Source organism: Phascolarctos cinereus, unplaced genomic scaffold, assembly GCF_003287225.1.
Source record: "Phascolarctos cinereus isolate Bilbo 61053 unplaced genomic scaffold, phaCin_HiC Scaffold_5;HRSCAF=322, whole genome shotgun sequence".
Taxonomy (NCBI): Eukaryota; Metazoa; Chordata; class Mammalia; order Diprotodontia; family Phascolarctidae; genus Phascolarctos; species Phascolarctos cinereus.
Genome location: NW_027555958.1, coordinates 415,615,451 through 415,676,398, shown reverse-complemented (window position 1 = coordinate 415,676,398; position 60,948 = coordinate 415,615,451). Strand labels below are relative to the sequence as shown.

The 60,948-nt window shown below is 40.3% G+C and overlaps 1 protein-coding gene across 2 annotated transcripts; it reads left to right on the top strand.

Annotated features, from left to right (window-relative positions):
• The first annotated feature begins 915 nt into the window (after positions 1-915).
• Positions 916-26,385, top strand: FASLG (Fas ligand). Of its 2 annotated transcripts, XM_078156493.1 has the most exons (6): positions 916-3,427; positions 3,971-12,700; positions 13,985-14,457; positions 15,167-15,212; positions 23,543-23,596; positions 25,072-26,385. In XM_078156493.1, the coding sequence occupies exons 3-6, from the start codon at positions 14,110-14,112 to the stop codon at positions 25,464-25,466; spliced, it is 843 nt and encodes a 280-aa protein (XP_078012619.1). In that variant the 5' UTR covers positions 916-3,427; positions 3,971-12,700; positions 13,985-14,109; the 3' UTR covers positions 25,467-26,385. The 2 variants fall into 2 exon arrangements, with proteins under 2 accessions (XP_078012619.1, XP_020826186.2); XM_020970527.2 differs by lacking the exons at positions 916-3,427; positions 3,971-12,700 and having other exon boundaries at positions 12,713-14,457.
• The last annotated feature ends 34,563 nt before the right edge of the window (positions 26,386-60,948 follow it).

The window sequence follows — 60,948 nt, the reverse complement described above, 5'->3', positions numbered from 1 at the left end:
ACATTATGATTAGAGCAAGCTGAGATATTCTTATAGGTTCTGCTTTGGAGGGGGAGAGGGGAGAGACAGATAAAGAGGGCAAATGTCTGAATTATTAAATATCCGTTATATATCAGAACTCTGATGGGCTTGTGATTGTTTCCTGAATTACTCATATGTTCCTTCTTTCTGTTTGTAGGGTTTATGATATTCCAATGACAAAATCAGTTCAGTTTCTGCCTCTATTAATTGTCATCCAAATACTCTCCATCCAAATGCTTCTCCCCTCTGGTTTCTGAATTTTCTCATGAGTATGCCTTCTTAACACCTCCTCTTTTTGCACATCCTATTTCTTTTAACCCAAACTATACTGATCTAGAAACACATTCCAGCTCTTCTTTGCGTTTTGTCTTCCTTTTTAGAACATAAGATACTTGAGCATAGGAGCACTGTCTTATTTTCTTGTAATTGTATCCCCAACTCTTGCCATAGTGTCTAGCACATAGGTTCCCAAAGTGGGCGATACTGCCCCCTGAGGGGCGTTGGAGTGATCCAGGGGGGTACTAGTAGCCTTGGGTGCAGTTGGGGGGGATGTTGAATAAAAATAAGGGGGTGGTGGGAGCATAAGGAAAGAAGAGAAGAAAAGAAAATTTTGAAAGACTTAATACATGTTTCATCTATTGGGTAATAGAGTTAAAGTCATAGTGATTACATTATTTTCCAAATAAACACACAAAATGCAAGTTATAACTGATCAGTGGTCAAGTCTGCTGACAGGTCTTAACAAGCAGGTGTTGGCAGGCAAGCATGTCAGAGCATTGTTGGGAAGTCCAGGGAAAAAACCACAGATTTATAATAAATTATTAAATAAATTTAAGATATGTCATTTTAAAAAATCATATTTTTTGAAGTAATGCAAATTTTAAAAAAAACATTAAAGGGTTAAAGAAAGTAGATTTCCAGGGGAGTGCTGAGTAATTTTTCTTTAAAAAAAGAGGTAGGACAGGTTTGGGAACCTCTGGTCTAGCACATAGTAATACTTTATCCAGCCACAGGTACCATACTACCATACTCAGTGATACCAATGGCATCCCATTTTCATCCTTGTGTTGTTAGGATTAAAGTTAAGGGAGTTCACTTAGCTTCTGTAGGTCTCACTCTCTTACTGCAATGAATGAGTAGCCTTGGATAACCTTTAGATCTTAATTAAAATTCTGTTTTCAAAGAATGTGCCTTGGGAGCAGCACCTTTTAAATCACTCACCTCTAAACTCCCTGAGACCACATCTGCCCCTTTCATCCCACCTCCTTTTCACCTTTTACCCTAAGATGAGTAATTATCAGTTCCACTGCCTCAGAGAAGGACATGTTAATACGCTGATGGCAAGGTGGAAAATAGCTGAGGTGAAGATGAGTGTGTAAGAGTGTATGACCATCTATGTGTGGCTGATGTGGGGTGGAGGAATTCATCATGAGAATTGAGTAGATCGAAAAAAAAACCACTATAGAATTAGGGCATTTGAGGAAACTATGCATACTGAAGTCCTGTAGTTTGGGGACAGGACTTGTGGAAAGGCTGTGAGGTTGGCATTGACACTGAGGAAGGAAGGCGAATGTTGTTGGGCCTAATAGCTAATTGCCATCAAGATCTTGATTGGATGATAAATTTGGATAGCACAGACTTCAAAAGAGGAAAGCAATGGTAGTAGAGAGAATCTGGAAATGAAAGCAAGGAGCAGGCCAGCTAGCTAATCTTTCCAATATTGGTTGTCTTTGCGTCCAGTCTCAGATGAACAGGCCCTTCTTGCCAAAGTTCACCACTCTACCTGTGCCCATGATCCCAATACCTCCCAATATCTCCATCAAATTACCTCCGCTATCATCCCCCACACTCTTTTCAATCTCTTGTCTATCCACTCGTTTCTTTCCTGCTACCCTCAAGCAAGATCATGTCTGACCCATCCTTAATAAACCTTCACTGAAACCATCCTTATTAGCTGTCATTTATATCTTTACTTCTTTGCAGCTAAACAAACTCTTTGAGAGCTCTGTCTACAGCTTACTTCTTGTTTCACTTTTTTCAATAACCTTTTGCAACTGGCTTTAATATCAACTGAAACTACCTTCTCCAGAGTTACCAAATCTAAGGATTCTTTACCTCTGCAACATTTAACAGTGTTGATCACCTCCTTCTAAATACTCTCTCCTCTCTAGGTTTTCTTGATACCTCTTTCTCCTGTTTTTTCTCCTACCTGTCCGACCCCTTCCTCAGTTTCCTTTGCTGGTTCTTCATCCAATTAGTGCCTGCTGACTGTGTGTCCCCCAAGACTCTGTCCTGGGCCCTTTTCTCTTTTCCCTCTATGCTCTCTAGCTTGGTGACCTCATCAACTCTCGTGGGTTCGGTTACCATCTCTGTGATCCTCAGATCTTTATATCCTGCCATGGTCTCTCTGCTGAAATATAGTCACACATCTTCAGTTGTCTCTTGGACATCTCAAGTTGGCTGTCCTGTAAGCACCTTCAGAGTTGAGATGTAGAAAACCGAATGTATTTTTCCTCTCCATTTCTAAACTTCTCTGTTATTCTCAGGGGTACCATCATACTCTCAGTTACTCAGGCTTTCAAGCGGAGTATCATCCTTGACTGCTCCCTCCCTCCATTTAACCAGTCCACTGTCAAATCTTGTCATTCTGACCCACATCACCTCTCCTCTGGTCTAGGTGACAGCTTTCAACTGGTCTCTTGGCTTCATCTGTCCCCACTCCAGTCCTTCTACCACTCAGCTGCCAAGTGATTTTTCTAAATCATAGATGTAATCATAGTACGTACACCACACACACACACACACACACACACACACACACACAAAATTGCCTCCAGGGTTAATCATAAAATACTATTTGTCATCTAGAGCTTTTTACAACCTGGCTCCCTCCTAGCCTCCCAGCTTCTTACATACCTTACAATCCAGTTATACTAGCCTACTTGTCCCTCAGCCAGGACGTGCCATCTTCTGTCTCTTTGGCTTTGCATTGGAGTGCTCTGTCCTCTCACTTCCACCTCTGAGTTTCTCTTGACTCCTTTCAGGACTCAGCTCAACTTGCCCCTTCTGCAAGAGGCCTTTTCTGATCCCTCCAGTTGCTAATAGCTTCCCTCTTTCAGATTACCTTCATCTATTCTATGTATCTTGTCTGTACCTAATTATTTACATATTGTCTTTCTCGTTAGATTGATTTTTTTCCTTGCTATTCCTGGCACTTCACAAGGGACCTGGCACATGTGAATGCACATTGACAGGACTGGAGACAGAGGAATAAGAAAGCACAGAACGGATCAGCTTCTAGTAGCGGCCTGCATTGAGAAGACTATAACCTGCAGAGAAGGTGCTGACCAGCACTGGTGGAGGGAACCTCCTCACCCAGGAGTTCTCAAAACCAGAGAAATCACCGGTAAAATCCGTCCTCAATCTTTATCTCTTTGCTGCCTAACAATAACCCTGTGAAGCAGGTGACCCAACTAATATTAAAGGCAAGGTCTGACCTCAGATCTGGTTTTGAATCTAAGTGTGGTATGCTATTTATTATCTCATATTGCTTCTCCCATGAATCTTTGTCACATACTTTGTCACACACACATGCACATGCAGTGGATAAGCTGCAAAAGAAATGAGAAAGACTATTCTCTGTAAGGTGCAGCTTGGTGATATACAGGAGCATGAGGTAACCAGTAAACAGGGTGTATGTTTATGATATATAAGCATTAGCTACCCAAAGCAGGAATTGCTGATCATTGCTCTGTGACTCTGTCTAGTCCCCACTGCCAGTTTCATTTCCCACCCTACAGAGTTCCCTTAAAGAGTCCATGTACTCAATTGCTTGGCAGTGGGGCCAGGTCATTTTCTTAGGGCTGATTGGGACTGGGAAACCAATGGGATTCATGAGCTATGGTCCCATCAGAGTAAAATGACAGCTTAATTTCTGTTTGTTTTTCAGGGCTACTTGTACACATGTTCCACTGGAACAGTTCAGACCACAAAGGGCTATGAGCACATCAGCAAGCGATTCTCTCCTCTTTGGAAATCCTGAGTTTCAGGCTATGTCAAGAACTCAACTCAGCCAACCTAGAAGGAAAAGCCATTGAGGCCCAGCCATTGGATGGAATGTGCAGGAGGCGGAAGAATTTGAAAGTCACTTTTTCAATGTACCCTATCCATTAATAGTGGAGAGAGGTTGGGAGGAGAGGAAAGATCATAATTTTCTAAGTGAAGGGAATTGACTGTGCCCACAACCATTTCCTTTTTCTGATGAGCAGGCCGAACTACTTGCTGGGTTTGTTAGAAAGCACGGAAGATTCCAGATGACTAGGTGGTAATAAGACGTCAGTAACCGGAGCCTGACCACAAATTGGGTTCACAATTCCTTTTGAATTTCAATATTCAATATTCTCAATATTCTCAAAATAAAGCACTGCTTTAGCACCTAGAGAAAATTCTGTATGGCTTAAAGCAGAGATATCAAGCAAGTAACCCATGGTGGTAGAGCCAAACCAGATTAAAATGTAATTGGGAAATATTTGACAAGAGAAACAAAAATGCAGTAAAATAAAGATAGCATTACGTTTTAAAAGTAAGTCAATAGACAGCCTTCAAGGATCCTTGTGTGTGGTTTAGTGGTCCCTCCTCTCCCCCATTTCTATTTGAGTTTGACACCACTGGCCTAGACCCAAGAGATCCCTTCCAACTATATACTTATGGCCCTATGAGCTGTGAAATGTTTGATGAATGAATGAAAGCCAGCTAGAACACCTCAAGAGAACTTACAAACTTAGAGACTTTACTATTCCTTTGCATGGTCACTTTTAACAAGTTTAATTCATACTTTTTGTTCTTTACATCATATAATCTGTTCCTTGTAATACTGACTTTTCCTCCTTTCCCCCTCCACACTAACCCTTGGAACAAAGCATAGTAACTGTACCCAGAACAATCATCTTCAGTAGTTATTCTCTGGGTGACTCAGCACTGATATCAGTGAAAGCATCATTAGGCTCTGCAATCAATGTTGGGCGTGGCACTTAATTCGAATTCAGATAACTTTTAGTGTTTTCATTTGCATTAAAATCATTATAGCATTTTGCTGGCTCTACTTCTTTCACCCTCTGTCATTTCATAAAAATCTTCCCATGTTTTTCTCCTAGCCAGCGTTTCTTATGATGACATAACATTACCGTGCTATGTTCACTCATTACTGACTTGAGGGCCACCCACTTTGTTTCCATGTTTTTGCTATTCATGGTCTTAAGTTGAGAATGTTGGGTCCCTATGACTCATCTGGAGGAAGGGCTATATTGTCTTCCATGCTAAGCTGCCTCCTGAGTAAGTCTCTCAGACTGTCAGTCTGTTCTGGTACACTAAGAAAAGTACTTCAGAAACATTTTCTTCTATAGCCCTGCCTCCCAGAACATCTTCCCATAGCTCAAGCAGCTGTGGGCAAGCTCCCCTGCTCATCCGTTCTGGTTGGATTGACTCCTTCGTCTCTAACTCTTGAACTTTGGTTGTCCACTGGAGGAGTCTGGTAGAGGAAAGAACCAACTAGCTAAAAGGGAACCTATCTCTCCTCCACTTCCGAAGTTGTGAGGGAGAGACAGGGAAGAAAAAGAAACTGTCTAAAAGGAAAAATATTGGAATAATGTTAATAATAATAATAATAATAATAATAATAATTGACTTAGCATCAAAATTGGGAAATGTGGACTCTGTATCTTAGCAGAAAAGAAAGTGTGCCTGGAGAGAGTTCTAGTGGCTAGAAATAGGCATCTTCAAGGGAGTATCTTGAAATTCAAAGTTGTTTCCTGAAGAATTGAGAAATATAGTGGGAGCTGATAGCGGGAAAAGGTGGTCAGGAGGGGTTTCATGTTCTTGCATCACAACTGAATGGAATGTCAGGTAGGTGGAGACAGACTATTTCTTAACTGTGGGGACTGCTATTTAGCATTTTTATAGGGCCCTTTTTCCCCCTAGAAAGCTATAGGTTCAGACCTACTGCTTTTCATTTTCCCTCACCCCCCTGAAGCCTTTTGTTCACTTAGAGTGTTTGAGGCTAAATTTGCGTGTCCATTTATGCCTGCGATGGCAATTGGGGTTAAGTGACTTGCCCAGGGTCATATAGCCAGTAAGTGTCAAGTGTTTGGTCTGAGGCCAGATTTAAACTCAGGTCCTCCTAACTTCAGGGCTGGTGCTCTATCCACTGTACCATCCGGCTGCCCCCAACAAATATTAAGTGCCTACTACCATATGTAACTGTTTTGTACACACAAAAATTTTATTTCCTCAGCACAGTCTTTGGATGCTCATGTTATAGGCAATAAATAGCCTGTTATGATTAACACACCATACAAAGTGGCACTTTTTTTAGCTTTCTAGTAAAGAGAGATTAGCTGCTAGGTACATCTAAAGAGCTTGTGGGACTGCCTAAAGTAGTGTTGTGATACAAGCTGCAGCTAAGTCCTATTTAGTGACTATAAGGAATCCTCTGAAGTGCTCCTGCGTATCTGAATTTGTAATTAACTAAAAGTTGATTACTTGGTTCCAGCTCAGTGGAAGTATGTGGTACAAATTAGAATGATTTGACCACTTCAGGGAATTTGTTATTTCCACTAATCAGGCCGTCTATGTGGCATTGTTGAGAGCTGGACGTTGACCTGCGGGTGTTACAGGAGAGAGTTCTCCCACTGAGCACACTATTCAATCAACCAGCACTTGTTAGGCACCTGACATGTGTCAGGTGCTGCACTTGGTGCTAGAGATACAAAAAAGTTAAACACCAAAACAGCTTCTCAAGAAGCTTACAGTCTTAATGGGGGAGAGGATGCAAATTGAAAGTAATCAACAAAGGGAAGGCATTAGAATGGAAGGGGTTAGGGAAAGGCTTCTAGTAGAAGGAAGGTTTTAGCTAGGACTTGAAGGAACTTGGGGAAGCCAGAGGGCAGAGTGAGAACATTCCCAGTACGGGGGACAGCCGATGACGATTCCTGGAGTTGAGAGATAGGCCTGTCTTGTTTGAGGAATAGAAGAAAGGCCAATGTTGCCGTATTGCAGAGTGCATGATGCATTGTAAGGTGTAAGAAGACTAGAAAGGTAGAAAGCGGCCAGATAACGAAGAGTTTTGAACACCAGACAGGCTTTTATATTTGATTACCAAGGTGATAGGGAGTCATTGGAGTTTACTGAGTACAGGGGTGGCATGGTCAGACCCAGACTTTAGGAATATCACTTTGTTGGCTGAGTGGAAGATGGACTGGAGTGGAGAGAAATTTGAGGCAGGCAGACCCACCAGCAAGCTGTTGCGACAGTCCAGGCATGAGGTGATGGGGCCTGTACCAGAGTGGCGGCAGTGTCGGAGAAGAGGAGGGAGCATATTGGAGAGATGTTACGAAGACCTTATATTGGATGTAAGGGGTGAGAGAGAATGGAGATAAGGATGGCACCTAGGTCACGGGCCTGAGTGACTTGGAGGATGGTGGTACCCTTGACAGTAGGCCAGGGAGAGGGAAGGGTTTGGGGAATGACGAGTTCATTTTGGGACTTGTTGAATTGAAGATGTCTAGGGTCTAGATATCTAGTCAGCAAATAGGTTAGGGCTGGATAAGAAGATCTGAGAATCATCAGCAGAGAGCTGGTAATTAAATTCATGGGAGCTGAGGAGATCATCAAGTGAAATAGTGTTAAGGGAGAAGAGAAGAGGACCCAGGACAGAACTCTGGGGGACACTTACAATTAGAGGGTATGACGTGAGTGAAGATCCAGCCATTTTCTAAGATTAATTACCTAACAACAAAACAGGACATGCGAATGTTCTCTGAACTTGAACTAGAAATTACATCTAGATTGAGCCCTAGACCTATAACCCAATGTGTGAGGAATCCATGGATTTTTTTTTTTTTAAAGGAAGAAGGACATATCTCCCCCATGAAATGGTGAGCTCCTTGAATGCAGGGACTGTCTTTTGCCGTTTTTCTTTTTATCTCCAGTATTAGCACAGTGCTTGGCACACTTAACAAATATTTGCTGACAGACATAGACCTCTGAGGTGGAAGTGGGGAGGAAATGGACATGTCAGAGCCCTGCTCTGAGGCCAGTGACTCCTGTGGTTACGCCTCGTAGCTCCTGCCACTGGAACCCTGTTGGAGGAAGCCTTTCCTGTTGAGAATCTGACCACTTCCTCAATATCCTTGCCTCTCTTTTTCACTCTTGCTGCCCTTGAGTCTATGCTCAAAGCTAAAATGGAATTCACCCAAGCATGCTTGGTACCATTTGTACAGTGGTGTGAATGGCAGCCTTCTTCCGTAACCTGTCATGTTCCCAGACTATCTCTTCTTCCTCGAAGTTCTCAGCCTTCTTTCTTCCAGTTGGTAAGTCCATTTTAGTGGGTACTGCTACTGAGTTTGAATACTTGCAGATAGTTGAGGTTTTTGCAGGTGAGACCAAGAGGTACATGGACTAAACTGTGTGTCTTTGATTTCTTTTTTTAAAAAAATTAATTAATTTATTTATTTTTAGTTTTCAACATTCAGTTCCATAAGATTTTGAGTTCCAAATTTTCTCCCAATCTCACCCCTCCCACCACTCCAAGACGGCTTGCATTCTGAATACCCCTTCCCCTAATCTGCCCTCCCTTCTATCACCCCCACTTCCCTTATCCTCTCCCCCCTTCTATTTTCCTGTAGGGCAGGATAGATTTCTATACCCCATTGCCTGTATATCTTATTTCCCAGCTGCATGTGAAAACAACTTTAAACATTTGTTTTTAAAGCTTTGGGTTCATGTCTTTGATTTCTTACAGATCACGATGCAGCTGCTATGGAGAGTGGAATAGAAGCAGAAATATAAAGGGGCAACAATGACCTCAGTTCCCCAGAAGTGGGGATGGTTTTGCTGCCCTCAGGCCCCAGGGGTGAGGATGATTTTATGGAACTGGGTGAGTACAGGTAAGTGGGCATGAAGAGTGAGGAAGATGGTGATAGAGAGATGAAATCAGCTAAGGCCTAGGAATACCAACTCTAGCACCATGCTTAAGGCCAAGATCCCAATTACATTTTAATCAGACAAGGAAGTAACCTGAAAGATAAGTACCTTCAATGAGTGAGTTGATTAAAGCATCGACATGAGCCTGGCTGAGTTCTGGGTGAATACTCACTTAGTATCATCCCTCATACTATCTGTTCCAAGACTACATTGTGATCTTTTCCCCGTCCTTTCCAATGATCATCTGCCAAAATCCCTAGATTACTCAGAGTATAAACTTCTTGAGGGCAGGGACTGTCTCAATTTTGTATTTCTATCGTAGCCTCATTGACTCCAGTCCATTCTCCCTGAGCATTCCATTCTTACCCTCGGCCCTAAAGGATAGTTGGTGCTGGCGTGACTCTGGACACTTGGGGTTTGCACCAGGTCACCCCAGTATTCATTGAAAGCTTCCTGGAGGCAAAATTTCTTTTGGCCTACTGAGACTTCAGGACCAAATCACACTGGGTTTAGTTTGGGCCAAGCCTATTGCATACAATTTGGAGGATATACAAAAACTTGGATCAGTTCTAAAATACATCTCATCTTAATGTGTTGCAAAGGGCTGGGGATTGCCTTGGCTGGACCTTCTGAAGCTGCTACCAACTGTCACAGAATAGCCCATTCAGCTCTGAACCTGACTGCCAGACTTGGCCTAGAGTAGGAGAACTGACTTCCGTGATTATTCATCTGTTCCTCTCACCAGTCAGTTCTCCAGAATCACACCCATTGCCTTCATTCCTACTCACATGCTACTAAATTAAGATGGAGAAATTATGGTACTGTACTGGTTTAGTCCACTGTAAATTTCTGTTACATAATCTCAAGTGGGTCCCCACTGCAGCAAGGCAATCCTTTTACTCCCTAATTGACTACTACTACTACCACCCCCACCCCCGCCCCCCTTACCACTACTACTACTACTGCTACTACTACTGCTACCACTGCTGTGGCTTTTTGAAACTTCATCATCCTCCCTCAAATCTCCTATGGCTCCCCTTCCCCCCTACTCTTTCAGCTGAAACCCTCGCCTCACATATTCCCTTGAAAAAGTTGAGGTCATTTACAGAGAACTCTCTGGTCTTCCCTCCTTATTATCTCACTTGCTCTGATACTTCCTTCCACTATGTCCTCCACCCCTTCTTGCCAAGGCAAACCCCTCTGCATGTACAAGTGTTCCCATTCCATACCATCTTCTCCAGCAGGGTGCCCCCTCTCTCATCTCAGCTCTCTCTTATCTGCAATCTCTCCCTCTCTACTGGCTGCTTCCTTACTGACTACAAACATGTCCATGTCTCTCCTGTACTTAAAAAACCCTCGCTTGATCTGTCCATCCCTAGTATTATCATCTCATACCTCTCTTCCCTTTTGTGGCTAAACTCCTTAAGGAAGCTGTCTATAATTGATGCCTCCATTTCCTCTCCTCTTAACTTTGCAGTCTGATCTCATCATTCAACCAAAACTGTGAACTCCCAAGTTACTGATGATCTCTTAACTCCCCAAACTAATAGACTTTTCTCAATTGTGGTTCTTCTTGATCTCTCTCCAGCCTTTGACATTGTCAGTGACTTTCTTTTCCTTTATATTCTCTTCTCTCTAGGTTTTTAGAACGCTACACCTTCTTGGTTCTATTTGACCGTTCCTTTTCTGTCTCCTTTGTTGGATCTTCATCCAGGTCATGCCCTTTAACTGTGAGTGTTCCACAAAGTTCCATCCTGGACCCTCTTCTCCTCTTCTGTATTATTTCATTTGGTGACTTCGTCAACTCCCATGGATTCAACTGTCATCTCTATGCAGATAATTCTCAGATTTATTTGTCCAGCCCTCACCTGTCTCTGGACCTTGAATTTCTCATATCCAATCTCAAACTGGTTGTTTCACAGAAATCTAAAGATTAACATTTCCAAAACAGAACTCATTGTCTTTCCCCCGAAACTCTCCCCTCTTCCTCGCTTCCCTATAGCTGTGGATGGTACAACAATACCCTTAGTCACTGAGGCTCGAAACCTAGGCATCATCCTCAATTCCTCATTCTCACAATCCTCATATCCAATCATCTCCAAGGGCTATTGCTTTTACCTCTGTATCATCTCTCACATACATGCCCTTCTCTCCTTTGACATTGCCACCATTCTGGTGAGGGCCTCATCACCTCACCTCATGCTTGAACTATTGCGCTAGCCTGCTGGTTGGTCTCCCAGCCACAAGTTTCTCCCCATTTTAGTCCACCCTCCACTGATCTGTGAAAGTGATCTTCCTCCAATGACTAACCTTGTTGCTGTTCCTAGCACATGATACTTTATCTCCAGACTCCAAGCATTTCTACTGACAGTTTGCCATGTCTGAAACCCTCTCCCTCCCTGTCTCTAGCTTCTGGCTTCCCTACCTTCCTTCACTTCTAGCTAGAGTTCTACCTTCTGCAAGAATCCTTTCCAATCCCCCTTTAATGCAAGCACCTTCTCCTGCTATTTGTAATGTATTGTAGGTATCTTACTTGTTTATAGTTGTTTGCAAGCTGTTTCTCCCATTAGACTGTAAGCTCTTTGAGAGCAGGGATTATTTGTTTTTTTGCCTTTTACCTGGCACATAGTAAACACTTAATATATGCTAATTGACTGACTAATTTCATAACTTCTAGAGAACAAAATGTCACTTGCCAAGTCAGCAATAAAATGAAGGAGACTGCATATTTTCCCGGCTCCTTTCCTGGTCTCCTATTTATGATTAAGACTATGGCTAAGAAGTTGGCAGGAGACCTAAAGATGAAGCTCTTTTGTAACTGAGGCCCAGAGAAATTAAGTGATTCAACTATGTAAAAAGTCAATATTAGATCTAGAACTCTCTCTACTAGTTGGACCACACCCTTCCTTTTATTTATATTGAGCTTTTCATACCCAATATAAAAAAGACAGCAACTGATACTTACCCAAATGATGTAGAGGTGTCTAGGTGGTACAGTGGACAGAGCACAGGACCCAGAATCAGGAAGACCTGAGTCTAAATTCAGTCTCAGACAATTACTAGCTCTCTGATGCTGTGCAAGTCACTTAATCTCTTTCACCCTCAGTTTTCCCATCTGTAAAATGGGGATAATAGCTTCTATCTTTCAAGGTTGTTTTCAGGATAAAATGAAAGAGTTGTAAAGTACTTGACATACTTTAAAGTGCTATAAAAATGCTAGTTATTGTTATTTTTTGTTACCAGAAATGGAAGCAATATTATATGGTTGCATATTGAAGATTTACTTGCTTAGGAGATCTTGAAATGAAAACTGCTTTCTAGGTATCTGTGCCCCCAACAAACCTCTTTTAAACTCAAAAAGGAAGGAGTGGGTGACATGAAAAAATGACTTTGATTTTTAAATTGGTCTTTAGAACATTTGATTGGTCCATAAACTATATACATATATTTATATTTTAATATACGTATATTTAATAATAAAATAATATTTTAACATATATGTGTGTGTATGTATGTATGTATTTTGTTGTTCAGTTGTTTCAGGCATATCTGAGTCTTTGTGACCCCATTTGGCGTTTTCTTGACAAAGATATTAGAGTGGTTTGCCATTTCCTTCTCCTGCTTATTTTACAGAGGAGGAAACTGAAGCAAAAGGAGTGACGTGACTTGTCCAGGGTCACACAGCTTGTAAGTGTCTGAGGTAGGACTTGAACTTAGTTCTTACACACACATCAACACACATGCACGCACATACACATGTGATGTACATATGTGCATGCATGTGTATGTATGTGTGTATATACATATAGTTGAACATCATATATAAAAAAGAGCATTGATGAGAAAGGCCATGAGACACAAGCATTTCCAGGCAATGAAAACCGTTTGGTATGCATGTTATTCCACCTTCACATTGCACCCTACCTTTTCACCACCCCAATGTAGTGTTGGATCCACCAGTACTTACATATGCAAAGTTATTTTATGATCTCTTCCATGTACTGACTTGTGCAGGGGTACAAAGTCAGTAAGAGGTGGGAAAGACTTGAGGCTAGGCCAGAGAAGAATTGTTCAAAGGAGGCAGGTGTTTTTGACCTGGAGCAGAGAAGGGAGAGGCAGATGTGATGTGGGAGCTACCAACCATCTGGCAGGTCTTACCAAGTATGAACAGCTTTATGTACCAGCTTAGAACTTCAATTTATGTCAGAGGGCTAAGTTGAGGAAAAATGGATTGTGTGAAAAGAGCTGATCACTGCTGAGGTGAATGCTTTGGGGATGAGACTTAAAAGGAAGTTAACTCCCTTTGATGTGCACAACAGTGAGTGGCATCCCTACTTATCCTGATATTCTCAAGGATATTCTCAGTGACCAAGTGTCCTGACTATCCGTCAGTGATGGGTGAAAAGGAATAGAGAAAAGAAAAGTTAATGCTTGTGCAATGAAGTTTAAAGTTAACTTTTCTAGAGAATGAAAGTAATGTGTGCTGTTCTCATTACTAGCATCCATGTAGGCTTGTAAAATTATGCTTATGGCAAAATGACCAGATTTTAGCTATGACGTAGAAGGCAAACCTGGTATATTTTGCCCCTTGTGGCTAGTGGGAGGAGGGGAATGGGTGAATCCTTCCCACTGTGGGGAGTATAAGGTTAGCATTGGAGTGTCTAAAGGGGGTTTGTCAGTGAATAATCCTGGCACACAGTAGGAACTTACTAAATGTTGGTTGACTTGAATTTGCTCCAGTAGGGTCTGAGGGCTAGGTCTAGCTGTCTCGCTTACCCAGGCAGGGATAGCAGCCTGAAGCTTTAAAAGTTTACGTCAGAAGATTGTGGGTGGAAACTCTCAGAGGTTTGCTCTAAGCATCCTGAGGCTTCCTCAGAGAGCAGGTGTTTCTCAGAGAATCTGCACATGTTGAGAACAAGAGGGAGACTTCCCTGGGCTGCTGTGGCTGTATAAAGATAGACCTGAGTTTCTTTCTTTCATACAGCCCCCGCAGGAATCCCTGCTCTGCTAAACACTTACGTCTACGGAAGGAGGATTGATCCTTCCAGAAAGCAAGAGAAGAGTGCTTTTTACACCAGAAGAACCAGCCCCTGCTACTACTTGTCTGCCATGCAGCAGAACCTGAATTATCTTTACCCTCAAATCTACTGGGTAGACAGCAATGCTGGCCCATCCTGTGCTCCTCCATTGACAGCTCTTCCCTGTCCACCCCCTGTACCTGGAAGGGCTGGTCTGAGGAGGCCACCGCCACCACCACTACCACCACCACCGCCGCTGTCACATTCACCTCCTCCACCTCCACCTCTTCTACCCTGCTCATCTCTAAAGAAGAGGACTAATAACACAAATCTCTATCTTCTTCTGGTCTTTTTTATGGTTCTGGTGGCCCTGGCTGGACTGGGAATGGGACTGTTTCAGCTCTTCCATCTGCAGAAGGAGTTAGCCAAACTCAGAGAGGTAAGCCTGAGCTCATTCTTAGGTGGATTACTACATATTAGAGTGTGTGTGTGTGTGTGTGTGTGTGTGTGTGTGTGTGTGTGTGTGTGTGTGTGTGTGTGATAGCTCTGGCTGTCATTCCATGAAGTGCTTTCTGATCCTTTTTCTGGTTGCTGTGAAGTGGATAATACTAGTCACCCCATCCTACAGACAGACAAACAGAGGCATGGAAAAGGCAAAGTGAGGCTTGAGGTATAGAGGTTCTGGGCTAGACAAGATGATCTCTGAGGTCCCTCCCAGCCCTGAACTTATCTGTTCTTTGGTAATAAAGTGAATTGGGGGCCAAATTGGAAACAGATTCCAACATAAAAGCAGCTGCAATGCCTCTCACTTATCAGTTTAGAAAAAATAGGAACAAGACCCATGAATGTCAGTGTAGGAGCTTTTGATTTCAATGGATCAAAGATATTTTCAAACCTAATCATGTGAATCCTAAGTGTTCAGGCAGTCTGGTTTTTCTAACTTATTTTTCAAATGGTAAAACTGAGGCATAAAGAATGGTGACCTCCTTTAAGTCAATGGTAGTTAGGAAGAGGATCTGAGATTTGTTGGTGTCTTCATCTAGGACTTTAAAATCTTGGCAGTGAGATCTCCTTTATTTACCAGACTATTTGTATATTTGTATACAAATGGAAGGCATATAAAATATTTGTATATTTTCTTTTGCCAGTCTACCAGCAGTGGGCAGGTGGTTGCATCTCCTGAGCAGCAAATAGGTGAGTCATATTTATACATGTGTATGGGGTACCCAATGTAAATGTTGGGCAAGCAATCAAATTTATGAAATACCTCCTATTTTCATCCCTTTCTTTTCTGTTCTCCATGATGCATTCACTGACTAAATACTCCAAGCTACTTCTGACTCTTCTTCTGGTCATCATGGTTTTTTTAGCTGTCTCATATTACTAGACTGCCTATTTGTAATCTTGACTATCTCTGCAAATGTAGGAGATAAATAACTAGAATAAAACAAAACTATAGAAAATTCAAAGCACATGACTTTGAGTTGTATGTATCCATGCATAATCCCAATCTGGATTCCCTTTTGATTTAATCCTGTTATAATGGCTTTAAGTCAGCTGGATGTTTGAAGAGGTGAGTAATCTCCAAGGATTACTAAGATTTTGCTTGTTTGGAGGCAGTTGTACCTTTCTCTTATAATCTCTGTGTTAGAGATTAATTGATAGTTCCTAGATTTTTGATGGATTCATGACTAGGTACTTTGATCAATCTGTGTTTAGGTCCCCAAACCCCCCATGCCTTTTCATCATGTGCTTTCCTGGAAATCTTCCAAATAATACTTAAGTGATGACTTAGAGGCCACTTGGGTCTTTCACTGTCTTGGGGATATCAATGTACTTTTTGAAAAGTCCATCTGTTGATTGGCTCATTTCCATTTCCAAGGATAAAGATGTTTGCTAATGCCTTTTATGCTGTGTCCAACATATTATCAGTGGTCGAATTAAACAGGATTTTTAAATCTTCCAGTCTTAATAATTGCAAATTTGTAGTGGTAGGAGACCTAGCTTATTTATGTATTAATAAAACAGGAATGGAGTTATGTGGGGGAGTTGGGAAGAGAGCCGGAAGTACAATAACTCTATTTAATTCAACAAACATCTGCTAGGGAAGACTGAAACATCTGAGAAACATGGCCCCATGGAGCAGTGGCATGGTGCCATGGAAAGAATATTGCTTGCAGAATGAGAGGACATAGGGTCTAATCCTGACTGTACTACTTACTACTCATGTGATCTTGTGCAAGTTACTTCATCCCTATGGGCCTCCATTTCCTCATCAGTAACAAGAAGGGGTTGGACTAAATGTCCTCCAAGCCCATCTCAAAAACTATGATCCTGTGATCTCTGCTGTCAAAGAGATTGTATTCTAAATGGGAAGATAAGATAGGTACACACGTGTGAAGCGCAGAAAGGGCTGAAACAAGGATTTTAGTCTTCTTAGTTTCATGTGTCCAGTCCTGAAATGTTTTATGAAATTTGAACTTTGTTTCTTTTATTGCTACTGTTAATCACTAATATTCCTCTTTGTGATGTAGAGGTGATCCTTAGTTGTGTAAACCAATGGAACACAGTATCTTGCAGGTCCTATAAGGCTAGAAAGGATTCAAATATGGGCTCCGTAATAGACTGAATGTCTTTCATGTGAAGATCAACCTCACTAGGAATGGAGAGGCTTATAACTGGAGTTTTGGCCCATGAGTGGTAAGATTGTTTTGGCCACAGAAGCTTATAAAGTACTGTCTACAAAGGCATGGAAGGCTTATATGAGATCTGGATTGAAAAGGAGGGATGCAACACGGATGAAATTATGAATCTTTGTGAAGCCTTTCTTTTTTCTTTTCCTGAGTGGGCAAGTAGCTATCAGGGCAAGGGATATTGGGAAACAAAAATTGGGTTAACTCTGAGACTCATAGTTATAGCTCTTAGCCAGAAATAAGCTTTCATTGGCTCTTGGATATTAGAAACAATGGATCATTTTATTTGTTCATTGGATTGCCTTCTTACACAAAGGGGGAATGTACAATGAACTGCCATATTTGGTCGTGAAGAGTAGCCTCATACAGAGTCTCCTGCTGGGGCTGGATGAGGGAGGAGGCACTGAGGCTGTCCCAGAAAATAAATTTAGAGTTGGAAGAACCTTAGAGGTTATCTAATCTACCCATTTTACAGATGAAACTGAACCCCTGAGAACTGAATTGACTTGTCCAAGATCACATAGCTAATTAGTGGCAGAGATAGATTTGGGATCCAGTTTTTCTGATTTACAGTCCATTGCTCTTTCCACTTTTATATATTATCTCTCATAACAAGAAAACCTCTTCCTTCTGTCAATCAGTAAATAACATTTACTAGGCATCTGTTACATACCAGGCACTGTGCTAAGTGCTGAGAATACAAGGAAAGGCAAAAATATTTCCTGCTCTCAAGAAGTTCACAGTCTATTGGGGTAGGGGAGAGACAACATGAAAACAACTATTTATGAACAAGATATGGACAGGACAAATTGGAGGTAGTCAACACAGGGAAGGCACTAGCAATAAGGGAGATCAGAAAAGGCTTCATGTTTGCTTGTGAAAGTTTTCTTTACCAAAGACAAAACAAGGAAAGGAGAAAATGAAACCTAAAAAAAAGAAGGGAAAAAAATTAACTACCTCAAAAGAGGGGGCAGCTAGGTGGCGTAGTAGATAGAGCTCCAGGGCCTGGAGTCAGGAAGATTCATCTTCATGAGTTCAAATCTGGCCTCAGACACTTACTAGCTATGTGATCGTGGGCAAGTCACTTAACCCTGTTTGCCTCAGTTTCCTCATCTGTAAAACAAACTGGAGAAGGAAATAGGAAACCACTCCAGTATCTTTGCCAAGAAAACCCCAAATGGGGTCATGCAGGGTTGGACGTGACTGGAATCGCTGCAAAACAACAACAAAATCTTCAAATGAACAACGACAAAAACAGACAAAAGAGGATGGCAGAGCTAAGCTTTAACAATGCCTAGTATGTATATCTAAATGTGCTCCACCACTATACAGGTAACATGGATGCAAAGCTGCCTTTGTATATGAGCTTGAGGGTTCTCAATCATTTCTGTGTCATGGACCCCTTTGCAATCTGGTGGAGAAACTGTTGAAATTCAGTTATCAATATATAGAGGTATATAAAGACATACTTATGTGTATGTATATTGACACATTTACATTATGTGTTTGTACATGTGTGTATACACATGTATATATGTGTATGCATATGCATGTTTGTGTTATGAAGCCCTGTAGTCTAGATGTAGGGACCTTAGTGATATTTTCTGAGCAGCTCCTAATTCGTGGTGGGGGTAACAGTTGGTCCATTGGTAGATTGATGATTGATTGATGTACATGAAGGAGGAAATAAAAATGATACAGTCAGGCTGGGAACCAAACCAAACCTTGAGAGGGCTTACGAAAAAGGCCATCGGTTTGATCAAATAAGATAACATTTTTAGGATGCTTCATATCACATGTAGCAATAGGTGAATGAGCTTCTAATATTGGAGTCAATACTTCATTACTGACTTTTGACCTCAAAGATGTGTGATGTCATCAGCTTAGCTACTTCTTCTACCACTATTAAATAAAACTTCCCTCAACTTAGTAGATGGTCTTTGAGAACTGCAGTGGCTAAAAAATATGTTGTCCCCTGGCCAGCTTGTGATGGGTCTCATCTGGTCCTCTGAGACATACAGAGTGTCACAGGGCCTGTGTTTGAAGCTGTGCAAGTAAGATAGAACCTCCTGGAAACTGTACTTTTCAGAGCTAGTCTTGGGAAAACCTGGGCCACCTCCAGACCTCAAGGAAGCACTGATACGGAGCTCTAAAGGAGGAATGTGATTGCTAATAGCAGTTATAAGAAGGCAGCTAGGTGACACAGTGGATAGAGTGTTGGATCTGGAGCCAGGGAGACCTGAGTTCAAATCCAGCCTCATATACTTATTTACTGTATGACCCCTAAACAAGTCATTTAACCTCTGTCTGCCTCTGTTTCCTTATCTGTCAAATGGGGATAATAATAGTACCTACCTCCCAGGATTATTGTGAGGGTAAAATGCTATATAAGTGACTAGGTGTTATTATTATTAATAATTGGATGTAGCTATGAATATCATTAAGATATTTGATCATTTGAAATAACCAACTCTGCTCCTCAGTCGTTATGGCGTGCTTGGTGTAAATTTCTTGTGTATAGATCAGGTGGTCAGATGGCTCAGCTTGTCACTGATAGTCTTGGTTTTTTACTTCCTGTACAAGTCAACAACACAGTATAGGACCCTAAATAAACTGAGAAATACCTCAAATTTTTGTGAATCACCATGACTCATTTATGATGGTGATATAATCATCCATCTAACTGGACTGCAGGGTTTAGCTTTTGGGTTTCAAGGCAGGGCCCTAAGGAAGCACTCTCATGTGAGTTTCATTAAGGAACCTACTCATGGGATTCCTTCGTCCCCTCCCATCCAGCTTAGCCACGAGGGTCCCACAGCTTCTGGCGTTTTGCTATCATTTCATTTTTCCAAGATCCAGCCTTTTCTAGACTCTCTCCCCATTTTCTCTTTCATTGACTGGTTAGAAATGTCATCACATTTAACCAAAATGAACCATCGGCTTCTCCTAATATTGTTCTCCTCCCCTTTTCTCATGCATATTTCCTAGTTTTCTCCCAGTATGGTAGGTGGGCAGGGGGAGGGGTGGAGAATATGAGAAGTTCATCAGAGTAGCAGCAGACACAGACACTATATGTAATATGTATCCTATACATATTTGTATGTATGCATAGGTGTGTATATGGCATGTGTGTGCCTACAACTATATACACATTTGTACCATGTGCATACCAGGGTGCTGCAAGGGTGACTGGAATGTGGAGTGTGAGCTGCAGGGTCAGAGGTAGCCAAGGCTTCATTTATACATGTGGAACAATCTTTACCAGTGTCAAAAAGCCATTTCCTATTCATATTCAGCAAATATTTATTATAGTTTATTATAGTTCTTTAATGAATAATGCATACCAATAAACCTGTATTTAAGTACCTTCTTACTCTCTCCAGGGTACTGTGCTAGAAGCTGGAGAAGATAGAAAGTTTTGATAAGATCTAACCCTTCCCTTTAAAGAGTAATACTAATTACCATATAATTAGTAATAACAATACTAAAATTAGTATTAATAATAGTCATAATAAATTGCTCTTTAAGGTTTATAAAGTGCTTTACAAATATCTTAACTTAGCTTCACCACAACCCAGGCAAGCCAGTACTATCCCCCTTTTACTGGTGAAGGAATTAAGGCAGGTAGAAGTTAAGCGACTTAGCCCAGGTCACTCGGCTAGGAAGTATCTGAGGCAGGATTTGAACTCATGTCTTCCTGACTCCAGGTCCAGTGCTCTGTCCACCATGCCACCTAAATGCCTCTGCTATAGCTTATAGTCTAGTAGAATGATAAAACATAAATAGAGAAAGCAATCATGTACAATGTAACATAACAAGTGCATTTGAGAAGTATAAAAGGAAGTGTTGTGGATGGTGTCAAGGTGAAGACTGTGACTGACAGGCATGGGCTGGGTATAGATGGGGGAGAAGTCAGAGAAAGCTTCATGGAAGAGGTGGCATTTGAATTCGGCTAGGAATTTAACAGATGAAGGGGAAATAAGGATGTCCCAGGAGTTGGGACTTTAAAGGTCTTTAGAGGTAAGCGAGGGGGGAAAGTATAGGGTGTGTTTGAGGGATGGAGAGTGGCACAGTCTGGCTGCCAGCATAGAGTGCCTGGAGGAGAATGATATGGGAAAAGAAGGGGTGACTCTGGTTGTGAAGGGCCTTCATTACCAAGCAGACAAGCTTGACTTCCGTAGGTAACAGAGAGCAATGGAAGATCCTCGAGCATAATAGTAACAATGGTTAGAAAGATGACTAGGGAAGCTTAGTCTGTCAGTGTGAAGAAGGGTAGATTGGAGGGACGTGTGGGAAGACCAGTTAGGTCGCTGTTGAGATTGTCTAGTTGGTGTTAATGAGGGCCTGTGTGAGGGTAATGGTATTGGGACTAGAAAAGAAGAGATCTAGTCATACTGTTCCTTTCCTGAACAACTTTCAGTAGCTTTCTGTTGCCATCCCAGTAAAATTGAAACCACGCTGCCTGCTGATCAAATCCCTCTACCATGTAGCACTGCCATCTCCTCAGAGAAGCTTTCCCTGCTCCCCAGTGTTGGTGGCATCTTTTCCCTCTCAGATTTACATGATACATTTTTTCCAGTCTTATAAATATATGTCTGTTGTAATACTGTGTATTATGGTCACATGGGTTTTTGTCTCATCCTCCTACTCTAGACTCTAAATGAGATAACGGTAATAACCGTGTCTCGGCTAACCATTGTATCCACCGCAGTGCCTAGCACAGTGCTCTTCACGCTGTAGGCACAGAATGCTGAATAAATGAGGGCTATGCTGAGGAGCGTAGGATCACAGATTTAAAGCTAGGATTAAGCACAGATCTACAGGCCAGGTAGTCCAATTCCCTCATTTTCGAGATGAGGAAACAGGCCAAGGGAGGTTAAGTGATTTGCCCAACATCAGACGGGCTATGATCATCAGAGGTGGGCTTTAAACCCCTGCCTTCTACACTAACAATGGATCGATTTAACACTCTACGGTTCGCAAAGCGTTTTCCTCACAGTCCTATGAGGAAAAGAATTGTCATCCACATTTTGTAGACGAGGAAGCTAGAGCTCAGGAAATTCATACAGTTTAGTGCCTGAGCTGAAGCTCCAATAGAGAGGGCTCCTTCTCCTGACTCCCAAGTCCAGTGCTCCCCTCATCACATGCAGGAAGCATGCATCATGGTCCCTATTCTCCAGGAGCTCAGAAGCCAGTTGTGGGATATGAGGTATACGCACGTTAAGTGTAAAATAGTACTCAGAGGGATTTTCATAATCAGTGCCAGGTGAGCCATTGATATGTTGGCATGGGCTGCCTCATGAGCTTGGAGCAGGGGCAGAAAGCTCTCTGAGGGGTGTTAATGCTTTTTCTCCTTACTGGCATTTGTTTGTTCATGGTCATGAGTGGGTGCCGAGGGTCTGGAGAAAGTGAGGACCTCTTAAAAATCTTTTCTAGTAGTTTTTTCAGCTAATTGGGTAATTCTTTCTTTCTTTCTTTCTTTCTTTCTTTCTTTCTTTCTTTCTTTCTTTCTTTCTTTCTTTCTTTCTTTCTTTCTTTCTTTCTTTCTTTCTTTCTTTCTTTCTTTCTTTCTTTCTTTCTTTCTTTCTTTCTTTCTTTCTTTCTTTCTTTTCTTTCTTTCTGCAGTTTGGGTTAAGTGACTTGCCCAGGGTCACACAGCTAGTAAGTCTGAGGCCAGATTTGAACTCAGGTCCTCCTGACTCCAGAGCTGATGCTGTATCTACCGTACCACCTAGCTACCTGTAATTGGACAATTCTTACACTCATTATACGACCACAACCTGCCTGATCTGGGCTGACTTCTTAATCATGCTCTTTTTATCTCCTCCTTCTCCCCTTCCTCTTCCTTCTGCATCTTCTTCTCTACTTCTTCCTTCTCTTCCTTCCCCACCACTACCTCTTCCTTCTCTGCCTCTTTTACTACTACCTTTTCCACCTCTTCCATGACTACCTCTTCTTCCCTCTCTTCCTCCTCTTCTTCCTTTATTGATGATTTTTGTGTTTTGTGTCACAATATATAGTACCCATATAAAACTGTCTCCCATCCCAGAATCCTCCCTTGTAACAAAGAAAAGCAGTTAAACCACCTGATGTAGGAACCATGTCTGTCAACAAATCTCATGTTGAGCATGTTGTAGTCACCATCACTAAGAGGAGGGAGAGCTTCCTGAGCCAATTAATTAGCTGTGATCATTAGATTATATCATTTCCATGGTTATAATATGTTTAGTGGTAGGGGGACTTCTGAGACTTTTTTGATAGTCAAAATATAGTATAGAAGCAATGGGGCTTTATGGCTGACAGATCTGCAGAAGAAATGCAGAAAAACTCCTTAGCTCACATTTTGTTAACAGTTCAAATTAATTTGTGTGCTAAACCAGGGAAGATCTTGGAAACTATCTAACCGTAACCCAAGGTAGACTTCATTCCTGCTTTTGTTGTGCATATTTGTATTGTAGCTAGCTAGAAGCCTTACTTCCTACTTAGTCATAGTAGTAATTGATTTTTTAAAAAACTTTTTCAATGTTATACTCCAGTATTTCAATATATGTTCTATCACCAACACGATCTCAGTCAACTCCCTCCCACTATGACATCCTTTCCCTCCTGATCTGTACAATTCTTCCATATAGTTTGATACATTAATTAATGTATAGCTGTCTGTTACTGAAATACCACACCACCAAGAGTCACATGATCTGATATCTGCCTCATGTGTGTTCTAAATTTCTTCCTTTCATGTGGTGATTCCCTGCTTATATTTTTACCAGTGAAGTAATTTGCATCTCATTCTTCATGAACTTTTCTTTTTCTTTTAAAAAAATAATACAGGCTCTCGCAACACATTTGAAAAGAAGGAACTAAAGAAAGCAGCCCATCTAACAGGTTTGTAACACAGGCACAGGATGGGAAGAGGGAGCCATTGGCACAAAGGAAAGGTTTCTCAGGCGAAGAGTGACCCCAGAAATCCATCCCAAATTTCTAAGACTCCGTGGCCTGGCTGACTAATCCATAGAATTGGTTGTACCTACCTTTGAAAAACTCTGGTGTCTTATTATTATAAAACCACAGAGATGGTTTTATTTTCCAATTATAGTTATTTGGAAGCCATGATCAATCATTTCTTCTGTAGAATGAGAAAGAACCTTAAATGTCTAGTCTTAAGTGTCTAGTCATTGGCTTTGGGGTGCATGTTGCAAAGAGTGGAGCATAATCAATGACCTAGCCAGTTCCGAGCCTACCATTGTATCTGGCAGGAGAAATGTGGTAAATGCAAACATGGTGGAAGTGGGAGGGGTGTGTTCCTCTTACCTCTAGTAACGTAGTCATTAACAGGATACAAATGATTTGCTACCAATATAGAGTTCCTAGAGTAAGTCATGTCTATGATTTACCACATCCATAATAGATAAGGATATGTTACAAAGTAGTGTGTTGCCTGCCTTTAAAAGTCTTCAAATCAAATCAAGTCTGGATGACCCTGTATTAAAGATGGTGTATGTTACGGAGGTAGCAAGGGCCAGAGGATTTGGAATCAGAGAACAAGGGTTCAAATCCTGACTCCACTATTTACCACCTGTAGGATCTCAGGCAAGTAACATCTCTGGTGTTTCATCCCTTAATATGTAAAATAAAATATATGAAATGATATCTAATACATATATCTAAGGTTCCTTTGAACTTTTGATCTCAGATCTTATGCTGTTGAGAGGAATCTCTGAATTGGATGGGAGCTTGGACTGTCTGAGTCTAAGGGTCCTAACCAGCTACAATAGTTTATGTTTTAGGAATTTGGACATCTCTTAGCACATTACCCCTTCAGGGCCATTTTGTTTTTGGGTCTTGGGATCCTGACACTTTTGAATCAGATCACTTTACAGACACTGTGATGTCCTGATGAAATTGGCAGAGGAGTGATATTATTACTTCCAATTCGTAGACTAGAACCCTGAATCACAGAGGAGATGAATCAATACACACAGTCAAGGTCGCAAAGGGAGTTATCAGTAAAGGAACTGAATTAAATTCATTGTTATACCCCATGTAGTGCCATTGATTCATAAACTCATAAAGCTGGAGGGGGCCTTAAAGATCATTCTGTTCAGTGCCCTCCTTTTGTGGATGAATTGAGGCTCAGAGTAACTTACCTATAGTCACACAGCTAGGGAGTGGCAAAGCCAGGATTCAGACCCAAGTCTCCTGACTCCAAGTCCCATGTTCTTTCTACTATACCAAGCTACACCTAAGTGATTTCAAGTGATTCTGAAGATGCTATAGCAAGGACATATGAAGTTGTGATATGGAAGCAATGTGTTCAGATGCATAAATGCCTCTCTTTTAAAGCTCCTCTCTGATTCTAGGCAAGCCTAAATCACAAGGCATCCCACTTGAATGGGAAGACACCTATGGAATCACCCTTGTTTCCGGAGTCACATACAAGAACCGGGGTCTGGTGATCAATGACACTGGCCTTTACTTTGTCTACTCGAAGGTGTACTTCAGGGGCAAGCTCTGTGACAACCAGCCCCTGGAACATGTACTTTATAAAAGGAACCCCAACTATCCCCAATCCTTGGTACTGATGGAAGAAAGGAAGATGAACTACTGTACCAGCAGGCAGATGTGGGCCCAAAGCAGCTACCTAGGTGCTGTGTTCAACCTCACCAGTGCCGACAGCTTGTATGTCAATGTCTCTGCATTTTCACTGGTCAGTTTTGAGGAATCCAAGACATTTTTTGGCTTATATAAACTCTAAGGCAGCTCTAAAAAAAAAAGAGGATGGGGACTGCTTCGTGATGGTATCCAGTCCGTTGTAGCTCTGAGATTATTGCCTTGATAAGGAGCTCCATGAGTTTTGGGAGCCAGCCTGAAGTCAAGGAAAGACACACAAACCACAAGGGTCCTAGGACCATGAGAATGTTGGATCTGTTGTTTCTTTACCTTATCCAAAGTCCATGAGCCAATGGAAGCCATTGGGTATGGGTGAGGGTGGAGAAGCCAGTGGCCGCCATGATTATGCTGAAAAGTCTTGGTTGTCTTTTGGTTTTAAACTTGTAAAGAGCACCTTTTAAACTTACCTTTCATGGATATGTTTACTACCTCAGGGGAAATTGTCCTCAACTGAATATTCTTGAATGTGAATGGCAGGGAATGGGTGGTGTGTGTGTAGGTGTGTGTAGGTGTGCACAAATGTATGTGAAAGAGAGTCCTTGCCATATTAGAGCATCTACACTTCTAGATATATTTCTAGGAGCATAGGTTTTTCCTTGACAAGGAGGACAAGATTTTTCCTGTGTGAAGAACCACGTTTTGTTCCACATACAAAGGATGTCAGTGCAATTGTTGCTGTGTGTTTACGTGTGTGTGTGTGCCCATTCCACCACTATGAAGATTATTTCTTTGGGTTTTCTCTAAGCAGAGGGACATCTGAGAATTCTGAGTTCTGATACATGCTTATCAGAAAAATTTGGGAAAGATTAAGTGGTGAATCTTGGAAGTTTCTGAAGGAACTAACTTTATTAATCAGGTGTTTACGACAGCGCAATGTTTTGTGGTCCTCAGAAAGTTCTAATTAATGTAAGCTATTTGTCCTGTGTCCACAATATTTATATACAATATGTGCATATTTTTCTATTAAGAGATACTTGTAATAAAAAATATCTATTTTTAGTATATTTATGGCCTGTGGAATGTTATTATTTTGAAGTGAGTAGAAAGTAGATTTTACTTAGGAGAAAAGGCTCTTCCAATTTGTCAGTTTGTCATAGCTCACTATTCCTTAGAGTAATTTGTTATTTTTGTTAAGTCTGGGTCTCCTTATCACTTCCAGACTGGAAGGGAAGGGGCTACTCACAGATTGATTCCATCTTAACAAGAACTTGGGCCTGCTCAGTTTCCCATCTGGTTCAGTGGCAACCTGGTGGTCCCCTACTCCCAGGGACTGACCCACTTGATGCCAGATTTAGTGTAGTCACCTGATTGGTTTAGCCCACTGAAGCTCCAAAGTCTTGAGCTCAAGAGATCCATCAATCTCATCCTCCTAGGTAGCTGGGATTACGGCGTGTAGGACTGTATTTCATTTGGACATTGATGGAGCTCTGTCAGCATAGAGTTCAATGAAATTCTTCACCATTTTATCATTTTCATTTTAAAAAAATCCATCAGTTGTATTTCTCTTGCTGAGACATTGCTGTGAAGAAGTTTATAAAATACCAAACTTCTTTCCCTTTGTAACCAGTGAACATTTTCAACTATGTTTGTTGCTTCATACGTTCGTAATGCAATATAAGAAGAGTTTAGTTTCCCAATTAATTGATCAGAAAGATCTTAAAGATCTTCAGAGGGGGTGATTCCCATTGTATCATCTGCAAGTGGAACAATTCGAAGCTACTTTGCATGTGGTTCACTGAACATCATTTTGACCATATAAGTAGCTGTGGGTAGCACCAACATTTCTCCTATCGAATGACTTTTTTTGCCTTACCAGTTCTGTGAGTAGTCTTAAAGACGTTTGGAAGTAATCATAATCAAGTTACTGGTCTGTACTTTGCAGGGTAGTATTTTCCATTCTCTAGGCTTGTAGAACCTCTCAAGTTTTCCATGATCTTTCTTTTCTTAAGAAAAAAAAAACTATTGGGGCAGCTAGGTGGTACAGTGGATAGAGCACCAGCCCTATGGTCAGGAGGACCTGAGTTCAAATCTGGACTCAGACCAAACACTTGACACTCACTAGCTGTGTGACCCTGGGCAAGTCACTTAGCCCCAACTGCCAAAAAATTAAAAAAAAATTTTTTTAATTATTGAGGCTTTTTTGGTTAGTTTGTCATATCACTATCATTTCCTGATAATTCTACAGAAGCCTTTCACCTCTATGTCTCCATCCTACTCCCATCGATAGACTTCTTCCTTGTAACAGCCTTTCTACTGAGAGGAGGGAGAGAGATGTTGCATTATCATTACTCCTTTGGAGCCAAGATTGCTAATTGCATTGATTTGAATGTTTGGGACTTTTAGTATTCTCCTTTTATATTACTATGGACTGTAGTCATTGTTTCTGTTGTCTCTTGGCTCTGCTTATATCCCTTTCCATCATGTAAGTTTTTGTTCATATGTCTTCCCAATTTCTCTGAATTCCTCATAATCATCATTCCAGATATTACAGTGATGATTAAACGGAATGGTTTCATCAAAAACTGGTCATACCATGCCTCTCCCTGCCTCCATTACTTGACAAAGCATCTCATTTTATCGTTGTGGGTTTTCCACAAGGGAAGATGAGCAAATATGAGCTAGACAATAGTAAACTTGGGTGGATTCAAAACTTAGTTGAGAGGCCAGTCCCAAAGAACAATCATTTGTAGTCAGATAATCACATTGGAATAAAGTCTCTCCGGGTCCAAGTTTCATAAGAATTTTTCTATCATAGTTCCAAATTATTTTCCAGAACATTTAGATTAATTCAGAGCTCTATGAGCAATGCATTAATCTCTGAATTGATTGTTTCCATCCTTTGACATCTTTGCCAGCTGTCTGGGTGTGAAATGAAACCTCACAATAGTTTTTTTTTAATTAGTTTTTTTTTTATTGAGAGTTCCTTTATTATTACTGAATTTTTCCATTATATTTCAAATATCACTGCAAAGGCTTAGCAGCCATATTTGGCAGTTCTTTTTGAACCCTGGAATTTCCTTCATCTGGGACTGTTGACTAGGTCTCATCACATCTAGCTAGGTGCTCTCTCACTGTTCCCCATTCCTGTCTTAAGAACCAAGTCCCTTTGGTCAGTTTTTGTACTTTATTTTCCATTCCAAAAATCATTTCCCTTGGCAGACAATGCAGAAATAAAATAAGAACTGAACAACTCTAGATTTTCTTTGAAATTTAATTCTTGAAAGCTTCCCATCCCTCCTGGGCTAACATCCCCTATAGAATTTTAGGCTGTGGGATCCTAACCTATTCTCTCTCTAAATTCTTTGAAATCTCAAAAAACTAAAGTTCATGTCAGACAATGCACAGCTTTTCTCTTTCTCCATTTTACATTCTAAGATGAAGTGGTCACTTCCCCTCAAGGGTCCCATAATTCTCATTTTCCCCTGCCCCACCCTCCAAATCAATTCCACTTTGCTGTTGAAAATCAGATTCAGAATAGAATTTTCCCTTGTGAGTTCTCTGCCACTTGAAGGATGAAATTATCATTAAGGTAAGTCAAGAAATTATTAGCTGCTCTACTTTTTGAAGAGAGAGACAGAGACAGAGGGAGTAGGAGGGAGAGGGAAAGTGGAAGGGAGAGAGATCCAGAGAATCTATAGTCTGTACCAGGCTTATGATCAATTTCCCAGACTTTCATCTGTTTCCTTTTTGACCACATGCTCTTTAGTGTATTCTAATGACCACATTGCTTCTGCTTTCTGCCTCCTTTGATCTTCACTCAAATGCTGTTCCCCTCTCCCTTTTGGATCTCTGATTTCCTCCCATTTTAAGGGCCTATTACTGTGCTGGAGACAAAAGGAGGCAAAAGACAGTTCCTGCCCTCAAGCAGCTCACAATCTAGTGGGGGCAATGATGAGGCAACAGATATGTACAAACAAGATATATAAAGGATAAATTGGAAATAATCAGCATAACGAAGGCACTAGAATTAAGGGAGAGAGGGAAAGGCTTCCTGTAGAAGGTGAGATTTTAGCTGGAACTAAAATTAAGCCAGGAAGGTCTGTAGTTGGAGAAGAGGAAGAAGAGCATGCCGGGCATGGAGAACAACCAGAGAAAATTCCCAGAGCCAAGAGATGGAGTGTCTTTTTCAGGGAAAGCAAGGAGGCCAGCATCACTTGATCAAAGAGTACATGTTGGGGAAGGTATGAGAAGTCTGGAAAGGTAGGAAGGGACAAATTTATGAAGGACTTTGGATGCCAAACATAGCATTTGGTATTCCATCCTGGAGGTATTAGGGAACCACTGAAGTTTATTGAGTAAGGGGGTAGGGAAGTGACATTGTTGGACCCCGTAAATCACTTTAGCAACTGAATGGAGGATGAATTGGAGTGGGGAGAGACTTGAGACAAGCAGACCCACTGGCAGGATATTACAGTGGTCTAGGTGTGAGGTGATGAGAGCCTGCACCAGGGTGTGGTAGTGTCAGAGGAGAGAAGGGAGTATCTATGAGAGATGTTGCCAAGATGAAACCAATAGACCTTGGCAACAGATTAGACATAAGGGTCTAGGAAGACTCCTAGGTTTCACAATCTGAGGGACCGGAAGAATGGTGTTGCTCACTACAGTGACTACTATGTGAAAGGGTTTAGGGGAAAAGTTAATGAGTTCTGTTTTAGACATTTTAAGTTTCAGATGTCTACTGGACATGCAGTTTATGACCGAAAGGCAATTGGAGATACAAGATTAGAGGGCAGCAGAAAGGTTGGGCAGGATAAGTACATTTGGGAATCATCTGCGTAGGGATGGTAATAAAATCCATGGCAGATCATGAGATCACCAAGTGAAGCAATATAAAGGAAAGAGGTCAGAACCCTGAAGAACCAGGAAGCCAGTTAGAGAGCATGATCTGGAAGAGGATCCAGCAAAGAAGACCATCCAAGGGACATGTTAATCCTGCAGTATTGTATTCAGGTTGGAACAACATGTATTAGGATGAGCTGATGATCTCCCAGAGGAAGGTGACTAGGATGGGGAAAGGTCTGTAGACTACACCAAAAAAGAACCCGATAACCTAGAGATGGGAAGATTTATGGGTGACATGAATACTTGAATTATCTGAAGGAATTAGAATTGTTCTGCTTAATAGTGATAGTTAACATTTATATAGCATTGTAAGGCTTGCAAAGCGCATACGTACATTCTCATTTGGTCTTCACAACAATCTTCAAAGTAGATACTATTGTAACCCTCTTTTTACAGATGAGGAAACTGACTTGTTCAAAGCCATACAACTAGGAAATGCTTGAGCTGGCAGTCAAGCTCACATCTCCCTGACTCCAAGTCCAGTGTTTTACCCCCCTTTGCCACTTAGCTGCCTTGGCTTGCCCTAGAGAGCACATTCAAGCAATCCATAGAAGTTGTCTAGAGGCAGATTTTTGGCTCGAGGAAAGAATAAACTTTCTAAAAATTAAACCCTAACCCTAAAAATTAGGAACAATCAAAACATGTAATAGGCTGCTTCAGGTGATGGATTTTCCCTTGCTAAAGGTCTTGAATTGAATGAAGCTGGAAAGACCACTTGTTGGGCAAGATGGAGAGGGGATTCTTGGTCAAGTGTGGCTTGAATTCGATGTTCTCTTCCAGCTTTCACTAGAGTGGTTCTGTGGAAGTAAAGGTATAGATACTAGAAGACAGGAAGGAAACCCAACATGAACTTGAACAGTCCTCATTAATACCACCAGCATCCCACTTGCCGAAAGGGTGAAGTGAGGGAGAGGAAGCTTCTGAGGAAGCTCAGGTCTTTCTTCACCCAGCAGGCAGGTGTGACCATGTCACCCTTCTGTTTGGTAAACTCCAGTAACTCCTTCATGCCTCCAGGATCAAACACAAAATCCTCGGTTTGGCAGAGCTAAAGAGCCCTTTGCCCTCTGCTCCCTCCCCTTTTCCAGTCTTTGTATTCCTTACTTCTCCCCATACTGTGTGACCCAGTGATGTTGGTTGTCTTGTTCTTCCACACAACTCTCCATCACTCAACTCCTATAACTGACACTGTCTCTGTCTCTCTGTCTGTCTCTCTCCCTCTCTTTCTCTCCCTTCTGCCATCTCCATCCTCCTTCAAGTCTCAGCTAAAGTACTACCTTCTGCATGAAACCTTTGCTGGGGGTTAAATGACTTGTCCAAAGTCACATAGGTGACAAATTGCAGAGGCAAGATTTGAACCCAGGTCGTCTGACTCCAAACCCAGAGTTCTTCCCACTATATCACAGTGCCTCCCATCTCCCTCTGAAGCAAAGGAAAAGTTTGCCTAAGGGGTCCCTGAAGCATCTTCTCTCACTCTGACGCTGATACAATGACAGAGGACATCTTATGCTATCCAAACTACCCAAACTTGCTCTTTACTCTGGTTCTTTTCTCCTTTTTTCCTTTTATTCTTTCTTATCATTACAAAGCAATAAATAAATAAATGGAATGGTGAAACAAGGCCGTTGCTGTTTTAGCAACTTGTATTTTATAAGAAAAACCAAAGAAAGGAAAGCATACCCAAAATTAACCCCACCAAAAAACCCACCTCCTTTTCTAGCCCCTCATAGTGGTAGCTTTGTGTTCTCTAAAGTAGGCTTTGACTTAACCACAACTGTGTAGGAAGAGGAAATTTGATGTGAGCAGTTGCTAGTTGTGTGGTGGTATGGGGTGGGAAGGAAGGGTATGTCTGCAGATATAGAGAGACAGACGGGAACAGAAAGATAGAGACAGAGAGAAAAGAGACTGAAATTTAGAAGTATATCTATCTAGATGCAGAGTGGGTGGGAGAAATAAATATAACTAGTTAGGAAATTATCTAGAAATACCATGATCCTTAGTCTAATGAGGAGCACTGACAAGCCAATAAGGAGCAATGTACTGTATTACCTGTACTCAATATATTGTGTAGATCCTGGGGCTGGTTAAGCCAATTCTGTTCCTTTTTTTTCTCTTTCTTTTTTTGACAAGGGTTTGCTTCACTCCAAAGCAGGACCAAGATAGATGACCATGAAAGAATAGGATCAGAACTCCATTATCTTCGGAGTTCACAGCCCAGGAGTGAACTGAGACTGGTTTAGTTCATACCAGGTGGAAAGGTCTTTCTTAGCCACTCCACAGGGGACCAGGATGTACCTCAATCCATGGGGTTCCTCTAAAACAAGTGCTTTGAGCCTTTTTTGTGTGTCATGAATTTCTTCAGCCAGTCTAGTGAAGTCTGTAGACCCCTTCTCAGAATAATGTTTTTAAATGCATAAAAATACATTGGATCACAAAGGAAACAAATTAGATTGAAATGCAGTTACAAAAATGTTTTTTTAAAAAAAGTTCATGGACCCCTGATCTAGAAGCTGATCAGCCTGGAACATGTAGACATTTAACGAGTACTCAGCTCTCTATAGCTGATTTTGGTGAAGAGCACAGAAAATGAAGGAATCTCTCAAGAATTCCTCCCCCTCCCCCCATTCTTCAAAACTTCAAGATCATTTGGATAAACTTAGTGATGCTGTTCCTTTAGGAGACTACAAAAGGGAGAAATAAAGCAGGGTGGTATGGGTGGGAGAGAATGCCCCAAACCATCTATAGAGCATCAGGGCAGCCTCACTATCATAGGGTCTTCATTAGAGAAATGGCCTACTCTCCACAAACCCAGGACTAGTGCTTAACACAGAGTAGGTACTTATCTATGGTGGGCGTACCATGGGTTTGCTACTTGATGCCTTCTGATGACACACATGTGTTCTGGCCCCTTGCCAAGGTGTAGCTGTGACCTTTAGCTCCTTGTTGGCAGGCACTTGCCAGACAATGTTCCAAGCCCTGGGGGTGCAAACACAAGCAAAAAAAAAAAGACAATCCCAGTTCTTAAGGAGCTTATATTCTACGGGCAAGATCACACAAAAGGGAGATGAAAATGGGGACAGAGAGGGAAGACGTACTGTTGTAGGGGGGAAGGTAGCAAAGTTGAAAGAGTAAGAAGCAGAATTGAGAGGGGAATGAAAGATGGCCAGCGTGGCCTCCCCAAAATGGTGGTGTTGATGGGAACTCAACGATGAGAGAAAGGGGTTGGTGTAGGGCAGAGGGGTGGAAAAATGTTCCAGGTTAAGAAGGGACCCTAGGTCTTTGTGGTGGAGGGTGGGGGTGGAGAAGGCTGTCTAAAAGAGCACCGAGTCAAGAAGAGGTTAGCTCAAAACCATCAGACACTATCTGTCCTCATTCCTTATAGGACACAGAGTGAACGGCTCTCCCTGGTTCACTTGCCAGTCGTCTTTGACACAAGGTCCTGCTTTGACCCCTCTTATAGGGGTAGTTTAACAAAACTAGCAGAAACAGTAATAATAGCTAGTGTTTCTATAGTGTTTTAAGATCGGTAAGGCACTTTACCTACGTTATCTCATTTAATCTATATACTGTCTTCCTATACTACAAAGAGATTTTATGAACAATTAAATTAGTTTTTAAAAGTGTGAAACCATCTCTGGGGAGAGACAGCTCAAGGCCTGGACATTTGGGCTTTAACTAGGAGCAAGATGTTTGGTAAAGTCTCAGGGTTCAGGGGCAGCTTGATGGTGCAGTGGATAGAGCTCCAGCCCTGGAGTCAGAAGAATCTGAGTTCACATCTGGGCTCAGACACATGATACTCACTAGCTGTGTGACCCTGGGCAAGTCACTTAACCCTAGTTGCCTGGCCAAGAATAAATAAAAATAAAAAAAGCCTCAGGGTTCAGAAGTAGTTGATGCTTACCCATGAACTTGAACAAGAGAATGTGAGGTTTCTCCCTCTTTTTCTTCTTTTTCTCCTTTAAAAGTAGTCTTTTTTTTTTAACATGGGATGACTCTCTAGGAGGGAGTAGGGGAAGGGATGAGGAATTAGGGCAAGGGATTAGGGCAGTGTGAAAACAAAAGATATCAGTAAAAAGAGCTCATGAGACCCCCTGGCAGGGGCCAGGGTGGAGATCTAAGGCCATGAAAGCCCAAAGGTATGTCTCCCATTACATCTATTTAACTGAATTTAATTAGAAATCTTTCAGGGGTGGGGAACCTGCAGCCTCCAGGCCATATGTGGCCCTCTAGGTCCTCAAGTGCAGTCCTTTGACTAAATCCAAACTTCACAAAAGAAATCCCCTTAATAAAAGGATTTGTTCTGTAAAACTTGGACTCAGTCAAAAGGCTGCCCCCAAGGACCTAGAAGGCCACATGTGGCCTGGAGGCTGCAGCTTCCCCACCCCTGATTTTGTGCCTCTGTAATAAATGGTCTTGTTGTTCAGTCCTGTCTGTTTCCTCATGACCCCTCTTGGCAAAGATACTGGAACAATTTGCCATTTCCTTCTCCAGTTCACTTTACAGATGAGGAAACTGGGGCAAACAGGTTTAAATGACTTGCCCAGGATCACACAACTAGTAAGTATCTGAGGTCATATTTGAACTCAAGAAGATGAGTCTTCCTGACTTTAGCCCTGGTGCTCTACCTGGACCTGAAGTCAGGAGGATCTGAATTCAGATCCAGCCTCAGACACTAGCAAGGATTATAGGGAATTGCCACGTAAGGAACACAGTAAGTCTATCACAACCTCTCCCCACCCACCCCCAGCCCTCACCTGTGTTCTAGGCACTATGCTGAATGAGACCAAAGTAGTACTACCCCTCCTGCCCTTACTACCATAATGAGTTTGTAGCCCACTAAAAAAAACAAAGATATTTTTCAGTTAAGCTAATAGCTATCTATGCATTCTCCATTTTATGAAGATTATTTTTTGAACTCAAGTTTGAATGTAGTCATACACACACACATTTGGATTCCCTGTTCTTGAATATGCATTGTCCACAATAATTTATGGAAATTGTTAGCTAATAGAGGGAAAGATAGGAAAATGTTATTCATGTAAAAGTATAAGACTTTCTATTTATCTCTACTAAATTTTACTTACGCTAGATTGAGCTTGAGCCTGTCAATTTATTTTTGAATCTTGACTGTCGTTCTATTAAGATCTCCAGCATCACATTGGACCATGTACAAATTTAATAACCATTTGTTCTTTTATCCAGTCATTGATAAAAACTTTGAATAGTACGGCGGCAAGAACAAGCTGTGGGAGTCCTTCACCAGAAATTGCTTTCCAAGCTGACTTCAAGCCTCTTTTGATCTTGCAATTCGACTCGTTCTGAATATCTCTGATCACCTGTCTCCTTGCCCATCTCTCCATCTTGCCACAAGGTCTTTATTTCAGAAATGCTTCACTCCAATTTAACTAAATGAGATCTGCAACATCTTTGGGTTAGTAGTTTCTTATGTCCTTGTCGTTGTTCAGTTGTTCAGAGTCATATCTGACCCTTCATGACCCCATTGACCATAGCACACCAGGCCCTTCTATTCTCCATTACCTCCTGAAGTCTGTCCCAGCTCAGGTTCAGTTCTGCATCAGGTTCATTTCTTCCATCTCACCCTCTGCCAGCTCATTTGCCTTTTGCCTTCAATTTTCCCCAACATCGGGGTCTTTTCCAATGAATCCTGTCTTGTTATGTGACCAAAGTATTTAAGCTTCAGCTTCAGTATTTGAGTTTTCAGAGAATAGTCTGAATTAATTTCTTTAAGTATCAACTGATTTGATCTCCTTGCTGCTCAAGAGACTCCTATTACTTTTTTAAAATGTAGCAGTACCATTTATTATTTTTTCCGGCCTTATGGTTTTTTCTACTATCTTGAGAGTCACATCAAATCAAAAAGCATTTATTAAGTGTTTATTATACCAGGCACTGTGATAAATGCTGAGAATACAAATACAAGTAGAAAGAAAGACCATCATGGGGCAGCTAGATAGCGCAGTGGATAGAGCTCCAGCCTTGGAGTCAGGAGGACCTGATTTCAAATCTGGCCTCAGACACTTGACACTTACTAGCTGTGTGACCCTGGGCAAGTCATTTAACCTCAATTGTCTTAAAAAAAAAAGTCCCTCCTTTGATTGGCTGGTTCCTCCTAGACCCTTTATTTTAAAGAACACCGAAAATGATCAGAACCAAGAGAACATTGTATATAGTAACTACAATATTGTTTTAAGAACAACTTTAAGTGAATAAGACATTTTGACTATTATAAATACTCAAATTAACTACAAATCACATATGAAGGAAGATACCGTTTGCATCCAGAGAAAGAAACAATAAATAGAAGTATGTATAGAATGGCATATATGTGTGTGTGTGTATAAATATATATATATGTATGTATGTATGTATGTATGTATGTATGTATGTATGCCTAATGATAGCCACGGGGGGGGGTAGATGGAAGATAAGAAAAAAAGGGGAAAATGTCACATGATAACTTTATTATATATTTAAAGGGAATGGCAAGTTGTACACAATAGATTTGCAGTTTCATATACAATCTTTTTTTTCTGTTCTATGTTATGGAAATGCTTGTTTTATTTCTTCAGCTCAGAATAAAATAAATAAGTTTTTTTTTTAAAAAAAGGTTAATGCACACACAAATAAATAAAAAACGCCCAGGCCACCCATGTCTTCATCTTGAGAATTTAGTCCTGAGTGCCCTCAAAACTGTATTCCCTCTAGCTCAGACCTCCTGTATATAAACTTGGTCTGTATCCATCATTCATTGAATCTTTGAGCTCTGGTCCATTTCCATTTGTTTATATAGCACACTGGGGACTTTGTTCTTAGAGTCTAAACATGGTGGCTCTACTTTCATTGATGTAGAAAACAGTTATTGTAAACAACAGATTCTTTCTATTTTTCATTTTTTTCTGTACTTAATTTAATCCTTATACACAGTCAATACGATGTGATTTATGAATCTTCCACCATCCTCCCCGATAAGAAGTTATATTCTTATATACTATACAGGGTTGTCCCTAGCTGCTATATTTCTCTGTTTGGCATGGAGACCAAGTTATTGCTGGTTGAGACAATTTCTAGGTTATTCTTGTTTCCTGGAATATTTACATAGTTAAGCTTATATGGGCAATGGTCAGGTTGTCTATGTCAATATATTTTGCTTTATTCTTACCACATTTTTTATTTTTGGTATTAGCTACTTTTAAAGACACTGTTGTAACTGTGTATCCTATTTTCTTCTCATCTTTTCCTGTATTCTTATTTGGTTTGAGTTTGATCTTTGTTCTACCAAATCAATGATCTGATTATACGAGGACAGCTGATTTGGAAATGACTCTTACATTGGTCTTTACTCATTTACTATCTGTAAAGATAAAGTCAATTTTATTTTTGTGATATTATGCAGTAGTTGCCATATTCATGGTAACAACAACTATCTCTGCAGTGATTTCAGGTTTATGAAGCACTTGTCTCTTAACATTCCTGTGAGGAAAAGAAATGACCTTTCCTGAGGGTGGGGGCTACCTTATTCTAAATTTTGTATTTCCCTCAAGTGTCTAGTATAATAGTTGGTTGATAAAAGCCTGTTGAATTTTTTTTTTTTGCATCAAACATACTTTTAACGAATCCATTTTATTATCTGTAGTATTTTTCAACAATTTTCATGCTATTGCTCAGCACAGTGGAGGCCTAAGGACTTGGAGTCAGTTAGATCTGAGTTCAAACCTGGCCTCAGATACTCTGTGGTCCTGAGCAAGTCGCCTAAGCTCTGCTTGCCTCAGTTTCTTCATCTGTAAAGTGGGAATAATGATAGTACCAACTTCTCAAGGTTGTTGTGAGGACAAAAATGAGATATTTGTAAAGCTTAGCATAGCATAGGTGAAAATAAATAGATATTATCTCTATCTCAGAAAGACAACATTTTAATGTGAAAAGAACATTGGATTTGGAGTCAAGGATCCTGGGTTTACTTCCTGGCTGTGCTGCTCACTGTCTATGCCACTTTGGATAAGTCATTTGACCTCACATTGTCTCAATTTCCTCATCTGTCAAATGGGAATAATATCACACTACCCTACTATTCTCAGTTGTGAGGAGAGTGCATTGTACACTTGAAAGTGCTATAGAAGTATGGGCTCTTATGGTGATTGTCTTCAACCATCTTGAAACTATCCTTACAACTAGATGCTATTGTTTCATGTTCTTTCTTGATTATTACTTCTTCCTTTCATCTCGATTCCTACCCTAGTGTTTGTTGCTTAGGACTGCAAACATTAAAAAGTTTAATTTAGGACATTTAGCTTTGAAGGTAGGTGTTACTTGTCCCTCCCAACTAGGATGACAAAGTTGTTACTTCTTATTTTACAACTACTAATATTGGTACTAGTACTACTACTTCTACTACTGTTATTAGTACTACTGTTTCTACTATTTTTACTACTTTTACTACTCCCATTACTACTACTACAACTACTAGTACAATTACTAGTGCTATTACTAGGACAATTACATCTACTGTTATTACTATTACTGTTGCTATGACTTCTACTACTACTATTGATAATAATAAAAACTAACACTTCTACAATGCTTTAAAGTTCACAAAGCACCTTATAAATACGATCTCATTTGATCATCACAACGACCCCGGGAAGTAGGTGCTATTATTATCTCCATTTTACAGGTGAGGAAACTGAGGCAGACAAAGGTTGAGTGACTTGCCTAGGGTCACATGAATTAATCAATAACTAACCAAAAATATTGATGAAGTAATTATTACATTCTAGGAAGTGTTTTGGGGACTGGAGAGAACAAATACAAAAGGAGGAAGGGTTATATTTAAAAAGTCCTGCCAGAATATCCCACATTAGTTCAACTCTTGACAACTTCCCTTACCTAATTCCTGGAGGCCACTCGGCTCCACGTTTTATAACTTCTCTTTGGCACCCTAAGATATGAAAAATTCTGAGGGAAAGATAGATAGCAGACAGTGAGACAGAAAACTGCTTCATTGTGTGTGCATAGGCGCGTAAACATTGAAGGGACCTGGGTGGTAAAAGTGAACAAAGTCTTTTGAGTAAGAATAGAGCTGAGTCCAAATAGAGCTGCACGTAGCAGCAATGTGAACCTAAATCTCTTGATCTCTCTCAGCCTCAGTTTTCTCTTCTATAAGATAGGAATAATAATAACATCTACCTCCCAAGGTTATTGTAAAGATTACATGAGATAAAATATGCAGAGTCCTTTGAAAACCTTTTTTAAAGCATCATCTAAATATTAACTATTATTAAGAAGATGTTTAACTCTTTGCTATACAATATTTGTTTTTACCCTTTTTGCTAAGTGCTTTGATTTAACTTCATTGAAACTCTTATTTCCTTGTGAATTATTAGCCACCAAGGGGATCCCCCCTCCTCCACCACTGCTTGCCACAGAAGAATTAGAAAGGCCTGACTGTTATAGCCTGGGCCTTTTTTGAACAATAAAACCACTTCAAAGACAAGTGTATGAAGTACCTAAAGAAGTACTAGATCCAGGTGTCTCCATGAGTGAGGCACTTTACTTAACATACACGATGGGAATTCTTGATACATGTGAATTTCCATAAATCGGTGTCTTTAAAATTTTTCTCAGTTGGGGCTGTTTAGGTTGGTGCAAGGTTATTATTTTTTTCTCACGCACTCCATTCTCATCTCACACACTAACTGGTAGAAAGTAGCTCGTTTCCTGGCAGAAGACATTCTTAAAGTTGGTTTTGGGTGGGAAATGGGGAACCCTGAGAGGTGAAGAAAGACGAGTAGATGTTCGTCCCCCACCTAAATCATTCTCCATGGTTTTAGCAATGCAGAAAATTACATGTGCTGGTATTCTTGTGAAACAAAACCTAGTTGTGGTACATTAAGGAAAGAGCTATGATCTGACCCAGATACTGAAAACTGAGTGGCAGAGGTGTTAAACAGAATTCTGAAGTATGAGCAACAGAAGTCAGCCATTCTCAAACCTATGTATCCTCCCTATATCACTGAGATTTGGGTTGGGAGGGTATCGGAAGAGTGAGAGGATAAAGGGCAAGAGGTGTATTGACTTCTAAGGAATGCTGGAGATGTATGAACATCTCCAACTCTTTTCAAAGGCTCATAGCCTTAGAAGTGAAATGCACTTTAGAGACCATCTGGGCCAATCCTTTCATTTCATACCTGAGGAAACTAAGGTCAGCTTCTGGAGTGGTACTTACCATCACAAGGCACTGGAGGGGCATAAGGTCCATTCAGAAGAGTTTCACAACCCTTAACAGATTTGTTTTCATCTTCTCCTCAAATATTATTAACTGGATTGATGGATCAGATCCTTCTAAACTTTCCGATGGAGCTGTGGAAGGATCATTTCTGGCCATGTAGAGGTATGTGCAAGCTGACTTGATTCAAGTTTTGAAGGAAAGGGGAGGTGAGTGAGCCAGGTCTTACCAGTTCTGCAGCCAGCTTCCTATCTGCTCATCACAATAGCCCAACACTGACATAAAGCTTTATGGTTTGTAAAGGGCTTTACACATACTTTATTATTTGATCTTGACAATAATCCTGTGAGACAAGGACTATTGTTACCACCATATTATAACAAGCACTCAGCTCCCTGTCTCCTCCTCCCCGAAGGGAAGATTCCTTATTTATTACCTTTGGTATAACAAGACTTGGGATTTCTGATGGTAGGTCTGTGGTGGACAGACTTGGAGTCACAGAGACACGAATTTGAATTCTACTTCAGACATTTGCTAGCTGTCCTGAGCATGTCACTTAACCTCTGTCAGTTTCAGCTTCCTCATCTGTAAAATCAATAAGCATTCATTAAGTACTTACTATGTGTTTGTTTATGAACTCTGAGTGTGCCTCAGATCCTACCATTTTGAGATGAAGCTTTGCGGCTGGTGGCTGGTATGAATTTAGCTTGCACTGGGATACATGGACATCAGACATTTATTAACCAAGACCCTTAGGCAAAACCTCCTTCACAGTCTTGACCCTATGATTGATAAATTCAGTGATACCTTACCCTTACTTCTCCTAATTCCTTGTTTTATTACTGATTACATCTTAACCAAATCCCAACCCTAGATTACCTCTACAATCTACCACTCCCTCTTTTGGGGACTCTTTCCTCCCCTGGATTCTGTGACGCTATTCTCTCGTCATTCTCCTTCTACCTCTCTGATCATTCCTTTTCAGTCTCCTTTCAGGCATCATCCATGTTTGTTTCCCTAAATGTGAATATCTCTCAAATCACTGTACTGGAATCTCTTTTCTCTGTAGTCCTCTTTGATGATCTTTATCACCTTTTTGCAGAAGACCCCCAACTTTATACATCCAGGCCTAATTTCTTTCTTGAAATCCAGCCCACCAACTGCTTTCTAGACATTTCCATCTAAACGTCCCATGTGTATCGCAGACCTGATGTGTCCAAAGCAGATTTAATTATCTTCCCCCTATAATCCACCCTCCTCCAAACTTCCCTGTTTCTGTTGAGAGCAACACCTTCTTCAGATTACCCAAGTTCATGACCTAGCTTCATCATTCAAAGCACTTGCCAGCTCTTTATTTACCTTTATAACATATCTCCCTTTTGGCTCTTTCTGATCATTTCCAAAATCACCATCCGTATTCAATCCTTTTATCACTTCTCCCCTACAAGTTTCATAATTAGTCTTTCCTCTTCCAGCCTCTCCCCTCTTCAATCCATCTTTAACACAGACACAGGTCTAACCACAACATTCTCTTGCTCAAATACCTACAATGGCTCTTATTGATTCACGAATAAAATACAAATTCTTTAGTTTGGTGTTTACCGCTATCCATAATCTGGCTTCCACTTGCCTTTCCCAACTTATTTCATGTTACTCCTCCCCATCCCCCACCCATATACTCTGCACTGTGGCCAAAATAGCTTGCTAGCTATTCCTCATACTTGGCATCCTTTATCTTTCCTTAGTGCCTAAGTACAGGTTGTGCTCCAGGTCAGAAATATAATGGATGGGCCACAAACCCATTAGTGTGTGTTAGCCTTCCCCCAGCAGAATGGGTGGATGAGAACAATTTGTTCCAATGGCCATGAAGGCAGTTGAAGTAGGTAAGCACTGTGGAGCACTTAGAGTTTGGTCAGGCATGGAAAACACCAACGTCATTCACTGAATCCTGGGCTATTGCCGGTTGTCCTGACTTTTGTCTTGCCACTGAACTTAGATGACTCAGGAAGACCGAATGATGCCGCTGGCTTTGTGCAGCCCTGTCTCACTTAAATTCAGTTTATGAGTCAAGACATCACCTGGGATATCGTTGGTCCCCTTTGAAAATGAAGGACAGCAACGTTATCTCCTTTCCTTTGCCCTTTAGAATCAAGGCTTAGCTCGGGTGCTATCTCTTTTGGAGACACCTCCCCCCAACTTCTTAGTGCTATCTCAGTTCTCAAATTATTTTTTTATTTATTTACCTCTGTACACATTACATCCTTCAATGGAATATAAGCCTTTTTCATTTTGTCTTGGTGTCCCTAGCACCTAGCACTGTGCCTTACACATAGTAGGCATTTAATAACTATTAGTATAATTCAAATCGATAAGGAGATAATTCAATGTAGAGGGGAAAGTAATGGCTTTGGAGCCAGAACATCCTGGTTCAAATATTTAGTATCTGCTTGAAATTTAACAAGTCATATAACTTATTTGGGCCTCAGTTTCCTTATTTGTAAAATGAAGAGGTTGGACTATTTGGCCTCTGAGGAGGTCTCCTCCACCTCTAAATTTATGACCATCTTCTTATGCTAGAATTAAATTGAATTGAGGAAAATAATTCACTTCCAAGTGTTTCTCTCTGACTCCACTCTGTGAGCTCTGAAACTGAAAGTGAAACTGGGTCATTGTCCAGAGGTCAGACACATCAAACTCTGATGCTTTTGTGCAGGATCTGCAACTTGTATTCTTAGAGAGTTGTCTGAGGGCACAGACCCAGAGATTTATCAGGGTAACAGTATATGAACTAGGTGTGAACGGAAGCTAGGTCATTCTAACTCCAATACCAGTCTTACTCACTACATCACAGTTGCTTCTTGTCTTGTGTAGGGAAGTTTATCTCGATTCCCTCCTTCCAGGATGTATCCAAAAACCATAGAACTCTAAGGCTGGATGAGATCTTAGAGCTCATGACATTTTTATGGAATTAATCAATTCAAGATTCAAATGGTCAGTTCATCTAATCTCTAATTATATCCCCCAGGGTACTTTGTGTAGAAAAGCTGCCTGTAAGATAGCACTCTGTAAGATAACACAAACTCTAAATCACAGCTCATGCGCTCCCACTAATGTGTTTATGGCTAGAGTACACAGTAGTTTAAATCAAACAAAATAGCGAGAAAATGACCAAAAAAAAATCCCTCTGTGTACATATGGGGTACACTCACATGGCACAACACTATCAGTGGGAGAGTACACACAGAAGAGTATACACTTGACCTGGGGACATCCATGGTACATACATGGTCATGTAACCCTCGTGACTGAAAGGAAACATAGGGTGATCTCTCACCTCTTGTAATCACCAGACTGAGGAAAACCTCTGATAATGCTGTGAGTGTTGCTCTCTACTCTGTTGGTTCTGTTAGCCATGACATATGCATACATGTATGCATGTATGTACTATCCATTACTCAATAGACACATATGTGTATGTGTATATGTATATTTATATACATATGGATACACATATACATATAGATACACACACTTATATATGTGCATGTATATATGGAGAGGTAGAGAGAGAGAGAGATGCATTGTATTTTTGGGGCACCTCTTGTCATTAAGCTCTGTCTGCTCTGTCTACTGCTATCTGCAGAGCTAAAGCCAGAAAGCTTCTCCCTCTATAAGCAGGTTCAACATTTTTGGTGCATAGTTGCCGGGACTGTAAGTGACCATCTCTAGCTAAGGACAGTCAATAAAGACAGCCAGAATGCTTTCAGGCTAATAGAAAGGAGATCGTCTCTTTGAGACCCTTTTTATAAAAAGCAGTTTGATGATGAAAAGGGCAGAAGGCATGGTTTTGTGTAAAGGAAGAAATTGAAATTAATTGTCAAATGATGAAACTTTTTATGTCTAATGGTAGTAGAAAGAGAATTTTGCTTTTAATATACACTGGGAATATGCACTGAATGGTCTCCATCCTGAGGCCAAACTTCTGGGAACATTGATAACTTACTGCAATTCATTCCTAAATGATTAACAAATCCTCACTCCGTCATACCAGTCTCATCTCTGATTTTGAACTGCTGACTGTCATTATTCAAACCCCATTCTCATTCCCCCACCATCTGATCTCTGATCCCTTAATCCCATCACTCTCAGCACAAACCCACTCTAAAGTTCCCCTTCCACTGTGCTCCTTGGAATTCCTGCTCCATAGATAACAAACTAAATTTCATCTTAAACTTTTTATTTTTCTATTCCTTCCATCTTGCATTCACTGAAATCTGACTCCCTCCTGATTACTCAGCTTCCCTGGTCTCCTTTTTCCAGTACTGGTGGTACTTTCACTCATACGCTTGACTCAACAGTCCAGGCTGGGGAATTGGGATACTTCTAGTCCTCCATTGCCATTTCCAGGCTCTCCCTCTGCCCCCATTACTCGGCAACCTCCTCTCCTTGAAGGTTCACTCAATCCATATTTACCATGCAATTAAGATTCTGGTAGCCATTATCTACTGACTTTCAGGGCACCCACCTTTTCTCAATGAGTTCAGTTCTTGGTTCACAGTCTCTATCCTCTCCAACTCTGGCCCTCACTCTTGGGAAATTCAACATGCAGTTTGACACTAACTCATTCATCTCCCTTTTCTCAATATAGCCCTAGAAGATGGCTGAAGAACCACAAAGACAGTGCATTATGACTACTTATTACCTCCTCAGGGAAGATAAAGAAAGGAATATGGAAGAATCGAGAAAACAAGACCCAAAGAGACCCCTCCAACAGTTGCGGCTGAATAATTGGCAGCAGAAGACTCACTTGGGAAGTCTATGGATCAAAATCTTTGTAAAGAGGAGGCCAAATATGATTATATTCTTGGGAAAGGGTTAGGATGCTAAGACTGCTCTAGCCTAAGGGAGATCTAGATAGGGGAAAAGGGATAAATCTAGAGTCTGCTCTATTCATGAAGTAGAGTAGGAATTAACAGCATGCAAAAATAGAGTATATATTAGCTTTAATATATGTAAGCCTGTTATGATATAACCTACATATACAATATGTGATCCATGTAAACAGTCTACTTTAAATGTAAGACCGTTAGTGAATGTGACCAATGGATTTTGCAGAAAATGTACCTGCATATGCAAACACACACACACACACACACACACACACACAGAGATATTGATGTAGATATATATTCTGCATCTGCATACTCCACAAAAATGCCCCGAGTACTATTCAAAAGAACTATGAATTTTTAAATTGGTGGGCAGGATTGTAGTGAGCATGGCCCAAGAGGAATCAGGCAAGCCCCTCCTTCCTGCTAAGGGTATATGTAAAGCTCATGGGTTCATATCCAGGAGTCCCCAGAGGGTGCAAGTCCAGAAAGCAGTGAGCAAGAGAAAAGGCTTGCATGGATTTCAATCAGCCTGTGTCTCCTACACCTATCTTCTCCATAGCACCTTTACATCTTCCTATTTGAGTCTCATAAAAATATTGTGAACAGAGGTAGTACATTTCACATTTTGAAGGTGAGGAAACTGAGGATCGGAGAAATTGGGTGTGTTGTTCAAGGTCACACAGTACTTGATAGAAAGAAAACTTGGTCTTACTGATTCCAAGGTACAGTGTTTTAGGTCCCCTGCCCCACCATGACATCATGCTGATACCTTTTCCCTCTATCCCATTCTTCTCTTTCCCTGCCCTAGCCCCCATCATTGCCATTTCTCCCAAAATTCTCCTCAATGACCATCATTGTATTCTTTCTATTTTCCAAGTTTCTGAGTACCAAAGTGTGAGTCCCTGTTTAAATATTAAATCCCACTGGTTTACAAGCCTGTCTGCCTCCTTCTGTCACATGGGATTGTGGGATCACAGAATTACAGGTTTCTTGGTGATTATGGTAAAATAACCACTTTTTTTTTTCTTGTGCTATGAGGTTTTTCTGCTCATTCAATCTGCTTTTCAATGAAATCACATACTGTCTCTTTCAGTAAATAGCATGTCACATGCTGTTGTAACAAGTAGTCATGCATTATGGTGGTCCTAACCCAGCATCACAATGGTGAGTCGCAGGCATGGTTATCATTATAACCTTCCACTGGGGGGGAGCAAAAGTCATGGAAAATTTGATCATGATGAAAAGAAAGAAAGTAAAAAGAGTTAACTGCATACAATATAGTTTTATATTTCTTCTCATTTCTTATCTCACTATGAATCACAAAATTTGGATTCAAGTGTTCTATCCTTTAGGTCACTATGTGATTTTGGGTATACTACTTAACCTTTATGAAGCTCAGCTAAATTAACTGTAAATTTTGAGTTTATGATATATATTCTGCCTTATTTGATCATCATGAGTATCATGTGATTTAACATGAAATGAGATGATGTATTTAAAAGCTTTGTAAACTTTAAAGCCCTATGTTAGCTATGATGATGAGGATAATGCTATATAAAGCTCTTTGGAATGACAACACTAGAATGGACAGAGCACCAGCTCTGGAGTCAGGGGAGCATGCCTACCACCTCTGTGACCTTGGGCAAAGCACTCATCATCTCTAGGGACTTGGTTTCCTCTTAAATAAGTAGGGGATAGTGGACTCAATGACACCTGAGTTTTGTTCTAACTTTTGATCAATGGTCCTATTATCCCAAGTGCTATTTTAATACAGAGGCAACCTGGTACAATTGAAACTTGACTCTGCCCCTTACTTGAGGTACCTGTGGGATCTCAGGTAAGTCGGTTCATCTCTCTGGGTCTCAGTTTCTTTCTGTGAAAGATGAAGTGTTTGGACTGAATGACCTCTGAAGTCCCTTCTGGCTCTAAATCTGTAATTCTGTGATCTTGTAGAGAAAGTGATTTGGAAAAAAAACCAGCTCATAAACTCATGAAAACCCAAATGAAAGTACATCATTGACTCTTCTCACTCACTAAGTCATGGTACTCATTTTTCAGTCCAGCAACTTTGTAGAATTTTATACCAACTTTTCTTACTATACTATACTAACTATAGTATACTAATTTACTATACTAAATACCTGTTTTTAAAAGCTAAGTATGACTGATAATCAATGGGATACTAACACTAAAGTACTAAAAGTAACATTATACTGTTAATTAGGTAGGGAGACAGAGAAGATCTGTGAAAATTTTTTATGTTACAATCCCCTTCCCCCAAAGGTTGGTAACTATTGTGTATATTTATAAGGCTATGAATTTGGTGAGGGCAGCTGTTCCCCTGTGCCAGAGAGTGGTCTGAAGGGAACATTTCCATGTCCTGCTTTTGGTTATGAAGTTCTTCATAATAAATCTATCCACATGTCCTCACTAGGATAGCCACAGCCTCCCCATCTTTTCTAGCCTCCTCCCATCTGACAAATAATATATTTCAACTGTATTGTTTCTAGTAAAACAAAATGCTTTTCTACTTGACTTCAAGGTGGCAGTTGTAAAAGATGAGGTGTTTTCCTATTACTATTTTGCATTTTTACACACCAGTTTGGCACTTTTGGGGGCACTTCCTTGAGGCTTCTATCAGTTTTTTTTCTTTTGAAACATTTGCAAAAAAAAAAAATTTCCCTCCCCCTCCTTAGAAGCTTTATCATGTCTTCCCTTCTCTCTTATGCGTAAGCCCTCCTTGACGTAGTTTAAGATCTTATTTTTGGAATTTTATCTGGCCAGTCAATGACTTCTATCTAAGCCTGGTCCGTGGCTCCATCTTGAAATTTTTGTGGCATATTATTCTGCTTTTTTATAGAGGCACTGGTGGTGTTGTTGCTTTTTTCACACATAGTCTTACTTACATTTCAACCTTTACATTTTTATTTCACTGCTCTCTGCATGCCCAGTCCTGTTTTAGGCAAGGAATGGGTGGATGGGAAATTCCAGGTTGGGTGAATAAAACCATTGGTTATTTCATGGAGTATCCATCTGACTCCACTGTCATCTTTGATTATTCCCTCTACTTGGGATGAGGACATAAGCATAAATGGAGGCCTACCTGGCTAGAAAGATGCCATTGTGCTCATGGGATCTGGTACCATAGAGATAAGAAAGGATGGTTGATCCTCCTACAGAGGTAGTTGGGAGTTCCTGAAGCACTGGAGATAGAGAAGCCAATTTTCTTCATAATTTATACACCACTACCAACAACAATAACAAAGAATTAGGCTGTCAAAAATAGAGAGAGAGGGTCCAGAGGCTAAAAAAAAGTTGTGTTTAAAAAAAAGCAGCAGGTAGGATTAATATGTCAAGGCCAAAATGAGAGTCAGCAAAATTGGATGATTGGCAGGTCAAAAGAAGGGCCTCAACCCATGGAAAGAGTTCTCACAACTTGCTACAATCGGCAAATGGGGCATGGGGATAGTGCATACTCTCCAACTGTCTAAATGAGATGAATGTTCCTCTTCCATCCCCCTCCTGAATCTACTACCTCATGAGAATGAGAAACAGTTGAGTGTGAGCAAGAGTAAACATATTTCTCTAAGTTCAACTGATTTCCTCCAAGCTTTACATTCTCTAGCAGAATCCCCTCACTTCATAAACTCTTCCTCTTGATTCCTGCTCCAATATCCATTTCAAAGATCTCATCCCTGCCTCTATAGTAAGATTGTGTGTGTGTACATATATACATATATATATATATATGTATATGCAAAATTGCAAAATCACTGTAAAATTACATGCAAGATGTTCACATGGATTATTTGAATGTGTAGATGAAGTTCATGGTTTGAAAAGATGGCTATGCTTTGAGGCCTGACTGGGCTTTGTGGAGAGAATGAGAGTTAAAGGTAGTGCCAGCCATGCTAGAGTGACGGTGGGAAGGAGGGACAGTGCAGGAGCACCACCAAAGATGAACCCTCTTCACTCTGGTCTCTGAGGCTGGTATCAGGCTAGAATTGTATCCATCTGCCACATTTCCAATCTGCTGAGTCTAGGGGAGCAAAAAGTTCTGGACAAAATGGGCAATGGGGAGAGGATAGAAATTACCTTACATTTGCCTCCTTAGTTTTTTTCTCCCCAAACACTAATTACACAAAAGACCATAACAAAAAGCAAAATTATCAAATAAACTCATTTCTCCAACCAAATTGCAAGTGGAAATATTAGAAGTTATACAGATTAGAACATACCAAAGAAGGTACAACACTGAATCAGCTCTACAGCTGGGAGTGAGGTAAGTCCTCAATTCAAACCAGGAGAGAAAGAAAAAGTCTTGCCCCAAGGAGGATAGTTCTAGTAGTTTTCTAGAATTTTAAATAAGTCCTGAAACATTATGGGGTTGGCTAGTCATGCATGTCTGCTGTTCCACAGTCCTCTCATCACTTCTTCTTGGGATATGCTCTATCCATGTATCTCTCTAAAGAAGGCCTAGGACCACTCAATAATTTCCTTATGATGGAATGCAGCATTGAGCTCAGAATTTTCTCCATGAATCGTGAGTTACATTTCCTTCTGTATACTGCCCACAACACCTGGTTGTCCCTTCCCCATCTCACCTGGAGGGGATCTGTGTTATATACATAGTTTCTCTCTTTCACATGTATAAGCATCAATCATTTCAGTGTGCATGCCTCTGCTGATCAATCAATCAACAAACATTTATTAAGTATCTACTGTATTCCTGGCACAAAGATAAAAAAATCAGAAAGTCCCTCCTATCCAGAAGCTTGCGTTTTATTGGGAGAGACCATATGTACATATATAAGAATATATGGAATAAATACCAAATAAATACAATGTAGTTTAGACAGGGTACCACTAGTGGTAGGAGTGCAGTGGACAGGAAGCGCTTTGTGTAGAAGGTCTTGAGCTTCTTGAACTGAGCTCTGAAGGCAGTAAGGGATTCTATGAGGCAAAGGTGAGAAGGGTGTACCTACAACATTGGTAAAGGCAGTAAGCTCCCCGTGCTAATGGTATCATCAGCCTGGGGAGGAGATGCAAAATGAAGCAATACAATGTGATAAGAAAACTCAAAGAACATGGAAGAAGAAGACCTAGACTTTTCTACGTGATCTTGGGTAAGACATTCAGCTTTTTTTTTTGAGCCATTTATAAAACAGGGGTAAATGTACTTATATCATCTACTTTACAGAGTTTATGTGGGAATATGATTTTTGAACAACTTAGAATGCAAACTCATTTGTAAGTCTATTAGAATCCATTCTTTGTATATGCTTCCCAAGGCCTCATAAGGTACAGAGCCCTAAACACAGATGATGGCTCACCTAGTCAATATAAATTACTAACCTGGACTTCTCTCTGTGTTTTTGTTTATTTATTTATTTAAGCAAGTGGGGTTAAGTGACTTGCCCAGGGTCACACAACTAGTAAGTGTCAAGTGTTTGGTCTGAAGCCAGATTTGAACTCAGGTCCTCCTGACTTCAGGGCCGGTGCTCTATCCACTGAGCCACCTGGCTGCCCATCTCTGTTTTTATGTAGGAAAGACTGCAAACTCTTTATTCTGAAGGGAATGGTAAAAATGAACCTTACAATCTGCTTATATTTCATTCCTTTGCTAGCTCCTTTCTTTTTGATGAGACATATTTTCAGGCTTCTAGATCACTTTGCAACTCTGGGAGGTTCTCTCTTTGTTGTTCTCCAGGATTGCTTAGCTCCATCTTTCATCTCTCCTCCAGTTCACAAAGGAGAACTAAGCATGTTCTTTCCCTTCATTTTATAAAAAAAGTTCCTTAATCAGCTGTTGATCAGGATGATTACAGGCAGCCATCACAGCTGCATTCCCATTGGCTCACAGGCATTATAAGAAAAGAGGCTACTGTCTCGGTAAAGTCAGTGTGACAGGTTGACATCCTCATCCACCTTTAGTGAAGTCCAAGTGAGGAAAGTCCCTCTGTCATTGCAGTTTGATATCTTTTCTGCAGCTTAGCGTTGGAGAATTGCCTCAGGTGCCTGGGTTAAGTTACTTGCCCAAGGTTACCTAAGTAACCTTGTATCAGAAGCAAGACTAGAACCCAGGCCTTCTTCACCTCTCATTTTAGGAAATGGAAAATGAGACTTTCTTTCAAAAAAAATTGGGGGTCTCTTGTTTGATGCTCTCTCTCTGTTTCGTTTTATGAAGCTTTATTGTGCTAATTTCTAATGTCTTGAAGTTGCTGTCAGCAGGAAGGGTAACATTTCCCCAGAGGTTTGTTTTTGCCTTTGTATTTCCTGTCTATGTTCATAAAATGAATTATTTCACTTGTTAACTAACATGATGAACATCTCTTTTTTTCACATGCCACAAGTTTCCTGTCATCTATCAGAATCACAAAATCAACCACATAAAAATGCTCTCATACTCAGGAGACTTGGAGCCTTTCTCTTAAGCATGTATGGGGAGAGACCAGAATTAAAATGAAGTCAAACAAGATTCAGTCCTCAAAGCTCTTCCTTCCTGTCATTGCTTCCTGTCATTTACGTGCAAGGGCTAAAGCAGAATGAATTATTTTGTAGGAGGGAGGAGGATGAATGAAAAGCAATTTTATTTCTCATCCTAAGGTGCTTATACAATGTGTACAAATTATATGTCTTAAACATTTACTTAGGCTAGTTGGACTATAACATAGAATACATGAGGGAGAGTGATGTGAAATTTGTCAAGAAAGAGGGGTTGAATTTTGATTGTGGAGGGTTTTAAATGCCAAACAGAGGAATTCACATTTTTATCTTGGAGGCAATGGGGAGTTTTTTGAAGATTATTGGGCACATACTTTTATTATTTTTATTATTATTATTTGCTTTTTGGTGAGGCAATTGGGGTTATGTGACTTGCCCAGGGTCACACAGCTAGTAAGTGTCAAGTGTCTGACCTCAGATTTGAACTCAGGTCCTCCTGATTCCGAGGCTACAGCTCCATCCACTGTGGCACCTAACTGCCATGGCACGTACTTTTATTACGTCACTTTGGGTCCCAGAGAAGCCATCCTTAAGATGCATTTCTGATATGCATGGATGATTTCTTAAGTAAATATAATTCCTTCCTCCGTTCCCTTCCTGACATTAGGACTTTCTCTTTGAAATTTAGTTCAAATGTTTCAGGGAAGAAGAACAAACCACTTCCTGCTAATAACACCTGTCTTTTATGCACACCCATTATCTGGGCTTCCTATTTCTGTGTCTTCTATGGCCATGGATAGCATTGTACATTGTGCTGTCTTCCATATGTCTTGAATGGTTGTATGAATGGTTGGCAGATGAATCTTAATCGCTTACTTGGGCTATTTGGTGGTCTCTGAAAAATGAATTATTATAGTCTTCAGGGCTGTCCAGAATCATTTATTGTCACTGTTTTGCTTTGTTATGGGCATTAACTAATATCTATCAGATACTTTGCATAAAAATAAGCATAGAAACTGAATAAACAAATAAACAAAAAGAGAAGCTTCACTGCAATGAATATGAACTATCAGGAAAAAGAAAGGGAAAAGAACACTCTAGGTTCTAGAATAAAGGGGTAATAGTGGAATAACAAAAAATTATATCCTCAGAAATAAGAAACTGCCATGTAAACATCAAGAGTCAAAGGAAAATATTAAGAAGGAAATTAGAAATATTGAAGAATTTTAAAAGACAAGAAAATGAACAACAAAAAGTAGAGGAAAGAAATTCTGCCTGGGAATAACCTTGAAGAATTTTTGCAGGGAAAGATGGGAAACCTTAAAAAAAAGTAGTGGATATTTGTTTAAAAAGTGGAAAATATAACACAAACACAGAATGAATGACACATGTCAGAGCACAGTCAAAGAACAGCAATATTGAAAGAATGTGTGTGGTTTCTATAAACCAAAGCAAATGACCTTGAAAAAGCTCAGAAAGACAATATGAGAATCATTGTCTTTCCAGGAAAAATCACTAAACAAAAACTATAAATATCATATTTCAGGGAAATCATTATATAACATTGGCTGGATGTGTTTGGAAAATGTGTAGATTGGGAGTTCTTAACTTTTTTTGTGTGTCATAGATCCCTTTAGCAATCTGGTGAAGCCTATGGACCTCTTCTCAGAATCATGATCTTAAATGAATAAAAGAAATAAGAGTTATCAGAGTATGTTACAGACACACACACACACACACACACACACACACACACACACACACACACACCACACACACACCACCACCACCAACAACAATAATAACAAGAAGTTCCTGAATCTCTAGGTTAAAACACTTGCTGTAGGGAATCAACAGGACAATATTAGAGAATAACTCCTAGTTTAAATTATCCAGAAACAGTTACCAAATTCTAGCATTTTAGTGTTAAAGAAACTCTTATAAGTATCCCCAAAGGAGGCAATTTATATCTTAAGGAAAGCCAGTTCAAATGAACATTATGTATGAGAAATGAAAGTTTGGAATTGATAAATAAAGAAAAATGGCTTACACCTCAAGATAACATGTTCTGCAAAGTTGACTTTTCCTATATGGTAGGTAATATTTCTATAGCACTTTTTACTTTTTCCTTTTTCTTCCAATTACATGTAAAAACAATTTTTACGTTTGGTTTTTTTTTTAATTTTAAGTTCCAAATTCTCTCCCTCCTTTTCTTCCTTCCCCTCTCCTTGAGAAGGCAAGCAATTTGATATAGATTATACATGTGTAGTCGTGCAAAACATACTTCCTCATTAGACATATTGTGAAAAAAAACATAGACCCTCCCTCCTCCCCCAAAAAAACCCAAGAAAATAAAATTTAAAAATAGTATGAATCAAACTGCACTCAGACTCCGTCCGTTCTTTCTCTGGGGGTGGATGGCATTTTCGTCATAAGGCCTTTAAATTGTCTTGGATCATTGCATTGCTTAGTCATTCACAGCTGGTCATCACACAATAATGCTATCACTGTGTACAATGTTTGCCTGGTTCTGCTCACTTCACTTTGCATCAGTTCATGTCAGTCTTCCCAGGCTTTTCTGAAAGCATCCTGCTCATTATTTCTTATAGCACAATAGTGTACCATCACAATCATATTCCACGACTTGTTCAGCCATTCCCCAAATGATGGGCATCCCTTCAATTTCTAATGTTTTTGCCACCACAAAAAGAGGTGCTGTAAATAGTTTTGTACATATAGGTTCTTTTACTTTTTTAAAAATCTCTGTAGGCCACAGACCCAAGTAATTTTATAGTCCTTTGGGCTTAGTTTCAAATTGCTCTCCGGAGTGGTTGAATCAGTTCACAATGCCACCAACAGTGCATTAATGTTCCAATTTTTTCCACATCCCCTCCAACATTTGTCATTTTCCTTTCTGTTATATTGACCAATCGGATAGCTGTGAGGTGGTGCCTCACTATTGTTTTCATTTATATTTCTCTAATCAACAGAAATTTAGAGCATATTTTCATATGACTATGGATAGCTTTGCTTTCTTCTTCTGAAAATTGTCTGCTCATACCCTTTGACCATTTATCAATTGGGGAATGACTTGTATTTTTATAAATTTGACTCAGTTCTCTGTATATTTGAAAAAATGAGGCCTTTATCAGAGAAACTTGCTGTAAATATCCTCCCCCCCCATTTTTGTAAGATTCTGTCTTTAATCCACTCTATCTGCTTTCATTTTATGTGTGACTTTATCTCATTCACATTCACAGTTATGATTACTGTGTATTTCCCTTTATCCTATTTCCCCCCTGTTTATCCTTCTCTTTCTCTCTCCTTTTACCCCGTCCCTCCTCAAAAAGGTTTTGCTTCTGACCACTGCCTCCCCCAGTCCTCCTTCCCTTCTTTCACCACCCCTTTACCAACCCATTCCCCTCCTATTTCCTTGTAGGGTAAGAGAGATTTCTATACCCAACTGAGTGTGTATGTTATTCCCTCTCTGAGCCAATTCCAGTGAGAATAAAGTTCAAATATTGCCCACCACCTTCCCTCTTCACCTCCAGTGTAAAAACTCTTTTTCGCCTTTTTCATGTAGGATAATTTACCCCATTCTACTTTTCACTTCTCCCTTCTCCCAATGCATCCTTATTTCTCACCCCTTAATTTTATTTTTTGGATATCATCCCGTCATAGTCAACTCACATCAGTGACTTCTGTCTATGTATATTCCTTCTAACTGCCTCAATAATGATAAACTTCTTAGGAGTTACAAGTATAGTCTTCCCATGTAGAAATGTAAACAGCTTAATCTTATTGAATCCCTTATGTTTTCTTTTTCCTATTTACCTTTTTATGCTTCTCTTGAGTCTTGTATTTGAAACTCAAATTTTCTATTCAGCTCTGGTCATTCCACCAGGAATGCTTGAAAGTCCTCTATTTCATTTAATATCCATTTCCCTCCTGAAGGATTATACTCAGTTTTGCTGGCTAGGTGATACTTTGTTGTAATATTAGCTCCTTTGCCCTTTGGAATGTTATATTCCAAGCTCTCTGATCCTTTAATGTAGCAGCTGCTAAACCTTGTGTTATCCTGACTGTGGCTCCATAATATTTGAATTGTTGCTTTGTGGCTGCTTGCAATATTTTCTCCTTTATCTGAGAGTTCTGAAATTTGAGTATAATATTCCTGGGAGGGATCTCTTTTAGGAGGTGATCAGTAGAGTCTTTCAATGTTTATTTTGCACTCTTGTTCTAGGATGTCAGGATAGTTTTCTTGGATAATGTCTTGAAATACAATGTCTAAGTTCTCTCTTTTAATATTATTATTTTTATTATTATTTTAGATCATGGCTTTCAAGTAGTCCAACCATTCTTAAATTATCTCTCCTTCATCTGTTTTCCAGATTTGCTATATTTTCCAATGAGATCCTTCACATTTTCTTCTAGTTTTTCATTCTTTTGACTTCATTTTATTGTTTCTCAATGTCTCATGGTGTCATTAGCATCTACTTTCTCAATTCTGATTTTTAAGAATTATTCTCAGACACATAACACTTACTAGCTGTGTGACCCTGGGCAAGTCACTTAACCCCATTGCCTTGCCAAAAAAAAAAAAAAAGAAGAATTATTTTCTTCAGTGAGTTTTTTTTTAAACCTCCTTTTCCATTTGGCCAATTCTGCTTCACTGGATTTTTGTACATCTTTTACCATTTGGCCAATTCTGTTTTTTTTTTCTTTCAGGTGTTATTTTCATCAGTACTTTTTGTGCTCCTTTACCAACCTGTTTACTCTCTTTTCATAATTTTCTTGTATCTCTAATTTCTTTTCCCGATTTTTCCTCTACCTCTCTTATTTGATTTTTTTTTTTTGTGAGGCAATTGAGATTAAGTCACTTGCCCATGGTCACACAGCTAGTTAAGTGTCAAGTGTCTGAGGCCAGATTTGAACTCAGGTCCTCTTGACTCCAAGGCTGGAACTCTATCCACTACGCCACCTCGCTGTTACTTCTTATTTGCTTTTAAAAATGCTTTTTTGACCTCTTCCAGGAATTCTTTTTTGGGCCTGTGACCAATTCACTTTTTTTTTTGAGGCTTTGCATATAGCTATTTTGATTTTGATGTCTTCTTCTGAGTTTGTGTCTTGATCTTCCCTGTTACTAGAGTAACTTTCTATGATCAGGTTCTTTTTTGTTGTTGCTGTTGTTTGCTTGTTTTTTTTTCCCATCCTATTGCTTGATTTTGAGGCAAAAGTCAAGTTAGTCCTTCTGCTGAAAGGAAGGGTAGAAGAAGTGGTATAGGAGGTTTGAAGAGAATAATTTTTGAGTAGTTGTTATGGGTAGTGTGATAGAAAGTTAATCAGGGAAGGTAAAAAGGATTGCATGCTGCAGTCAGGGCCCTGTTGAGATTGGATGACATAGATTTGTAGTGAACCTGGTTGGTTTAATTGTATGACTTTCTCCAGGTGCACTTAGTGACATGGTAGGGGAAGCAGAGATAATAGATGATGGAAATAACCAGAGTTTGGGTTGGGCAAGACATAGCTGGTGACAGGAAAAAAAAGACAAGGGTTATTCAAGGGTAGTTGATAGTGAATAAGCAACCATATAGATGAACTGTGAGTAGAGATTAGTAGAAGCAGTCAGTAGAAGCAGGGGTTAGTAGAGCAGAAATGATGGACTCAGAGGAAAAGAGGAGAGCCTAAAGATCATGATGAGGAATGAGACAGAGGGATAGATTGGAAGACAGGAGCTTGTGGTCAGAGAGAAGAATTTTAGAGTTCTGAATCACAGAGATGGAAAAAAATTATTGGTGATGGCTGAGGTGAAGTGAAAATGGAGGTCATGGAAGTTTAGAAGGTTAATGAACCTTCAGGTGATGGTGTTTGAGGGGACCTTGTTACATATGAGATCAGAGGATGGAGTGGAAAGGAAGACTATGAATTAAGCACCGAGGTTCTTGGGAAAAGTGATCTAGAACCCATTAGACGCCTGAAGCAAGGATTTGGATTGGGTGACAAAGATGGATGGAGTAAACCTTAAAGGAGAAGAAGTCACTTTGCAGTGTTGACACAGTGCAAGTTTGAGAGAAGATTAAGGAGAAGGCCTACTTCTCCTTGCTTTGGGCTTCAGAGGTCATGAAAAGGTACACCCAGCACAGGAGAGGGTGGCTAGATATGCAATGCAATGTCTTCTGGGGGAGATTAGTGCAAGAACTTAGAATGTTCATTGCATTATTTTTTCAATATTTCAAATATCTGTATTTTTTTTTTTTGGCATGGCAGCCTTATCCACTGGGACAGGCTGCGACCCTGATAAGTTTTTGTAGATTATTGTCAAGTGTTGTCATGGCTAAAAAGTTTGTCACCATGCCACCAACTTAGTGATGAGTATCTCCAGACTTAACTAAGCTGTCCCCAAAAGCAGACACACGATTGATTATTCAACCCTGTTTGAAGACTTTTCTGGTTTGCTAGGACCTGCTTATCAAGCTTTTATATAACTGGGACTACAATGGCTGGCTGTTCTCAGTGCTGAGAGGAACTGGTGGGATGACCACTCCCTTCAAGTTGTTTTTGAGAGAGCAGGCCCTGATCATTTGAATAATCCAACATAGTTGCCCCGTGTGAAGGTGGGTGAGGAAACAAGGTTGTTACTGTGAACCCATGACCCAGGTGAGGTGAGCAGATGTGTTGGCCAGACCCTGGGGGAGGGAGGAGTCAGGTTGCAATGACTCACCATAAGCATGCATTAGACTGGAGATGATGATTCACTTTTACCATACAGGAATGAGGGCTTCCCAGAGACACTAAAGAAGCCAACTGGGTGAGATTTGAAGCTGTGAGGACTATGTAGAAAAGAAACTTTAAAAATAATGAAGATGTGTTGTGGGCTTTTATTTTTTGAGCTAATCCCCGCCGCCGCCCCCCCCCCATAATACAGAGACTTATCCTCCTAGGACCAAATTAAAGAGCTGACCTCTTAGGTAAAGGGTCAAGAAAATAAGTTTGAGGAGAGTTCAAAGGGCCAGAACTCAGAGGAGAGCATAATAATAAATCAGATGAGCACCACTTGATGAAAATTATGAATTAGAACAGTGATTCTCAAACTTTTTGACTTCAGGACTCCTTTAAAATTCATTGAAAACATCAGAGAGCTTCTATTTAAGTAGGTCATATCTATTAGAAATTAAGTATTAGACTTTTAATTTCTAACATTACAATATTAGATTAAAACTGATAATTTTTTAAAATGTTAACTCATTAAAAATACCAAAAATTAACTTATAGTATGTTATGTAAATAACATTTTTGTGAAAAATGTTTTTAGAGTGGCATTGTTTTTATATATTTTTTTGCAAATTTCTTTAATGTCTGGTTTACCATCTAGTAATGACTTCCCTTGGGGAATGTCAGATACTGAACCTCCAAAGTTCTCCAGATGAGGACAATGAGTCAGAGAAGTGAGAAGCCATTAAGGTCAGCACTGGGGAAGTTAAATTACCTCCCCCAGGTCACACACTTAGTAAGCATCAGAGATGAGATTTGAACTAGGGTCCCCTGACTCCAGAATTAGTGTTCCTGAACTGCTCTCAAAACTGTATCTGAGCCTTACATGGAAAGGAAGAGGCCTTTGACACAAGAGTTTTATGGGGTCCAAATCCCAAAGCCTTTGAGGAGTCAGATGAGGATGATAATAATGGCACTAGCCTCACAGGATTGGTGGGAAAATTAAATGAGATAATGGATGACATAAGCTTTTTCTTTTCAACCTTAAAGTGCCTTACAAATGTGAACTACTATTTTTACTACTGAAATTACTAATGAGGCTTTGATCTCAGACAACCTCTGTTCATTGCTGGGTCAGTACTCAAGGCTTTGCCAACCTAATAGAAGCTTCCAGGACACACACTCCACTGTCATGAACATTGAGAACCTACACACCACACTGAGTTGTTCATGGTATCTTTCCTTTGACATTATCTCCAACAAATCCTGTATATACCTTATTTATACAGAGTTTTTTTGTTTTTTGTTTTTTTGGGGTTTTTTTTTTGAGTAGTCAATGGGGTTAAGTGATTTGCCCAGGATCACACAGCTAGTTTTTTTTGCATGTTGCTTGTTTGCATCCCCGTAAGCGCCTTGAAAACAGGGATCATGTTAGCCTTTCTTTGCATCTCCAGCATTTAGTTGTGTATGGCACATAGGAGGTGCTTATTAAATCCTCATTGACTGACCAACTGATATAGGACTTGTAGGAGAGACATAAGCTGGAGACTGTCCAGTGGAAAGCAATCAGGATGATGAAGAGCCTCAAGTTTATGCCATGTGAGGACTGACTGAGCAAACTGGAGATGTTTAGCCTAGAGAAAATCCAAGGGAAACATGATAGCTGATTTTGAGTATCTGAACAACTTCCATGTGGAAGAGGGATTGTGCTCTTCTTGGACCCATATAGTAGAACTGGGAGTGAGGGATAGAAGTTTCAAAGCAGCATATTTTGGTTTGATATAAGGTTGACCTTCCTAACAATGAGCACTACCCCCAAAATGGAATGGGCCACCTTATGGTGTAGTTGGTTCCTTTTCCTGGAGGTCTTTAAGTAGTTACCCGTCAATAAACATTTCTTAAACACCTGCTATGTGCCAAGTACTCAAGCAGTCAGCCAGGCAATAAACTTTTCTAAACACCTACTATGTGCCAGGTGAAAATTCAAGCAGCCAATTAATAAACATTTCTTAAATACCTACTATGTGCCAGACACTATGCTAAGTGCTAGGGACCCAAAGACAAGTAAAAGACAGTTCCTGCTCTCCAGGAGCTCATAGTCTACTGGGGGAGACAACATATAAATAATTAGGTATGAACAAAAGATATGAAGTATAAATTGGAGATACTCTATAGAAGGAAGGCACTAGAATTAAGGGGGATTTGGACAGGTTTCCTGTGGAAAGAGGGATTTTAGCAGGGACATGAAGGAAGCCAGAGAAGCTAAGAGAAAGAGATGAGAAGGAAGAGCCTTCCAGGCATGGGGGACAGCAAAGGGAAATGCCTAGAATCAGGAGATGGAGTGTCTTGTATGAGGAATGTATCACTGGATTATAGACTATGTATGTGGGGCAGGGATGGATATAATATGTAAGGAGACTGCAAAGGTGGGGCAGAGG

What these genes read in the sequence shown, in the direction of transcription:
- FASLG (XM_078156493.1), top strand. Translation starts at nt 14,110, where the DNA reads ATGCAGCAGAACCTGAATTATCTTTACCCTCAAATCTACTGGGTAGAC. An exon ending in AGTTAGCCAAACTCAGAGAG is followed by an intron (nt 14,458 to 15,166) that starts GTAAGCCTGAGC and finishes TTCTTTTGCCAG; the next exon opens with TCTACCAGCAGTGGGCAGGT. An exon ending in ATCTCCTGAGCAGCAAATAG is followed by an intron (nt 15,213 to 23,542) that starts GTGAGTCATATT and finishes AAAATAATACAG; the next exon opens with GCTCTCGCAACACATTTGAA.